Source organism: Papaver somniferum, chromosome 5, assembly GCF_003573695.1.
Source record: "Papaver somniferum cultivar HN1 chromosome 5, ASM357369v1, whole genome shotgun sequence".
NCBI classification, from domain to species: Eukaryota; Viridiplantae; Streptophyta; class Magnoliopsida; order Ranunculales; family Papaveraceae; genus Papaver; species Papaver somniferum.
The window spans coordinates 84,091,282-84,163,370 of NC_039362.1; the positions used below are offsets into that span (position 1 = coordinate 84,091,282).

A 72,089-nucleotide genomic window follows, 5' to 3' on the forward strand; every position below is an offset into this window, starting at 1 on the left:
GGACTGAATGGTGAATGTTTGTGATTTATGAGAATAATGGAAACGGTGGGTTTGTTTCAGATTGGAGTTTGTCGGGAGATTGAAGCATGGGAGCGGCTAAAAATATCACAACATATTCATCTCCTACACCACCAAGATTGTGCACACAGCACGTTCGAGAAAAGGCCTGAATGAGCTTTTTTTCACTTGTAGTTGCAGGAAATCCTACACTACACCCCTCACAAGATTTCATTAACATTCGACTCATTTTAGATGAACAATCTTAATTTTATTGATGAATCTTTGAACAATCTTACAAGAAAAGATAAAAGAATCAAGAACCATCACTACTCTTAGATTTTCTCTCTCCTATTTACCTGCTTCTCACTCAGAAAAAGATCTCTTCCTTTCTTTTACAACTGAACGCCTATTTATAGGGAAGTACATAGTGGATGACAGCTAATCTCCCCTTTATTTTCGGATATGGTTTGCGACATTCTCGCAACCTTACAAATGTTAATCTCGCAAACTCTCTAACTTTCGCAGGACTGTCACATCTTTCTCATGATTTTAGCTGACGTCATTTATTATATCATTTCTGAAATTGTTCTGCGACGCTGTTGTGTTGTGTTGCTGATAATTTCGCTGAGATATTATCGTTGCGAGATTATGATCCTACATATTGCGTCTTCTCATATCATTCTCTGCGAAGTAGAGAATGATGTGAGAAATGCTGCAGTTATCTATCATTTCATATTCTGCATTTATCACACGTATCCTTTTTCTCATCCGTATCTTGACACGTCTCTTATAACTGCCTCCTTTAACCGTTTATATCTTTCCGCATTAATCGTGTTTATCTTCTCGATAAAAATTTTCTTCTATATATATACTTTCTCATTCTCTTTTTCTCTCTTTTTATTTTCTCTGCAACTTCACCGTTCTTCTGCAAATTCCATTATTGCAATTTTTCTTCTTTCTTCTTCTTTCTTCTTCTTTCTTTCTTCTTTCAATCTTATTAAGTCCTTTTTCATCTTCATATTGTTCCCTCTGTAGATCTTCATCATTTGTAATTTTCTTCGAAAGAATCTTCTTGTTACTGTTTTCCATGGATTCATCAAGGTTAGTTTTCTTTTTTCTTCCTTATGGGTTTTGCTGAAATTAATCTTGCTTACTGCCTTATTTGATGTTGTTTATGTGATTCCCATACTGTTGTTATTTCAGCAAAAGCGCCTCTAACACTAAATTCACGGTTCAGAACCCTAATATTCCCAAACCACAACATAAGATTGTTGTACATAAAAGAAAGTTTGCGAATCAGAAGGTAGTAAGAAACATTATTCTTCTCTAATAACAATATTGTTGCCTCTGTTTCTTATCTGGATTGTAATTCGCAGGGTGATAAGGATGTCAACAGACCTCTCAAGAAATCTCGCCACCTTAAAACTGTTGAAACCTCTGTTTCATTTCACTCACTTATTCCTTCTAAATCTTCCGCGACATCTTCGCAAGTTAAACCATCATCTCCAATTCGCGAAAAAACTGCCTCAGACTTCATTTCTTCAACTGATCTTTCAATGATTGAAACCCCCATTACTGATCCTTCTGCGAATGAAACTTCTTCTCTCCTTATAGATAATGTTTCTCAACCTTCTATCATTACCAGTTCTCCACCTGAGCCTCTTCCCTTTTCGAAAGAAACTGTGGAAGGAATAGATATCGCTTTTAAAATCTTGTCTGAAGTTCTAGATGATGGCAAGAAGTCTCCAACTGATTCTGTCAAGTCTGGTATTTGCGAAATTCTGAGTAAGTATTTCGGTTCTGATAGAGTTGCTTCGCAAACAGCTTTGGAAAAAGAGTGTAATGCTCTTCGTCTCGAAAATCAAAAGCTTCAAAATGTTTTGCTGGATCGTGACAATCTTCGCAAGAAGAATGATGAATTGAGAGGTATGATTTCCTTATCTGTATCTTCAACTTGCCTTTCTAATGATTTTATCCTTCCCATATTTAATTATCCTTGAAATCCCTCTTTCGCATGTTAAGCCTAAACCATAAACGAATAATGGAGAGATATCAATTTGAATCTGTTGTTGAAGAAGCCCGTGTTGATAAAGAAATTTTGATGGATCAATATAACCAATTAGATAACCTCTATTCATATTTTGTTGATCATATAAATAATCTTACCAATGAAAATACCCAATTAGTTCAGAGGCAAGACTTACTAAGTAATGAAATATCTCGCCTTTCTTACTCTTTAACTAAAGCTAATTTAGGGATGGAAACTTTACCAGATGAGAATAAAACCTTATCCCAAGAGAAGCGAACTTGTTTAAGCAAGATGGCAATATCTTCGCAACAACTTAGCATTCTTCAGAAAGTATGTGATGAGTCTTTGAGAAATGAACTTCAAGAAGTAACAGAGTCATCTATCGTTGAAAGAGATACACTCATTCAAGGTAGAATAGCTTTAAGTGTGAAGGTGAATCAACTTAAAGAACAATATTCCAAACTAGAAGAATCTCATTCTTCTCTTGCGAAGAAAAATGCCTTTCTTATTTCTAAAGAGAAGAATCTTCAGTCTCGACTTAAAGGTTTAGTTGGAGATAAATTTGATGACGCAATGGACCGTTGGGAGAATAGTTGTCTGTCCTTGATTCAACACCTTATTTCGCAAAAGGAAGGCAGTCATAATAATTTGACTGCCTTTACTATTTTTTCTTTGTCATATCTTTTTGAGTTCTTCATCTTATTGAAATTTTGTATTCTACCTTTCGCAGAGTCTGAGAAAAATATTCATTCTTCCATTTCTGATCTGGAAGCTAAATATGCCAAAATTCGCAAAGAAAATGCATTACTTGCCTATGTTCTTACTGGTTCTCACGACCGAGCAGAAAGAAGACTTGATTATCTTGCTTATTTTAAGGATATTCAAGATAGGAATCATCAGAGAGCACTTCTTCGCCAAGTTCATCTCCAGGCTGAAGTCCTTGTAAATGATATTTTATTGTCTAAATCTCTTCCTCCTACATCAATTGAACCCTTGGAAGTAGATGATGATGAAGTTCCTCGTCCTGCTGATAGTGATTATGATTATGAAAGTGGTGCAGAGGATAACTTTTTGGAGGATGGAGAAGAAATTCCTTCTAAGGAGGCAACTGCTGGTGTTAATGAAAAAGAAATCTCTTCTGAAGAAGTAATCGCTGGCGATAATCAAGGTGCTAATCAAGACGAAGATCAGAATTGAAGTGAAGGAGAACATAGTGCTAATCAAGAGGCTGGCGATAATGAGAATGTTGGTGAAGAACGTCTACTATCTCCTTCTATTGGAATTAATACTGAAGCATGAGCTTCTTGTCTAGTTCTATCTTCTTGAATTGTCTCATCTTTACTACTTTTTGTGAATAATATTCTTCAATCCAACTTTGGAACTAATTTTCCCTTTTAGTATTTTGCTGGTGAGAAAGATAATGCCTCTTGTTTATTGATTCCCATACTTGCCTCTCGTTATATTTCTTGCGAAAAATAATCTGTTATGAATACTTATAAATATGTGGTCTTATTTTGCCTTCCTAATTAAAGGTCTTATTATGCCACCTCTTGTCATTGCGAAAAAATCGCAGGATTTTCTTGCACTTTCATGCAAGAACCCATTGATCTTGCCTTAACTTTTTATTTTGTATTATGGCCTCTTCAGGAATGTTGCGACAATATGACATGCCTAAATATTCTTGCGAAAATAAAGCCCCATGACATTGCCGTCTTGCGACGAAATCACAGGACGTCTTCGCACTTTCATGCGAAAACCCATTGATCTCGTCTTATCTTTTTCTTTTGTATTATTGCCTCTTCGGGACTGTTGCACAAATATGACAAGCCTTAATACCCTTGCGAGTAAAAAGCCTCAAGACATTTGCGTCTTAAGACACTTATCAGCTCCCTAATGGAGGGTGCCGCCCTTATCTTCCCCCTGGTTGCCCCTTTAAGGAGGCGTACTTCTACCATACAAGGTTAGCTCCTCCCATCCAGTCTTAACAACAACCAGTTGTTTTCGCAGCCTCTTATCCCTTTTACCTATATGGCTTATAGTTACGAGACTGCACCCTAAGTGGGGTTTTCTTCGGTCCGAGTGCAGTATAAGCCAAGACTTGTCAAGAATGGAAAGGTACGCTTCAAACGCCCGTGGCACTCTTGACTCAACCGTGTACCTCGGCGCCTTGATCAGATTTTGCACTCCTTGGGAGAGTCCTTATTACCTTATTCTCCCAACCTAAGTCATATGCTTAAGCTGAGAATCCAAGGTGCCTCTCCCGGATGGGTTTTTTGACCCCAAATCTCTATGACTCAGGTTCTGGTGGCGGTGTAGCCTTTCCCTGAGCCACATAACAGGTACCCCCTTATATGACGTACTTTAGGTCTTACATTTGCCTCTTGCGAAATTTTATTCGCGAACTAGGGTGTACGCCAAAAGGTTCGCCCCTTTCTTTTATGTCATTGTTCTATAATTATCCCTGCGAAAGTTTCGCACACCATGATTTTGTTTTGATATGAATAATCTTGCAATTGTTCTTTCATAGTTCATAACTTCTCAAAGCTTCTTACGGATAATATCTTTTTAAGTACAACCTGTTTCATGGTCTGTCAAGTCTATGACCAACATCTCTACCTTCTGGATCCATTCATTTATAAGCTCCTGTTCCAACTATCTCCTTAATGATGTAAGGTCCGTCCCATTTTTTCGCTAATTTTCCACCATTTTCTCGTTGATATATTGGTGTCTCTCGCAGAACTAAATCACCTGGTTGGAATTCACGTACTTTGACACGTTTATTATGTTCTCGAGCTAATCTTCGCTGATAGTTCTCCATATGTTGTAAAGATCTTTCTCTTTTTTCTTCTAATTCATCAAGTTTGTTTAAGATCAAACCCACACTAAGATTTTTCTCCCAAGATTCTTTCTTTGTTGTCGGAATAACAACTTCTGTTGGTAACACCGCTTCAACTCCATATGTTAAACAAAAAGGTGACATTCCAGTAGCTTATCTTCTAGTTGTATTATATGCCCATACTGCATTATGTACTTGTTCGCACCATGCTCTGTGATGTCCTTCCAATTTCTTCTTTAATATATTTGCAATTTTTTTGTTTGTTGCTTCTACCTGCCCATTAGATTGTGGATACAAAGGAGTAGACTTTCCACATTTTATCTTAAATGCATTAAGTAACATTTCTATGTTTTGTCCTTCAAACTGTTTCGCATTATCAGATACCAACTGCGCAGGAATTCTGAATCTGCAAATAAGATTTTCGAATATGAATGTAAAGATATCTTTATCGCGAATGCTCTCCCTTTTATTTTTGGGATTTTCGCTGACAATTCTTCAACGAGCTTCTTGTATTTCTTCAAGGATGGTTCATTTGTAGTATACTCTCCCTTTATTTGGCGAATAACTAGATGCGAATCACTAGTGATCCTGGAATTTTCTAGTTTCATTTCTATTGCGAACTTCAAGGCATGTATCACAGCTTCATATTCTGTTTCGTTATTGGTGGATGCGAATTCCAATTTGAATGAAAAAGCCATCTTTATTCCTTCTGGCGAAATTAAAATAATTCCAACTCCATTGCCTTCTCCATTTGATGATCCATCTACCAATATCTCCCATCTATTTGGTTCTGTTAATAAATCTTTTGGATCTCCGTGTTCTTCTTCTATATCCATCATTTCTTCTACCGCTTCATCTTCTTCTAAAGGAAATTCTGCCAAGAAATCTGCAACAACTTGTGATTTTGGTGAAGACAAAATTTCATACTTAATGTCAAAGTAGCCTACTTGTGCATTCCATCTCTCCACTCTTCCTGATCTTTTAGAATTCTTCATCACTGATTCAATTGGTACTTTTGTTAATACCTTTATCTTGTGCGATTGAAAATATATGCGAAGCTTAAATGATGCATAAACTAATGCTAAGATTAACTTCTCAATCTTTGAGTAATTTTTCTCGGCAGCATTAAAAGTTTTACTAATGTAATATATGGGTTTCTCCACTCCTGCGTCTATTCGCAAGGTAAATCAACAATTCCTCTCCTGATTCTGCCTTTTGTAAAATAGTTGTATTCATAAGATGTTCTTTGATCCCTTGAAAAGTTTTTTCGCATTCATCAGTCCATTTGAATTTCGCCCCCTTCTTGAGTATATCGAAAAAATATTTGCATTTGTCTGATGATCGCGAAATGAATCTCCTCAGCGAAGATAAAAGTCCATTCAACTTATGTACATCTTTTATTATTGCGGGTGTTGGCATGTCACGAACTGCTTGCACTTTTTATGGATCAACCTGTATTCCTTCCTTTGATACAATGTAGCCTAAAAATTTTCCCGATGCAACTCCAATAGTACACTTCTCAGGATTCAGTTTAATGTCATATTGCCGCATTTGTTCAAAAATCTCCCTCAGGTCCTGTACACGGTCTTTGGCTTCTTTACTCTTTACTAACATGTCATCCACGTATACTTCTAATGTTTTGTGTATCCATTTCGCGAACACCTTCTCTACCATTCTTTGATATGTCGCTCCTGCATTTTGCAAACCAAATGGCATTTTCGTGTAACAATATAAACCTCTAGGGGCGAAGAAAGAAGTATGTTCTTGATCTTCTTCAGCGAGAGGAATTTGGTTATATCCTTTGTACCTATCTAAAGACGATACTCTATCATTTCCCGCTGCGATTCCACCATTTGAGGAATATCTGGTAATGGAAAACTATCTTTAGGACAAGCTTTGTTTAAATCAGTGAAATCTATGCAAATCCTTATTCCTTTGTTTTTCTTTGGGACAATGACCATATTCGCTATCCATTCTGGGTATTTAGCTTCTCTTATGATTCCTGCATCAAGCATTTTCTGTAGTTCTCCTTCTATTTGGGAATGGTAAGCTGTTGCGATTTTTCTTATTCTTTGTTTAAATGGTCTCACATTCTTGTTAATCTCCAACTTGTGACATGAAATTGATGGATCTATTCCCGGTATCTCATCCATGCTCCCTGCGAAAACGTCTTTATATTTTCGCAAAAGGTTAACAGTTCTTTCTTCTTCTTCTACATCCATCTTGGTTCCAATTCTCAATATTAGAGGTTCTTTTATAGTCCCAACGTTTACTTCTTTTGTTGGTTCTGCGACAGTGTAACTGGACTTGGATTCTCCCATTGGTGTTGGTTCTTTTATTGTTTTCACAGGTCCTTCTCCATCTTCCGAAATTTCGCTGGGTATTCCCTTGCCTTCTTTTTCCCTTATCATGTATACTCTAAATTCTTCTTCTTTCTTTGCCTCTTTTGCCAACTTTCTGCAAAATTGTTTCCTTTTTGCTTGTCCTTCATAATGCTTTACTTCAATTTGATGACATAATTTCGCATTGTCAACATCTCCTCTGATTTCACCTATTTGGTGTGGGGAATTTAATACATTGATGCAACGTTGATACCACAGCTTTTATCGCATGTATCCATGGTCTTCCTAACAACATATTATATGGCCATTCCATATCCACCACGCATAGTGTCACGTGTGTTTCGATCTCTCCTAGTGGAATTCGTACTACTATTTCTCCTTTAGGTTTTGTTGTGGATTTTGCAAAGCCATGAACAAGGTATGTTGAATTGGACATTTCTTCATCTTTGAATCCCATTCCCCTGAACGCATGATAGAATATTATATCCACCGAACTTCCTGTATCGACTAAAGTTCTATTCAATATCCATTCTCCCGTGGATTTTATTGTTGTCCCCTTCTCTTTTCGCGTAATAGGCACTGTAATAACCAATGGAGATGTGGGTTCAAATTTTCTTTTGGTATTTCTGCCACTATGAATGTGATTTTTTGCATTTCCCAATCTTTCAAGGGTGATGTCTTTTCTACTTCCATAACCTTCCTTCCTTCAAAATTTCGTTTATGTATTCTTCCTTTGATGTTTTCATGGAATTCATTAATCATTGTTTTTGTTATTATATTACACTCCAATCTTTTGTCATCTTCATTGATTCTAATCATTTTTCTTTTAACTGGTTCACTGATTTATTTAATCACTTTCTTGATTTGAATAATTTCAACAACAATCTTCAACTTTCGATCTTCATCTCCCTGTTTCTAGCGCCATTATGTAGTTGCAGGAAACCCTACACTACACCCTCACAAGATTTCATTAACATTCGACTCATTTTAGATGAACAATCTTAATTTTATTGATGAATTTTTGAACAATCTTACAAGAAAAGATAAAGGAATCAAGAACCACCACTACTCTAGATTTTCCCTCTCCTATTTACCTGCTTCTCACTCAGAAAAAGATCTCTTCCTTTCTTTTACAACTGAACGACTATTTATAGGGAAGTACATAGTGGATGACAGCTAATCTCCCCTTTATTTTCGGATATGGTTTGCGACATTCTCGCAACCTTACAAATGTTAATCTCGCAAACTCTCTAACTTTCGCAGGACTGTCACATCTTTCTCATGATTTTAGCTGACGTCATTTATTATATCATTTCTGAAATTGTTCTGCGACGCTGTTGTGTTGTGTTGCTGATAATTTCGCTGAGATATTATCGTTGCGAGATTATGATCCTACATCAGTACTTCAAGCTCATATGATGCTAGTTGAGTTTGTCTACAATGGGTTGTTGCTGCAATGGTATGTGTGAGTTGATATACGGGTTCTGGTGAATACTTGAAGAATGAAACCGAGGGAAGTATGGAGTTGTATTAGAAGATTTGAACTAGGAAGAGTGGTTGTTCTCTGGTAGTTTTTTGCTCGAATCTGAAGCTGAATTGGTTCGAATTGAGAAGGATTTCAACTGGGTTTGTTAGGACAACAGGAGTGTGCAAGTGCTGGTGCTGAGAAGATAAATTGCAGAAGATCTGAAGGTGCTTGAAGTTTGCGCATGAATTGCAGGCCATTTTTTGTTGCAGATGAAGAAAAAGGAATGGGTTTGGCTTGTGTTTCGGGGATGAAGTTGGGATAAATTTAAGAAGCATTGCAGCATTGCAAATGGAGCAGGGAAGAACTGAAGCTGCAGGAGTAGGAACAGATCCATGACCGGTCAAGATGGTGCAGCACAAGGTTCTGGCTTGTGCAATGGCCTGTAAAGATCACTCAGCTGACTAGGTGCTTGACTCGGTATGACTCGGGGCTTGACCCGAGTTCACTCAGTTGACCCGACCGAGCTGACCTGTTGACCGGTGACCGGTCGGACTTTGCCGGTCACCTGAGATACTTCTCCGACAACTTTTCCGGCCAACTTCCGGCGGTGGACCCAGTTTTTCGACGACATATTTTTGGGATAATTTCTACATGGGTTTTTCTCACATATGGGCTTGGTGGATTTTTATCTAATGGACTTTGAATACTTGGACCTAATTTTGGAACAAGAGAAGCTATAAAGGAGAAAGTTTTCTACAACTTAATGGGATCACGTATTATTCTTGGAGCTAAGGAGAGAGCCGCTTTTGTTTACACTATTAGGGTTTGCTTTGCTTTCATCTTCTTTATTTGATTATTGATTATGATGAACTCCATAGCTATGAGTAGTTAATTTATTATTGGTTAAGGATGTAGTCCTATATCTACAACTTGTGCTTGATTAATGCATTAGTTTTCTCTCTTGATTATCGTTCAAATCTTTACTGTTTTTATAATCACATGATTGATGTATTGTGATAGGATTTAGGTGTTTGTTTAATTAAGTGGCCAATTAATTGAACTTGCATCCTTTTCCGTAGCTATTTTAGGGTTTTTCATCAAGCGATAACCCCGAATACAAGAGCATGATATGATTACGGTTTGTAGTGATACACTCTTGTAATCATATGTAGAGTTTGACCTTTGTCCGAATTGTCGTTCGCAATGTATGACAATTGCATTGATTAGCCTATTTCCAAACTTAATGCTTCTGGGAATTGAACTTAATTAGCCCAAAGCGTTAGGTTATTCTTTAGGTAGAATTCACATACGCAACTCTAATGTGTATGTTGATGAACTTAGGAAATTAATAGATTATCTTGCTCTCTTGATTCTCTAGGCTTTTGATAATAAAAGAGATTAAATTATAATTCTAATCATGAATGCAAGCACTTGTTTAAGATAGAAGATGAACTCCTTGACCAATATCTCTCTCTATTGATTATTTTCAACTATTTTTATTACTTTATTGCTTTGTTTATTTTGATAAAACAAAAATCCCCCCATTGGTTACTAAGAAACTAGAATTTTTATAACAACAATTGCCTCTTTGTGGAAACGAACTCTTCCTTACCTTGTACTTCATTTATATTTTGTTGAGTAAGAAAGTGAATTATTTTTGACGCATACGACTGCGATCAAATTTTTGGCGCCGCTGCCGGGGAGGCATACGGCTAGTTATTAAGTTTTTAGTTTCTTTTCATCATTTCTGCTTCCATATTTGCTTTTCGTTTCCTGTTTCGTTTTTCTTACTTGTTTGTGAGAATTGTTTTTCAGGTACCTAATCCCTGGCTTCTAAAGATTGGAACTATCCAAGATGCGGGATAGCTACTCGAAGAGGCACAATACTCCAACCACGTCAGGACACAACGGAAGAACAAGAGTTAGAAGTGGAAGAAGAGTTACAACTAGAAGAAGAACAAGAGGTTCCATTCGTACAAGAACCACCTTTTGAAGAAGAAGAAGAAGAAGAAGAAATGGGTGATGCAAATCGTACACTCAAGGACTTGGCTTCTCACAAGTTGGATACACAACAATGGTGTATTCAAACAAACTCTACTTTCGAGATCAAGCCGGGGTTGCTTAGATAATTACCAAAGTTCCATGGCATGGTGAATGAAGACCCAAACAAGCATCTTATGGACTTCCAAACTATTGTCATGGCCATGCTTCCAGCGGATACTGATGCGGATGGTGCAATGTTGAAAGTTTTCCGATTCCCTTTGGCGGATAGTGCTAAGGATTGGTTGTATTATTTTCCTTCCGGAAGTGTCACAACATGGAATGGGTTGAAGAAACTCTTTTTAGAGAGATATTTTCCAGCATCAAAGTCTACTCAAATTCTCAAGGAGATTTGCGGGATGAAGCAAAATGTGGGAGAATCTTTATATGAATGTTGGAAACGATACAAGAGATTGGTGGCAAGCTGTCCTAATCATAAATCCAGTGACGCTATGATAATCCAATACTTCTATGAAGGACTTCAAATAAGTGATAGGAATCTTCTTGATGCTGCGGGTGGTGGTACACTAGTGAACAATACGATGGCACAAGCTAGAGAGTTGATTGAGAACATGGCAGCGAACTCGCAATAATTTTCAAGTCGTGGTTCAGATGTGCTTCTTAGGAGAGTAAATGAAGTGAGCGAGGTCGAGGAACTTTGTCAACAAATGGGTAACATGACAGCAATGATGCAACAAGTTGCAGCCGCGGTGATACCAAGTTCTCTTCAAGGGTATGAAGACGCCAATGAACAAGCTAATGCGGTCTTTCCAAATCAACAAAGACGGTATGATCCCTACTCCAATACTTACAATCCGGGATGGAGAGATCACCCTAATTTTAGCTACGCCAACAAGCAAGGAGCGGTTCAGCAACCTACTTTCAACCGTCCGAGTGGATTTCAACCACAACAACAACAATTCCCACAACAACAACAACCTCAAAATCAGGGGTCAAGTATGGAAGAGTTGCTGAAATATTTTATGTAAAGAACGGAGAGCACGGTTAAGGAGTTGCAAACTCAAGTTGGTTCTATGGCTATTGAGTTGAATCAGTTGAAGGCACAAAAGGGTGGGAAACTCCCTTCTCAACCTATCAACCCAAAAGAGGGTGTCAATGCAATTACGTTGAGAAGTGGTACACAACTTGTGCAACCCGCAGTTACTGATTCGGGCAAGGTGGAAACACCAAAGGAACCTGTTTTGAAGGAGAAAAATGAGGATTCTCCCCAAACTTCTGAGGTACCTATTTCTAACTCTAAAACTTCGGTTTCTACTTATGTTCCTCCTATACCTTTTCCTCGTAGATTTGCAAATTCCAAGAAGGCGGAACTAGAAAAGGAGATTTTAGACGTTCTCAAGAAGATCCATTTGAACATACCACTCATAGATGCAATCAAGCAAGTTCCAAAGTATGCAAATGTGTTGAAGGACTTGTCTACCAATAAGCAAAGTCACAAAGGTAATGATGTGCTAAGTGTGGGGGAGAATGCTTCGGCAATCTTACAATACAAACTCCCACTTAAGTGCAAGGATCCCGGTAGCTTTGACATTCCCGTCACAATTGGTAACACCACATTTAACAAAGCTATGTTGGACTTAGGTGCATCCGTTAATGTTATGCCTGCATCTATGTATAACTCACTCGATCTTGGTCCTCTTAAAAAGGCTGGAATTCTATTGCAATTAGCCGATCGCTCTAATGTTTACCCAATGGGTATTGTTGAGGATGTTCTTCTGCAGGTTAATCAACTAGTATTTCCAGCTGACTTTTGCGTGTTAGAGATGGATGAAGGTTCACCGGACTCATCTCTTCCATTGCTACTTGGACATCCCTTCATGAAAACGGCGAACCATTATTGATGTGGACAAGGGAACGCTAACTATGGAGTTTGATAGAGAAATGATACGTTTCAACATTTTCGAGACGATGAGATATCCTAGTGATGTCCACTCTTGTTTCTCCATTGATGTGATGGATACATTGGCGCAACAAATGTTTGAGTTGAATGGTGTTGATACTTTGGATACCGTGCTCACTACACCCATTAATAATGGTTTGGAGTATGGTGATGAGATTAAAGAAACCATTGGTTCTCTTGACTCATTACCGGAAAAATCTGCACTTAAGAATATTTCATATGCTTCTTTAACTTGCAATGATGAGAAACTTGTGCCTTCTATTGTTAAATCTCCAAAGTTAGAATTGAAACCTCTTCCAAGTCACTTAAAGTACTTGTAATTGGGTGATAACGAAGAATTACCTGTGATTCTTTGTAATGATCTTAGTGAATTACAGGATTAAAAACTTCTAAGGGTGCTAAGGACGTACAGGACGTCCATAGGATGGACAATTGCTGATATCAAGGGTATAAGCCATGCCGTGTGTATGCACAAGATCCGATTGGAAGACGATATAAAGCCTACAAGGGAAGCGCAACATTGTTTGAACCCTCCCATGATGGAATTTGTGAAAAATGAGATACTCAAGCTTTTGGATGTGGGTGTTATCTACCCCATATCCGATAGCAAGTGGGTAAGCCCGATACAGTGGTACCAAAGAAATCAGGTGTGACGGTGGTAGAGAATGATAAGAATGAACTTGTCCCAACTCGTGTGCAAACCGGTTGGAGGGTTTGTATTGATTATAGAAAATTAAATGCCACCACTAGGAAGGATCACTTTCCATTATCTTTTATTGATCAAATGCTTGAACGTTTAGCTGGACACTCTTACTATTGCTTCATTGATGGCTATTCAGGTTACAATCAGATTGTGATAGCACCGGAGGATCAAGAGAAAACCACTTTCACTTGTCCTTTCAGTACTTTTGCTTATAGAAGGATGCCTTTTGGCTTGTGCAATGCTCCATCTGCCTTTCAAAGGTGTATGGTAAGTATTTTCTCAGAATATGTTGAAAACATAATCGAAGTCTTCATGGATGACTTTAGTGTTTTTGGTGATTTATTTGACCTTTGCTTGCACAATTTATCATTAATCCTTGAACGATGTGTTGAGACAAATCTTGTGCTGAATTGGGAGAAGTGCCATTTCATGGTAATTCATGGCATAGTTTTAGGGCATATAATATCTTCTAAAGGCTTGGAAGTCGATAAATCCAAGATAGACCTTATTCGTGCTCTAAACCCTCCCACTACGGTGAGGGAGATACGCTCTTTTCTTGGTCATGCAGGTTTTTATCGTAGATTCTTCAAGGACTTTTCCAAGATAGCATCACCACTTTGCAATTTATTGCAAAGAGATGTGGTTTTTAACTTTGATGATAAGTGTGTGGCGGCATTCAATCGTTTGAAAGAACTTTTGATTTCATCCCCTATCATTAAACCACCGGATTGGAGCAAGCGTTTTGAGCTCATGTGTGATGCAAGTGACTATGCGGTTGGTGCGGTGCTTGGGCAGCGTGTGGGGAAGATACCTCATGCCATTTATTATGCTTCTAGGACACTCAATGAAGCCCAATAAAATTAAACAACCACTGAAAAATAGTTATTAGATATTGTTTTTTCTTTAGAAAAGTTTCGCTCTTATCTAATTGGTACAAAAGTTGTTGTCTTTTCTGATCATGCAGCACTTATGTACTTGCTAATGAAGAAAGATGCGAAACCGAGGCTCATACGATGGATTTTACTCTTGCAAGAGTTTGATATTGAGATCAAAGACAAGAAAGGGATTGAGAACACCGTTGCAGATCACTTGAGCCGTCTTGTTGTGGACAAGGAAACTATCCCATTGCGTGAAAGTTTCCCGGATGAGCAACTATTCTCAATTGCCTTTGGAGAAACATGGTACACTGATATTGTTGATTACTTAGTGTCTAAACAAATCCCAAAAAACTTGTCTCGTGCTGAGAGGTACAAGCTTAAGAAGTTAGGAAACCAATACATATGGGATGATCCATACTTATGGAAACATTGTAGTGACCAAGTAATAAGAAGGTGCGTTACCGAATCAGAATTTAGTTCTATCTTGTCTTTTTGCCACTCATATGCTTGTGGAGGACACTTTGGGAGCAAGAGAACTGCTCTCAAGGTACTAGAATGTGGTTTCTATTGCCCAACTTTGTTTAAGGATGCGCATGCATTATGTATCACATGTGATAGGTGCCAAAGAACATGCAATCTAGGTGCTCGAAATCAAATGACACAAACTATTATTCAATTTGTTGAGGTTTTTGATGTATGGGGAATTGATTGTATGGGCCCTTTTGTCAATTCTAGTGGAAATTATTATATCTTGCTTGTTGTGGATTATGTCTCGAAATGGGTGGAAGCTAAGGCCACCCCAACTAATGATTCTAAAGTTGTTTCAGATTTTGTGCAAGCAAATATTTTTGCAAGGTTCGGAATTCCAAGAGCTATAATTAGAGATGGAGGCTCACACTTCAAAAACAGGTTCTTGCAAAACTTGTTAAGGAAGTAAAATGTGTCGCATAGGATTGCAACACCCTACCATCCACAAACAAATGGAAAAGCCGAGGTTTCTAACCGGGAGGTGAAATCCATTCTAGAGAAGACGGTGAATCCAACAAGGAAAGATTGGAGTTTGAGACTCAATGATGCTTTGTGGGCGTATAGAACCGCATACAAGACACCTATTGGGATGTCTCCCTTTAGGCTTGTGTATGGTAAACCTTGTCACTTACCCGTAGAAATTGAGCATAAGGCGTTTTGGGTTATTAAGCAATGCAATATGGAGTTGGATGGTGCTGGAAGGCAAAGGAAGTTGCAACTACAAGAGTTAGAGGAGATTCGCAATGATGCATTTGAAAGTTCACGGATTTACAAGGAAAAGACTAAAGCATTTCATGATAGTATGATTACAAAGAAACAATTTTGCATTGGGCAAAAAGTGTTTTTGTTTAATTCTCGTTTACAATTATTTCCGGGTAAATTAAGGTCACGTTGGATTGGACCTTTTATTCTGACTAATGTGTTTTCTCATGGTGCAGTGGAAGTTCGTAGTTTAGCTACAGGAAATGAAATTAAAGTGAATGGGCACCGGCTGAAACCATATTATGAGAACTTCTCTTCGGAAGTCGTCGAAGGAGTTAACCTTGTGGAAGTACTCCCTCTGGAGGAGTGATTAGAGTTGCAAGTTGGGCTAACGACTTTAAACCAAGCGCTAAGTGGGAGGCAACCCACCGGTTTTGTATCTTTATCTTTATCTTTTTATTTTTAAGCATTTTATCTTTGTTTTTGCATATCATTTGCGGAATTTTCCACCTTGAACTTTACTTTGAATGACTTAATTTACATTGAGGACAATGTAAAGTTCAAGTGTGGGGGAGAATTTATATGTTTGTATAGTTAGTTGATTTGATGCCTTTAGTGAAAAAACAAGAAGAAAAAAAAAAGAAAAACAGAAAAATAGAAGAAAAAAAAAGAAAAACTTGCTTTATTAACTCCAAAGTCTAGAAACTTGTGCCTTACACTAATGGAAATATCGTGGTTGTAGGAGTTGAGGAACCCATTCGTAGAGTCTATTCATATGAAAATGAACAAAATATAAGAATAAATAACATGTTAGTTGTCACCATATCTCGGAGTCGTCACCATATCACGTTCAATTTTTATTTTTTCCATATTTATCTATTGTTTCTCTAAGTGAATTGGTGGAGCACGAACATCGAATTGTTATCACTGCTAGGATGAAATAGAGTGATTGAGTTACTAAAAAAAAAAAGACCGACCAATTGACCAAAAGGAATAAATATGACACTTGGATAAAGCATTATGTGTGTGTTCTCCCTGTCTATGTCGCCTAAGCAAGCGTGGAGTGCAGGATCCAAGGGAATTATCATGTAATCTGCTGACAAGAAACATGCGCTTGGATCCACAAGATCCAATCATGATGTCATTGAAAAAAAATGAAAAAATGAAAAAAGGAAAAGAAAAGAAAAAAATATTATTATTGTGTTGAATAAAATCAATCACTGTTTCCCTTGTATATGCCGGTAAATTGATTTAGAATAAAGTTTGTCGACCGCTGGTTCCCTTGTATATGCCAGCCGTGTTGATATTAGTATTCGTACCAGTATCTCAATCCAATAGGATTTTTAGGTTTGTTTTGGCAGTGACCTTCAGACAAGTATGGGAAACACCGTTCACCTTAGTCAACAGCCTGCCGCCATATACGTTCTATATCCATCTTCTTAATCTTTTCATGTGATTGTGGTTGATTCGATTCCGAGTATTGTGGTTGTGTTCAACTTTCTGATAAAGCTATATTACTAATTTATGAATTGGATTTGAAAGTGGGTACTTCCTCCTGTAATCATTGATAGTATGCTAAGTACAAAATGTTTAGTGTCATTCATAGATTTTTTACAGGTAGGTGGAATTTGGAAGAAAAGGTTTTGTAGGTACACCTCTTGTAAACCTTCACGAGACTATAACTCGTCCACTAAAGACCCCTAGGGGTTCAAAGGCCTGTTATTCATGCTAAGAGTAATCGTAGCCTCGACGAGACGGAGTTGTATGTATCTTTTAGAATTATTTTGTTTGATTTGCTCGAGGACTAGCAAAGTCTAAGTGTGGGGGAATCTGATAGATGTCTAAAACACCTTGATATTTATCTATTGTTTATGCTTTCTTTGCTAAGTTTTCTTGTAAATTATGTATCTTATGTTTGCTTTTGAGTGTTTAGGTACTTTGGAGTCATTTGGAACAAAATAAGAAGAAACGTCGCTTAAAAGGCAAAAAGGTGCAAATGATGTTGGAGGCGGAACTATTTCTCATTATTTGCTTCTATTTCTTCATCTCTAGCTGAAAAGCATGTCGGCTTTAGTGATGCAAGTTCATATGTCTGAAAAGCATGACAACTTTAGTGATGTGTAAAATTGAAGAGAAGAAGTGGATTTGATAGTGTCAGTTACAAGCCTGGAAACTTGCTGAAATAAAAGAGTGTCAGAAGCCCACTATATTTGTTAGTGGAAGTTCACCCCAAGGGCAGCACACATGTGCACTCAAGATGGGAGGAAAATTAGGTCTTAAACAAGTCGAGCAAGTTCACTTCTTTCGACACCAGTTAACAAACAAAGAAGGGGATCTGGTTGTTGTTGTCGCACCATCGACCTAGCCAAGCAGCGGTGTTGTAGCCGTTCACCATGGGTCAAGACCCTACCTGAATCCGAGAAGAAGAAAGAAGCGGGCACCAGTTTGTGGTCGATACAGACTCATGATCACAGTCATGAAATTCAGTTGAACAAGGAGGAAATCGAGCTGCTAAGAGTCACCGATTTTGTTGAGTATTTGGGTTAATCAACAGGTCGAGTTTGTGTAGTGTTTGTAGCTGAAGATTGCAGACAGGACTAGGTTCGAGATGATGAGCAGTTGATGGAATTTTAAAACTCGTTGAACCAGGAAAGAAGATAATGGTATGTTGTTGTTCAAAGGACTGAATGGTGAATGTTTGTGATTTATGAGAATAATGGAAACGTTGGGTTTGTTTCAGATTGGAGTTTGTCGGGAGATTGAAGCATGGGAGCAGCTAAAAATATCACAACATATTCATCTCCTACACCACCAAGATTGTGCACACAACACGTTCGAGAAATGTCCTGAATGAGCTATTCTTCACTACTTCAAGCTCATATGATGCTAGTTGAGTTTGTCTACAATGGGTTGTTGCTGCAATGGTATGTGTAAGTTGATATACGGGTTCTGGTGATTACTTGAAGAATAAAACCGAGGGAAGTATGGAGTTGTATTAGAAGATTTGAACTAGGAAGAGTGGTTGTTCTCTGGTAGTTTTTATCTCGAATCTGGAGCTGAATTGGGTTCGACTTGAGAAGGATTTGAACTGGGTTTGTTAGGACATCAGGAGTGTGCAAGTGCTGGTGCTGAGAAGATAAATTGCAGAAGATCTGAAGGTGCTTGAAGTTTGCGCATGAATTGCAGGCCATTTGTTGTTGCAGATGAAGAACAAGGAATGGGTTTGGCTTGTGTTTCAGGGATGAAGTTGGGATGAATTTAAGAAGCATTGCAGCATTGCAAATGGAGCAGAGAAGAACTGAAGCTGCAGGAGTAGGAACAGAGCCATGACCGGTCAAGATGGTGCAGCACAAGGTTCTGGCTTGTGCAATGGCCTGTAAAGATCACTCAGCTGACTGGGTGCCTGACTTGGTATGACTCAGGGCTTGACCCGAGTTCACTCAGTTGACCCGACCGAGATGACCTGTTGACCGGTGACCGGGCGGACTTTGCCGGTCACGTGAGATACTTCTCCGGCCACTTTTCCGGCCAACTTCCGCGCGGTGGACCCAGTTTTTCGGCGACATATTTTTGAGATAATTTTTACATGGGTTTTTCTCACATATGTGCTTGGTGAATTTTTATCTAATGGACTTTGAAGATTTGGACCTAATTTTGGAACAAGATGAGCTATAAAGGAGAAAGTTTTCTACAACTTAAGGGGATCACGTATTATTCTTGGAGATAAGGAGAGAGCCGCTTTTGTTTACGCTACTAGGGTTTGCTTTGCTTTCATCTTCTTTATTTGATTATTGATTATGATGAACTCCGTAGCTATGAGTAGCTAATTTATTCATTATTGGTTAAGGATGTAGTCCTATATCTACAACTTGTGCTTGATTAATGCATTAGTTTTCTCTCTTGATTATCGTTCAAATCTTTACTGTTTTTATAATCACATGATTGATGTATTGTGATAGGATTTAGGTGTTTGTTTAGTTAAGTGACCAATTAATTGAACTTGCATCCTTTTCCATAGCTATTTTAGGGTTTTTCATCAAGCGATAACCCCGAATACAAGAGCATGATATGATTACGGTTTGTAGTGATACACTCTTGTAATCATATGTAGAGTTTGACCTTTGTCTGAATTGTCATGCGCAATGTATGACAATTGCATTGATTAGCCTATTTCCAAAACTTAATGCTCCTGGGAATTGAACTTAATTAGCGCAAGGCGTTAGGTTATTCTTTAGATAGAATTCACATACACAACTCTAATGTGTATGTTGATGAACTTAGGAAATTAATAGATTATCTTGCTCTCTTGATTCTCTAGGCTTTTGATAATAAAAGAGATTAAATTGTAATTCTAATCATGAATGCAAGCACTTGTTTAAGATAGAAGATGAACTCCTTGACCAATATCTCTCTCTATTGATTATTTTCAACTATTTTCATTACTTTGTTGCTTTGTTTATTTTGATAAAACAAAAATTCCCCCATTGGTTACTAAGAAACTAGAATTTTTATAACAACAATTGCCTCTCTGTGGAAACGAACTCTTCCTTACCTTATACTTCATTTATATTTTGTTGAGTAAGAAAGTGAATTATTTTTGACGCATACGACTGTGATCATATGCATACCATGGTTCCCGGACTTGGATCACACATATGCAAGTACGCATACTGTGCTTATATCCAATTGTTCTAAACTCTCATTTCAACCATTGAAACATTATTGGAAGACGACAGTAGCTGTCTCACACAAACTATTAGCTTCAAAGTAATTTTCAAGTGATCGAATGATCATTACGAAACATTCTGAGTCTACATCAAATGACTATCTCACACAAATCATGTAAGATGTTACCAGGCGATTTTCACATGACCATCTTTTGACTTTTGTCAAGAATATAAGATGAACTTGGTTAAAGCGAAAGCTTACAAACACATATTTCGATAAATATGTAAGCGAGTTAAACTCAGCTCGAAATATCAAATGTGCATAATTGAAGTCTATATATCTATACGACTTTTGTCTCAAATAGGAGATAGAGTAGATATACTTTTGAGTGATAGATGAGTTCATGTCTCCACATACCTTTTGTTGATGAATTCCACAAGCTCCCCTTAGTAGTTCTTTGTCTTCAATCGATGAATGTCATGAAGTCTAATGCTCAACTACACTTTCTATCCTAATCCGAGACTTAGCTATAAGTTGACTAGAAATTAAGACTTATAGTTTTGGCAACTAAACTTGACAAACAAGCTTGAGATATCAACGCTTGCGAGTTCGACCGAGCAGTGCTCTAAAAATCTCCCCCTTTGTCAATTTTAGTGACAAAACTATCAATACATATGGAATAAAAAATAAATAAACTTTGTAGCTCTCAGTCCAAATGCTTGATTTCCTTGGTTCTTCAACATTACTCGAAATATTCGTCACTTCCAAGTACTCCAGTGATTATGAATGTGTTCAACTCATCATCATAGTTATTGAAGGTCCGCAGCTATAACAATGAGAAAACAGTAGCTCCCAATCATTGTTATACAGTGTCATAGTATTATTACACAACATCAAAGTCCAATTGTATCACAACTTTGACAAAAATACTATGGTGATATGTATCACTCCCCCTTAGTCAATACTTCATCTCACATGAAAACCACTCCCCCTTACATAATGATCCATAAGCCATATGTATTTATAGTTTGAACTACACATTAATTCTCCCCCTTTTTGTCAATATAAATTGGAAAAGGTACGAAAACTAGTGGGATCCTAATGAAATTTCCATAGAGATACTTCATGACCAAAAGAGAACATATCAACTTTTTTTAGATGATTTCACATAGCCGAAACTAGTGTATTCATCAAGGAGTTTATAAATATACAAGAAAAATCCTACAATATTCCACCTTCGCACTCCCCACAAAGATTTGGAAATTAAGCACAAGTTCAATTAAAAACTCTCCCCCATAAAATGTCATTCTCGAAAGAACAACAAGAGCGACCTTACTTTCACAAGAAAAGAAGGATTTCTTTGGACATTAACAAATCACATGAAACATGAATTTGTATCCAAAATACTCAATTAAATTAACTACAAGAGAACCCATGATTAATTTAATCAGAAATGCTCACATAAGAGAACTTACGGAGCCGCACAGTACTTACACAAAGATGTGGATCAGGGAAAGAACAATACTGCGAAATATTCAAAGATTCATTCTATTTTTCATGAATATTTGCATAGATACATGTAATGGACTTAATCTTTGTAAACAAAAGTTCATCCTATCTTCCATCAATATTTGCATAATGACATAATAGGCTTAACTTTTGTAGTAAAAAGTTCATTCTATCTTTTATCAATATTTGCGTAAAGATATATGATAGACTTAACTTTTGAGCCAATATGGGACAATCATAGTTCACGGATGCAAACACATGTATCCCATAACAAGTTGCAATATATAAAACCATATAGATTAATCCTGTAAAATCATCTTCCAAATAAACTTTTAGAATTTAAATAAATAATCTAAAAACATTGCAAGATGAAAATCATTGGAAATAGCTATGTGTACCCACAATAATTGCTATTCCAAACCCTAGTTATCCTTCTTACACAAGAATAAATTCTCATAAGAAGTTTCCTAGACAAAATAAATTGAAGCAAGAACCAAAAATTATTTCACTTACTTTGAAGACTCTTCTCATATTCCCTATAGTCATCAAGTTCATCTTCGATTAAATCAATCATGGATTCAATATTATCCATCTTGTCTTCAAGTCTTTTGATGGAGGCTTCTAGTTCACTCTTCAACGCCTGTACTTGCTCCAAGACAAGATTCATGGTTAATGAGAGTTTATCAAAATGAGAACCAGTAGGATTTCCATCAAAGGATGAATCTCGTTTATCTTGACACAACTCATTATCAGAAGAACCAAAACGAACTTTCTTAGAGGGAAAGAGAACAGTCCATACATCATCCTCTTTACTGGAAAGACTAGAAGAGGACATGATACAGATGGTAAATGAAATGCTTGCTTAAGGGAAATAAATCTCTTTTAAAAATAAGAAGAGATGAGATAAATTCTCAAAAATACCTTTGACAAAAACCCTAATAGAAACTTAAAAGAAATAGGGAAAAACATCCGAGTGTTCATAAACGGTTCTAGGCTAAATAACCAAAGCTGGAGCAAAATAGGGAAACACACGAACAAGTCAGCAGAAATATTTTCAAATCCCTCTTGGAGATTATTGTTCTTGTCCAAGGGAAAATAGACAAGAACAATCCTCAAAACTTACAAAGAGTAATTTCTCCCACCTAAAGAAGGATCGGGAGGTTTCACAAGAGAGTAAAATGATTTTCTTAAACCTTGTTTTATACTCATCTTTATTGAGTGAGAATCCGAAGAGGAAAATTTTCTTCCCTTTACGTTTCTGAACAGACTGGTCATTGATATTTGCATACTATGAATGTCTCTGAAAATCTCTTCAGAAAATGACATAGATTTCTTACGAGATTTCTTATTCTTCTTCTGAAAACGTGATTTAGAAGAAGTTTTTTTTAGAACCTTTGTGCAATCCATTTCTGGGCAATCCTGATTTTTAGTCAAGGTATACTCGCGATTTTCTGTGAAGTGAACCATGTCTTTCTTACCATGAGATAGGTTGGAACATGACAAGATCACAGGAATAATATGCTGATTTAGTTTGCTAGAACTTATCGAAGAGTATCGATCTTTCTCTTTAACATCACAATTGAGAGAAGTCGCATTTTCTTGTCTTAATGTTTTCAGTTGACATTCTAGATTTTTAATCTTTTTAATCCATACTTCTTTTTCCAGTTGAAATTTTTTCTTAATCAAGTAGAGATGTTTGGTCAAGAGACGGAATTTTTCTTCTGGAAAAGTTTGATTGTTTATCATGGAATAATCAGAGCTATTGGAAGAACAAGAGTGATGATCAGCAAAATAAGTGAGAAAACTTTCACAGACTTCTTCCTCTGGACAGTAGTCAAGAGTTGACATCCATGCTTTGGTTATCTCACTCACATCCTTATTAGGAATACCAAAAATGTGATGATCACATTTGTAGCACATGTAAAAACTTCCATTATCATAGTTTTTGTGAACTTTTTTTTATCCATTTCATTGATTAAGGAAGATTTTTTTCGAGACCTTCTTTTTCTTCTCCTAAGAGTTTTCTTTAACTGTTGTACACACAGTGAAAGAGTAGAATTAAAGCAATTCTCATCCTTCATATCAATCAATTTTGGACACAGAGAACTTAATCAGAAGTAGCAACAGAATTGCAACTCATTCGAAATTTTTCTCTTTTACTAAGTTCAAGACCAAAAATCTTTAGATTTCCTACAAGAGAATTTCTAGATAGAGTATCAAGGTTATTTCCATCAACGATGGCATGTTTCTTAGAATCGTATTTGGCTGGCAATGTGAGAATTTTCATCACAATGTCCTTTTCAGGAATAGTCTTACCCAATGCAAAAGATGCATTTACAATTTCAGACACTTTGTGATTAAACTCATCAAATGAATCTTTATCAGCCATATGAAGGTTTTCCCAATTAGAATTTAGGTTTGGGATAATTGGAGTTTAGTACTCAGGTTTTGACCAACACTAAGCTTTGGTCTAACATTTGTCCAACGTTAGGGCTTGGTACCTCGACTGGACGTTGACCTACATTGACCATTTATGACCACATTTTAAGTAATTTTAAGAAATAAGAAAACTATAAAATTATGAGTTTACAAGTTCACCCCTGGCTAGGATCTAATGGTACAATCTTAACAATTCATCCTACGGTCTTGTTAATCCATTCTCTTTTTCATATATACATCTGGTTTATTCACGCCGGCCAGCCTCTTCTTTCCTCTTCTTCCCTGCTACTACCAGTTTCTCCGTAATTTCCGTGCTCTGCTGTTTTTTCTTCTTCTTGTTTTTATCGTTGAAACCCATCACATAAATATATGAGAACTGGATTTGATTGGATTAGATGATGAAAAAAATATTGTTGCAGAGATTTAAAATATAGGGTTCGATTTTGACGAAAGAAGAAGGCGAGGTTATGTGATTTACTATTATTTTTGTAGAGTTGATTAGAGTTTAGTTAGGGTTTTGATGTTTTGAAGAATTGCAGTTTCAAATGAAAACTGAAATTAGGGTTTCAATTCTTCTTTTGGTTTCAATTTGAGCTCATGACATCTATTCAATAAGGGTTTCAGCTGAGATTCAATAGGGGTTTCAGTTGAGATTCATGACAGGAGTTGATGGTAGAATCGATTCAGTATGGGTTTTAATTGAAATTCATATTGAATCTCAACTAAAATTGAGATGGGTTTTTGTGATTGTTGTAGTTGAGATGGGTTTTTACTGTTTGCAGATATTAGAGATGGGTTTTGGTGGAGGAGAACAAGGATGAAGATTCGAACAAATGGGGGATGAATCCGCAGCGATTTCAGAGTAAGATCTAGATGGGATTTGCAGGATTGTGGTTGAATCGAAGATGGTGGTTGATTTACGGTTTTGTTAATGAATTAGTGTTTGATTCTAGTGGTGTTTCGTTGTGAAAAATGGGAGAATTAGAAGATGGATCTTGTTCGATTTGATATTCTGGTGGTTTTTTTTTTTTTTTTGGATTCTGGTGGTGTTTTTGACGTGAACAATGAGAGAATTAGAAGTTGGGTCTTGTTCCTTTGGGTTGTGATGTTCAAGAATCTGTAGAGGAGAAGGGATAAGTGGTGAATCAAAAGAGACATAAATTTCAGCTAAAAAAACAAGTTCATATTTTTGTAAATACTAGGAAAATTAAAGGGTACCTTAGTAAACTCTTTAATAATTATATTTTATATAAAGTTTTTTAATAATTACTAAACAGAAATTAGGACTTAACCTAGTCAACGCGGGTCAACGTCCAGTCCAGGTACCAAGCCCTAACGTTGGACAAATGTTAGACCAAAGCCTAGTGTTGGTCAAAACCTAAGTACTAAACTCTAATTATCCCTTTAGGTTTTGAAGCCTAGCTTCCTTTTCAGAGGTATTTCCTTCGAATACAGTTTCTAAGGTATCCCATGCATCTTTAGACTGAGTGTACGTAGTCACATGGTGCTGAAGATTTGGGGTAATGACATGTAAGATAGCATTTAAACCGTCAGAATTTTGCTTTGCAGCGAGAATCTCATTAGGTTCATATCTACCAATATCCTTTGCAATAAAGACATTGTGTACTGTAACCATTGGAGGATTGTAGCCATTAACAACATAAACCCATGATTCAAAATCACGCGCTTGAAGAAGGCACGCATAGCAATTTTCCACCACAAGTAATTTGAGCCATCGAAGACTGGCGGTACGTTTATAGAGATAGCACTTCTGTCTATAGAGTCAGATCGCTACAAATACAGACTTATAAGGTCTTAAACGTGTTTGCCTGCTCTTATACCAATTGAAAAAGCAAGGGTCTAACAACCACACCCAATATTTCGCTTATCAATCTGTATGGACAAATCCAATATACTTTCAAGAGAATCAACTAGACAGTCAGACTCAATCTTAATAAAAGTATATCAAAGAGTTATATCTCAATTTCTCATTTCAATCCGCAATCAAACAAATAGGAATTTGCGAGCCTGGTAAAATAAGATAAATAACTTGGACGGTATCACAAACCAATATCCAAGTGTCAATCAATTCAATCAACAACGCAAAGGCCGGATTCAAAAACTAATTGAACTTACCGCACAACCTGCGATATTTCTATTATATAACAAAATATAATGCAGAAAAGAAATAACACTGATACCAGAAATTTTGTTAACGAGGAAACCGAAAATGCAGAAAAAACCAGGGACCTAGTCCATATTTGAACACCACACTGTATTAAGCCGCTACAGACACTAGCCTACTCCAAGTTAACTTCGTATTGGAATGTAGTTTATCCCTAACCAATCTCACACTGATCAAGGTACATTTGTGCTCCTTACGTCTCTGAATCCCAGCAGGACTCTATGCACTTGATTCCCTTAGCTGATCTCACCCACAACTAAGAGTTGCTACGACCCAAAGTTGAAGACTTGATAAACAAATCTGTCTCACACAAAAAAATCTATTGTATAGATAAATCTGTCTCCCACAGACAAACCTATGAGTTTTGTTCCGTCTTTTGATAAATCAAGGTGAACATGAACCAATTGATATACTAGACTTATATTCCCGAAAAATTGCCTAGAAATATCAATTACCTCACAACAATCTTAATCATATGGTAGCGAAACAAGATATTGTGGAATCACAAACGATGAGACGAAGATGTTTGTGACTACTTTTTATCTTGCTTATCGGAGATTAAATCTCGAGCAAATCTTAGAGAAGATGGTACTCAATCACGATAGAAAACAGCAAGATCAGAACACACAACTACAGAGAAAATAGTTGGGTCTAGTTTCACAATCCCAATGAAGTCTTCAAGTCGTTAACCTACAGGATTTTGGAAAAACCTAAGGTTAAAGGATAATCGACTCTAGTCGCAACTAGTATCACACATGAGGTATGGGGATTAGGTTTCCCGGTTGCTAGAGTTCTCATTTATATAGTCTTCAAATCAGGGTTTGCAATCAATGTTACCTTGGTAACAAAGCATTCAATATTCACCGTTAGATGAAAACCTGATTAGACACAAGCTAATATCTTTCAACCGTTAGATCGAACTTAGCTTATTACACACAAATGAAAAGTGACTTCATTTAGATATGAGTAACAGTACCTAAACGTGTACACCTTTGTTGGCTCAACAATAGTTAACCGAAGTTAGCCATATGAACAATTTCATATCAACCTCATTCATCTTAATCATAACTAGTTCAAATGACTCAAATGAAACTATTTCTATAGTTGATCAATTGTTTATATTCTCATAGAAGTATACAAGACACAATTGAAGCAAAATCGATTTTGATTTCACTCGAATCAAGTCATGAACATTATAGCTACGTTTTGTGAAAGATTGCATTCTTTATTATATAAATGTATTAGTTCATGAAAAAACCGATTTTAGAACATAATCACTCAAGTATGCAAACAGGTACGCATACCTTAGTGGTCGGACTAAGTTTGGGTTTGCCAGTATGCAAACGGGTACACATACCACCAAACTCAGTAAAGTCCCAGAACTTGAACCTCACGCCAGTACGCGTACTTAGTTCCCGGACCTTAACCAAACCAATCAGTACGCATACGGTTATGCATACCATGGTTCCCGGTCTTGGATCACACATATGCAAGTACGCATATTGTGCTTATATCCAATTGTTCTAAACTTTCATTTCAACCATTGAAACATTCTTGGAAGACGACAATAGTTGTCTCACACAAACTTTTAGCTTCAAAGCAATTATCAAGTGATCGAATGATCAATACGAAACATTTCGATTCTACATCAAATAATTGTCTCACACAAATCATGTAAGATGTTTCTAGGCGATTTTCACATGATCATCTTTTGACTTTCGTCAAGAATATAAGATGAACTTGGTTAAAGCGAAAGCTTACCAACACATATTTTGAGAAATATGTAAGCGAGTTAAACTCAGCTCCAAATATCAACTGTGCATAATTGAAATCTATATAGCTATACGACTTTTATCTCAAATAGGAGTGTTGAAGGTGGTTTTTGGTTCAGGGTTAAAATTGTAAAAACTCGTGCCATTATTCTGCAAAAAAACGGAGCCATGAAAAGTGATGAGTGTCCAACCTCTTCACTGGCGCATTTATTGAGCAATTCAATATATTCACATGAAATTTATCCAGAATGGTGCATGTGGCAATAATCCCAGATATTATGTAATTTTCGGCACTTTGCCTGTATTATTAAATTAATATAAGTTTCTTTGAATGCTTTTTGTGCTATGTTCCCCCGGCTGAACCCTTAATGTTGATATGGCATGACAATTTGAGTTCACTCGCAGCAGAGTAACACGAATTTCCAAGTATCAAGGTTAAGGTCCTTGCATAAAAGTACTCAATCGGAAAGCATACTTCTCTCTGGAAATAAACTTAAAGAAATCTGTGTCAACACATAAAATTCAATCAATTTGGTGATGATTCACAAGATTCAGATATTACCCTGACTATTTTGCAAAAATTAGGGTTTTGCGCCCTGCGCAGTATATTAGACCTCGCCTGTCGAAATTAAGCCTAGACGAACAAGGCAATTAATCCTCCATGGATTTGTAGGTGAAAAATCCTACCCAAAATCAGAAAACAAGGAATAAAAGGAGTCGTGAAATAGGAGCAGCAACAAAGGGAAGTGCGGCCACGCCATAGGTCAGCCGGCGCCACTTGCAAGTGGCCACACCCCATGCTGCTCGACCGACCCCTATTTCCCGTCGACCAATCAGGTCGCCTTAAACCCGCCACACGCACATGAGTTTTGGCTGGGCCTAGGCCTGTCAATGGAAGAATATCCGTCGGATATTTAGAAATCTGATATCCGACATGTTAAGCACTACCGGATATTCGATATCCGATAATATCCTATAGGATATCAAAATCAGATATCGATTCCGATAGGCTAAGCTGTCGGATGTCCGATAAATATCCGATAGTATCCGGTTATAACAAAAAAGCTTAAAAACCCTTGTAAAATATTTTCATAATTGACACTTATGGGATATTTATCCGACAATATCCGATAATATCCGATACTAGACTCGAAATTAGGATAAATTACAAATAAGTTCCTATACTATCGGATATCGGATATTAACATTTCGGATGGGGTCTAATCCGTTTCCGATATGTTAAGGAAGAAATATCGGATAAAATATCCGATCTGATATCCGATATCCGATAAAACGGATAAAATCCTATAGGATCTCGAATACTCGGAAACGGATACCGGATATCGGACAAATATTGACAGGCCTAGCTGGGACCATACTTGCCGGCCATATTTCCCACCGACCAATCAGGTCGCTTTTAAATCCGCCACACGCACACTAGAAGTGTGGCCACACCCATGCTTGGACGACCCCTCTTTTTTAATCAACCAATCAGGTCGCTCTAAACCTGCCACGGTATTAAAATAGGCAAGGTTGCGCCAGATGGTCACAATGCCAAATTGGCATGCCAAACATGCCAAACGTGTCATTCCGCTCCGGCATGCTAGTAACATGCCAAACGTGCCATGTTGCGCCAATGAACTGAATGGCATGCCAAAATGCCACTCCGCCGCGACAAACGTGCCACTTTGTGGCGGCATGCCAAACATGCCAAACGTGCCACTTTGCCGCAGTAGCATGCCGAACATGCTAAACGTGCCACTTTGCTGCAGTAGCATGCCGATCGTGTCAACATGCCATAAATAACGCGCCAACGTGCTAACCCACTTCTTATTCGTGGCAAAATGCCATAACATATTCCAATTAGGGTATTCTAAACACGGCTCTGCCTTAGTGGCATTAGTCGAAACCCTAGTTTCCAGTCGTGGCCCAATTACGCTACTTTGGCCCTACAACATGCCACGAGCCATGTGGGACCCGCCAAACCCTAAAAACGGCGCCATTCTATAATCACACGTGGCCATCCTTGCGCCTGTGGTTATCCCCATATGGCCTGCCATAATTCCTTTAATGTGGCCATGGCACCGACTGCATAAAGCGCCACCGTGTCGCGGCTATGTCGTACGTGCTAATTAGGGTTTCGATATGCCAAACCCTAATTTAGCTAAAGTTGCCACGCCAACTAAGTCAAGTAATTCTCCTAAGGCCTTAAGTTTGATATAGCAACATGGCCAATGTTGTCAGAGCCATATTTGGGTCTAACACCAATAAGCCAAAATAGCTGCCACTATGCCACGGCTACGCCAGGCGCCACTATGCCACGACTACGCCATGCGCTACTATGCCACTGGCATTCCGCTATATGCCACTACACCATTGGCATGTGCCAATGACGCCACTATGCTACCATCAGGCGGCAACTGAATGTGGCCATAATCAATGGACACCCTTTCTCATGAGTTACGATCTCAGCCGTCCAAATTCGCCACAGAATTGACAGGCCCGTGGCAAGTTTTGGGTGACCAACTAAGACAAGCCAAATAGCATCACGTGCTATTCTCATGTGGCAAGTCTCCTGACTTTTACTTGCCACACATAACAACCTGCTACATGTTTTTCATGAAAACACTCGAGACATCAAACATGTCACAAACTGGGGGATACTCATTAGGGTATTGGTCTGGCGGTTTACAGCGTGCGGCGTGCAACACGCCCATTATAAGAAAGTGTCAGAAAGCAGGGCAGTTGGTGGCAGTAAGAAGTAGTGGGTGTAAACTAACAAGTTTCCTCCATGGTGGGAACGTGGTCTCTGGCATTTACACATAATCCCACTTCTCCATTACTCAATCACTCCCACTTTCTATGAGATCAGGGTGCATTCAATATGACTTGTATAAATAGGTTTTACCTATTTCGACCAAACAACAAGTTTTGGTGAGAACAACAACACAGTATCCAGAAAAATACCAAAGGACTGATAGCTTTCATTCCGCAAGCCAGTTCCAAATTCTGATACAAGTCATAAAATAGCCACACATTCAAAATATAAAACCATTCTGGTCTCAACACCTTCTTCGCTTCCCTCCCTAAGACCAACCCTTCTCTTTCACTTTGTGACCGAAGCAAGACTGGAACGACCATTTCTTGGTTTAGGCCAGGATTGTACAGATTGATCTCTCGAATCTAAAGTACTCCCATGCAGTGCATTTGTTTTAGGTTTAGATTTGTTTCTCATACACACACCCAAATTTACCAAAACCGGCAGAAACAGTTTTTACCCTGATACGTAATCGATCAAGGGTACCTAGAGTCAGTACTGCTTTGTAGAAAAGATTAAGAGAACACGAAGAAAATAATAATAAACAGAAAAGAAGACGAATGATTCTACTAACTTCTTCTTCTTTTATTGCTTTGAAAGAAAAATTCTATTACAAACCATAATAATGGCTGCCTTCGCTCTCGTTTTTCTCCACCTCTCTAACTTAAAGATCTCCTCCTTTTATAGGAGTGTAAAATTGCTGAAAAAGAAAATAAAGCTATGAGTTTTTTAGAACTCATCCAAACTAGGAATCCTAACTAAAGTAGGAAACCTCCAAGCTTGTTGATAATAAAACTATGAGTTTTTAGAACTCATCTAAACTAGGAATCCTAGCTAAAGTAGGAAACCTCAAAACTTGTTGATCAAACAAACTTGTCGACCAACTTCTAATATCTTCTAGACACTCTCTAGCCAAAACATGGTTCAACTGTTCTGTGCATAAAATCTTCACACCTCTTAGTGACGTGCATGTAATCTTCACGTCACTATCTACGATACTCCTGTATCATGGCTCCCCCATTTTCGGAAGATGGGACTCCTGTGTAAGCTCTGAACTGAAGGTGTGAAAACTCAGTCTCCCCCTGTTCCCCCTATATTCTGCAGATTAAAGCTTAATTTCTAGCTTAGTTGTCTCGAGCTCATTCTCTAGGACCCTTGCGTAGCATCCAATTGACTTCCCACGGTCATAAACAAAACTTGTAACCTTAGAGATCGTAAAAGGCAATAAACAAGAAATAATGTTCATATTCATTGTAACGTATAACATCCTCCTTGTTTTACCAAGATAAAACACAAAAACTAAAGTTTCATTGCTGACTTCAGTAACAGGCACTATCCCCATCACCCTATCTTTATATTCGACACATGTTAATATCTGGTTTACGCTAGATATCAAACCACGACAGACAAGCAACGAATTCTTCCTTGTTTTTCCTTGTAAATTTTCATGCCATCGAAATATATTTGCTGCTCTTGTGTAATTCCCATTAATGTTACTACTGGTAGCTCGTACTTGTTGACGCAAACTCCTTATATGGCCAGTATAAACCTCTCTGTCATTATTAATATCTGTATCCCAAGGAAACGACAAATCAATCACTTGTGGATGCAAACCATATATAATACCTGACGGTGTTCGATTAATTGGCACGTTTAAGAAACCATCTGTTTTTCCACGATCGAACACAAAACTCACGTCATTAGCGGTGGTAATGCAAACCATGCCAGTGACCACCATGAGCACAACAAATGTATCTCCCAAAAATTGGAATAGAATCCACCAACCAAGTCTTCTAATTTCGACGTAACATCTAGCATCAATTTTGTTGTATTGGGTATAAGAACTTTGGAAAGCAAATTCTTTTCCGTCCACCTCTTGCCCTTTCTGTAGGTGATGCTCGGCATAAGCATCTCTAGAACTCCATTCTTGAATATCCACAACAGTTGTTGACATGCAGATCTTCACTACATAGCTTCCATCAAAGCTTGAAAAATTCTTACTAACACCACGGTCGTCTCCTATAACACTTAATATCTCAGTGAATACAAGCTGGCGACCTTCTATGCAAATATTCTGTGATTTTAATGCAAGTTCACTCAAAGCGACACAAGGCTGGATAAAAGGCTCAATTAGAAAATCCTCCAGCTTACCATCATATGATGCCTGTTTTGACTTGCCACGGTCAAAAACCAAAACCATTCTAGGAACTCCATGTAAAACTTGAATTACTAAGAATTCTCCGTCATACTTGTTGAAAACATCATCTTTACTATGTCGAAATTTGTAAAATAACCTCTGTAGAGACAAAGGAATACCCATTACTATGCGAGCATCATTTATGAGATACCCATTACTAGGTTCATAGAGATGCATGCACGTCATGTAACCCCAATCAATTTGTCGATCAGTAAATTGATGCAGCTTTGTTTCTTTTCCTACCGCGCCCATTGGATTGACAATTGACGGACTAAGCTCTAATCTTAAACTGTCTTTGCTGGGATTTGTATTCTTCAGAGATTGTCTAATAGGAAACAAGAGATGACCAAACATTGGAAAACTAGCATTAATCTTATTCAGTACCTTTGTGAAAATATTAGGATGTATGTAAGAACCTTAAAGACCTCTACTTCCTAAATTATCAACTGTAGGTGACATGCATATCTTTCTCCACCCGATACCTTTTGGTTTAGACCATTGCACAAAAACTTCTTCAACCTGAATATCACTATCGGTATAGGATGCGCTAGAATAACACAAGAGACTTCCCAAATTTCCGGATAACTTTTCAATTTTAGCTTCTCTGCAGATTTCTTCAAGACTAAACTCTTCTTTATAAGAATTTACGACTTCCTTCTTTTCCCTGATAAGGGTATCAATAGCATCAAATGTAAGAACAACTCCGTCTTCAACTTCTGGATAACTGTCTTCATCTTCAACTTCTGGACCGTAGTCAAAGACTGGTGGTAAGTCCCAATCAACAATGACTTCGTCTTCACTCGCAAAGTCATCGTATTTCGGCTCTTCAACATAGTTTAGCTCTTCACAGACGAATTTATAATCTTCCTCTAATTCTTTTTTTTTCCTTTGTTTTTTCTTTTCTGCGCTTAGGTTTTAGTTTGATAGCACCTGCTTTCATGAACGCAGCTAAGGTATCTGCTAAAAATTGTATCTTAAGTTCAAGTTTAGAAAACTTGTCCACATATGTTAGTTTCCTCTCGTCTTCTTCACTTCCCATCTTGGTTCTAATACTTCCTCTAGGTTTCCTTGTGTCTGGTAGAACAACAATATCTTCCCATGATCGCGTATACTGAATTCGTGTTGAGTCCATGCACCACAACTAAGCTTAGAAGTCAGAACGTGGCTCTGATACCACTTGATACATAATCGATCAAGAGTACCTAGAGTCAGTACTGCTTTGTATAAAAGATTAAGAGAACACGAAGAAAAGAATAATAAACATAAAAGAATACGAATGATTCTACTAACTTCTTCTTCTTCTATTGCTTTCAAAGAAAAACTCTATTACAAACCATAATAATGGTTGCCTTCTCTCTCGTTTTTCTCCGCCTCTCTAGCCTAAAGATCTTCTCCTTTTATAGGAGTGTAAACTTGCTGAAAAAGAAAATAAAGCTATGAGTTTTTTAGAATTCATCTAAACTAGGAATCCTAACTAAAGTAGGAAACCTCCAAGCTTGTTGATAATAAAACTATGAGTTTTTAAATTTCATCTAAACTAGGAATCCTAGCTAAAGTAGGAAACCTCAAAACTTATTGATTAAACAAACTTGTCGACCAACTTCTAGTATCTTCTAGACACTCTCTAGAAAAAGCATGGATCAACTGTTATGTGCATAAAAATCTTCACACCTCTTAGTGACGTGCATGTAATCTTCACGTCACTATCTACGATACTCCTGTATCATACCCACAAAAAATTGGCGACCACAGTGAGAGATTAATCTCTCGGTTGCAATATCAAATTCAATTATCAATTTCATTTCCATCCCAATTGGTCTTAGGCTTAATCCAATCATTAACTAAAACTCATTTCAGTCAAAGATTCCAATTTCCCAGATGTATCATGGTCATTCTAACCTTTCAAAAGCAATGAACATCCAGAAGGCAACCACCATGGAAGGAATCAGCGATTACCTGTCAGAAAGATCTCACAAATTTCCAGAATAATATGAAGGATGTTCAATCTTTGGCCAAGGTTTGTACTTCTACCAATGAAGATATAGATAGATCACATATCCATGTTATACAAGAGCAGAAGAGGAACAACCAATTGGATTATGCCAGAGAGCCAAAACAGTTTCACAAGACCAAGGAAGGAGAATCGTTGGGTATGCCGCAGTGTCTACAAGACAAGGGTAAAGATCCGGCCTACGAAGCTTTGTTGAAAACATTTATCTCCAAACCTTCACGGAGGTTCAAAGAGTTTTCCAACAGTCCGCGGCCACGACTGTTTTGCTTAAGAAAGAGGCACCTGAAGAGGGGGAAATCTGCCAAGACGCCTATGGAAAAACACAATATCTAGCCCAACCACCTCGTGTTGCTGCCACTGACGCAGATCCCTCAAGAAAAATTACCCTTCAGCAATATGGTAGAAGTAAACGGTCCGCTCGTGAATCAATGATCACTCAAGCGTCAACTCCCCCTTCGAAAAGATCTTTATACCCAAGTCTTCCAGAACTCCCACTACAGCAACCGCTGATGCGAGAGAAGCCAGACCTAGAATATCCACGCTTCCCGTTGCCCATCAGAAGAGTCCTGGAGTTACTGAAAATTTGGGTACGAGAGAGGGTGGTCCAACTACCCCCGGTATGGCGTCCACCAACTAATCAAGAGATGCTAGATTCAAGATATTGCCATTATCACATATACATCCATAATCCTACTAGTGAATGCAATGTTCTGAAGCGCATCGTCCAGGAAAAGATAGATTCAGGGGAATTGCGTCCGAGGACTGGAGATTTTCCACCTTGCCGCGGATCGGCATAAAGATGTTACACATACAATAAAGGAAAACTGGGGACTTCTCGCGGCCAGGATGGCGTCACACAATAAACTCGGATTTTTTCTTGAAGATTCAGTTTGTTGAAAGACCCTTAAGCGGGTAAGTTTTATTTGCGCAACTCACGTTTTGAATGTGCTGGAAACCTGACACGGGCGTCGGTTCCACGATAACTACAAAAGCTGAAAAAGTGGGGGGTACAACAACCACACCTAATATTTCTCTTAGCAATCTGCATGGACAAACTCCAATATACTTTCTAAAGAATCAACTAGACAGTCAAACTCAATCTAGATAAAAAGTATATCAAAGAGTTTATATCTCAATCTCTCGATTTGATATATACTCAAGCAAATAGAAATCTGCGAGTCTTTATCAAATACTAGAGAGATAACTTGGATGGTACCAAAGACCAATATCCAAGTGTCAATCAATTTAAATCAACAACCAAAAGGTCGGATATTCTAATTGATTGAACAACGCACAACCTGTGATATTTCAATTATATAACAAAATATAATGCGCAAAAGAAATAACACAGACACCAAAATTTGTTAACGAGGAAACCGCAAATGCAGAAAACCCCCGGGACCTAGTCCATATTGAACACACACTGTATTAAGCCGCTACAGACACTAGCCTACTCCAAATTAACCTCGGTCTGGACTGTAGTTGAACCCCAATCAATCTCACACTGATCCATTTGAGATTAAATGGCTTAGTATAATGAGAGATTTAAACATGCCGAGGTATTATGATTGGGGTTTGGCTTTGTACGGTAGTATGCTATGGGGCTTGAACACTGGAGTAACGTGCAATAAGCCTGACTTGCAGTTCTTTTCGTATCCATTGATGGTAAGAATTCATACCCACTTGTAATCTTACTTTTCTTACTTGTTTTTTATTGGTAACTGTGTAATTCAATTAGTTGTTAATAATCACTAATATTGTTGCAGCCTTGGTTTTGGGCATATTTCTGATGTCTATTTCCCTACACAAAGGTGGAGAATGCAAATATGGATCTGTGGCCAGCGGGTAGGTTATATGAGGAGACCAAAGAGACTTAAAGAAAGGCGCACATAGTGATATAGGTACCCATTCAGTAACTCTTGTGCGTTACCAGATTGATAACTTCTCATTCGATTCAGTAGTATGGTCGCAATGGGAGGATAGTGAGTGGAAGACTAACCCCGAGGTGGTAGAGGCTAGACAAATGTCAGTAACACGGAGGTTCTTTTGCGATCCATTTGGTCGCAACGTCTTGTACCTGGGCGAACGATGCGTCAAACAAGTTCTTGGTATGACAGTAATACCGTGCAATCCTCCTGATTCAATCATAGAGATCAACAATGCCTATTTGTACACCGAAAATGAACTTAATTCCTTGCATTGTGATGAAGTGGCCGATCATGAGTATGAGCTGTGGTGGAAGGAGAAGTCAGTTGGTAAGTACTTAGGTGTAATTGTACATGAAGGAGACAGAGATTTGTATGGTACGCAGGATAACGATGCTTATGTACGCAAACCAGCACCGCAACGAAGAAGCAGATACACATAAGAGTTGGTGCCTGTCGATCGTCATCTCTTCCCATATCCAACAAATAATCTGACAGCTCGAGTATGCGGCCCTGACTTTGAAGCAAAACAAATGCGTATTGGAATGGAGTATTTGGGGGAGTATCCACAACCCAATTATAATGTCAATCTGGGTACACCGGTGAGTATCATATGTCCATTATTTCTTTATAGATTGTATTTGTGAAAAAATTATAAACTCATGTCGGTGTTTACTGTATATAGGAGATGTGGTGTCATGCATATTAGGATTCGCAACAACAACTGATGGCTCTACAACAATTCTTTTTCGACCACACAAAGGAACTGCAATTTAAAATCAAATACGGTGCAGATTACGATCAAAGATGTGTGATACAATATCTACCACCACATACATGTGAGTCTTCTACACCAGGCCAGTCTCGTGATTCGGGTCCGTCGACAGGTTCTTTTGTTCCAAACAGTCAAGAAGACTACCATCCTTATTATTCGTCGGAGCCACTCAATCAAAGTACAACCACGTACCAAAATCAGGGGACTCAAAATAATCCATGGTTAAATGTAAACGACTAGTTTTTTTTTAACTTTTTCATGGACATATGCACTGCTCATTTTCACTGTATAACGATCTTTTTTTTGTTTTATTTGTACTGGTAATATTTACTGTATAACGGTTTTTATTTATTTTGAATTATATCCTCTCATCATATCTCTATATATAACAAATCACTTTCCAAAGTGAAGCTATCTCAACATTCTATCATACTTGTATTTTATAAAAATGAGATTCAGCAAAGAAGAAGATTTTTCTCTTACGCAAGCATGGATTGAAGCAAAACAAAATATTCTGAATGCAACTCATAACACTATCACCCAATTCTGGAAGAGTGTATTTGAATTTTTTTGATAACATAACCGGAAATCCAAATGCGAGAGTGCAAGGAAGTCTTATATCAAGGTGGAGCAAGATCTAGAAGGACATCATCACTTTTGTCACGATTCAGGCCTAAATTAACATACGTAATCCTGGATGGACATATGAACAAAGGGTAAGAAATTATTAACAAAATTATTTTCTTTCTTAAAATGTTAACTATTTTAAACTGGGTTTAATTTTTAAAATTTCAGACTAGTGCCGCTCTTTTGGACTATCTTAACCAGACATCCGACAATTTTCCGCATGATGGATGTTATCAACTACTGAAAGCAATCTTTCCTTACTACAATCCCGACGAAATGTAGGTTTATCGCTGACAATCACTACATCATATGTTGATCTAGTCGGTATACAAGTTAGGCATGTTAGCCTTAAAGATTAAATAACACTCATAACATGTAAATTTTGTACGATGATCTAGTCGGTATACAAATTTTCCAATTTCCTCCTACGTAAAACAAACATAAAGCAATAGGTTAGTGTCTATGTGGACAACATACGAAATTTCATAACTATTTATTTTCACCTACCGTAATCGCAGTTGTCATGTGTTGTGGGGCGTAACCATGAATCTTTCTTTGAATTCTAACATACTTTCGAACCTGTATTTGAATTTGACAAATCCGTTGTTGAAGTTCTCGTATGGTTCGGTTATTAACATTTCCAAAATCTTGTACAAATCTGTCAAACACCAGCGTCCATTTTTCATAGGCGTGAGATCTTGAACATCTTCATTAGGCAGAGTAGCAACATTTACAAAAGCCGTGGTGAGTGCAACATCTTCTTCTACGGTATACCCAACCATTACCATAAAATCTATTAAAACCCAAAAAAATGAGACACAAATGAGACTAATGTCTTATATTTTGGATTGTTTGTGTTGGAAGTTTTTGTCAATTTATAATATGCATTGAAAGAGGCCATTGGAAACTAGTCGTTGGAAACTAGCCGTTACTAAAGATCGGTTGGTATAACAAAATATAATTCAAATTATCATAAGTAGAAATATATAAATTAATTACTAAAAATAAAATGACATGACCGGAACTGAAACAATGTTTGACTTAAAAGAAAAAAACATTTAAATGAAGCTGTTAAAAAAATAAATTGTTGTTCGCTTGCCTCTCCATCTGCCTGGCCAATATGATATTCTGTTTCATTTCAAAGTACTTTCTTGCAGTTGGAGAGTACTTTTGTAGGTCCAATTGCATTATTTCCCTTTCTTCTTTCTCTCGAGCAGTTTCAATTTGTTGTTGTGTTGTCTCTAGAAACTTTTCTATAATTTGGTTTTGTTGTTCCTGACGAGGTGCGACTGTCATTCGGGATTCTTTTAGAAAATCAACAAGTTTACTGTCCGCTCCGCTCATCTGGGAGTCTTGGGAGGAAGGTGTGGCGGGTTTGCTTGACCCAGCGACCTTTTTATTAATAAGGGATTTTTTCGTAGCTTTAGAAATGCGTTTATCTCCTGTAAATCCACCCGACGACGTTCCGGGTAATGTACTTGGGTTCATACCAGGGGTATATCCTAATTGAGTAGGGATACCGCTAGGAACACTATAAGGGTTTTGAAATTTATTTGCAAATGTAGTCTCGATGAATTGGCTTGTAGGTGGATTTTGGGAAAATGGGTTTGGAGAAGTAAAATTTCCATGAATTTGAGATGACGGAGGATTAGAATCTTGGTCCATATCTTCAGCTACACCCACTTGTATATCTTGAACATCTTTAAGCAGGTCGTACTCGACATCTCGCTCAAAGTGTTTTCCATGAATTTCAACATGTAAGCTTTTCGCAATTAACATCTACATCAATGTAAACAAACCATAAATAAGATACACATAAATTAAACTATTTACAAACCACATATACAACAACTATAATGAAACATAGTTAAATAACATACCCGGTTAATAGAGTCCAAGCCCGGATTACTTATATTAGCTCTTGCAACACAATCGGAAAACTTATCCACTTCAGTCTTGATTTTGCTATACAGTACGTTCTTGTCTATTCCCACCACAAGCCTCCACAAACTTTTGAAAAAGGATTTCCCAAAACTCTTCCTTATTTGGGTAACTGTTGTAACCGAGAGCAATGTGCTGAGTAAGAATGTGATGATCTTCCAAAGTACTAAATCTTGTTCTAGATTTCTTTTTTGGCCGCTGAGTGTCCGACATTATTGAGCAAAACAAAATTTAAATCTATTACTTACACAAAAAATTAATTGGAGAGATTATAGTAAGAAGAAGAAATTGGTAGTGAAGAAATCAATTGATGTAAAAGAAGAAGAAATTGATTTGGTGTGGTTTGAGTAGAGAATTAGAGTGGTATTTATAGAGGATTTTGGAAAAATGGTCGTTGGGATCCGACGGTGGAGAAGATAGAGCCGTTATTAACGATGGATGGTTAGGATCGGGTGTGAGGGAGGTGTAAACGAGAGAAGGTCAAACAAATGTTTTTTTCTGAAATGGCTACTGAGTAGCCGTGTAAAAAGCTAAAGTTACTGAGTAGCCGTATCAACGGTAATACGACTACTGAGTATCCGTAAAGCGTAAAAAAATACGGCTACTCAGTAACCGTGTAATTTCTTTCCCTACAGGAGGGATCAGATGTGATCCTCCATATAACGAAGGGAAAGGATATCCGTTATATGTGGGGATTTAGGAGACCATAAGGGTTGGTTTTTTGGGTTTTTAAGGGAAATGGACAGATGGGGAAGGGATGCACACCTCCATAGTGCCAGCTCTAACAAAATCATCTGGTTTATGATATATTTATGTGGGACCGTGTTACTATCTCTTTGAACGACGATTGTACAGTTTCACAACATAAGATTCTTTGAGCAGAAACATCAAAACGATTCAAAATTGTAATTGAGCTAATCAACACTTGGGCTAATTTAACTAATTTTTGGTTGGTACCCTCATTTGGGGCATACATAGAAATTTTGGGGCATACAGACTTACTATGCCATCCATCCAATTTCCGTGTATATCTGGCCGTGTTTGTCCGATTTCTTACCGACTTCAGTTTCTAAATAATGTACCGATTTGAATATCTTTTCCCCTTACCGGTTTACTATAAATAGGACAGGATTCACAGGACTCACTCACGGTTCTTCAATATTATCTTTTCCCCCTCTTCTTCTCTGCTCAACCGAAGGACGACCCTTTTGAGATTCCTTGATAAATTTACAGAGCGCTTCTCTGAATTGACTGATCAGGTAAATCTGGATTTTAATCCTGGTTCTCATATAATATTTCTTTCAATTTCGTTAATCAGTATATATACAGATATAAAAATTAGGTTGATTTTTATTCGTTCAATTTCGTTAATCAGTGTTCTTAGATAGATAGGGTTATTATCCCTGATTGTATTGTGAAATTCGTAATACCCGTCACTTATTAGATGATTTCTTCAATTTATTCTCAATATCTTTTCAATTTTGTTAATCAGTAAGTAAAATTAGTGTTTTCTAATCATATTATTTGTTCGGGTGTTCTACGGATCTGAAATTTCCTGTATGCTGGTGCCGTTCTAATCATCTTAGATAGAGGATTTATGGTTTCTGATTCTCTATTTTATCCAAATTAGTGTTGTTTTAGTAACATAAATTTGTGTTTATGTTGTTGTAGGAGGATTGTGATTCTCAATCTAGTCTTGTTTCCAAACCGAACAGGCAGCCTTGATAATTATCAGAACCAATGGAGGTTTTAAGAAGTTATGATGTATCCCCACACTTTTATCATGGTACGTCAAGGAACAGAAGCATCAAGGATCTTGTTAACACCAGCTATCATGGTCTTCATAATTCTCCTCTTGATATCATTCCGACTCAAGTCAGTATTTTACCCAACGATATTGTGATAGACATCTTAAGCAAGCTCCCGGTGAAATCACTCATGCAGTTCAAGTCGGTATGCAAACACTGGCTGTCTTTGATTAAACATGATACACAGTTGATTGATTTACATTTCGTCCAATCAAAATCACGTCCGAATCTCCTCTACATCAACCCATTGCCAGAAAAGGGCGACCTTCACACTAGCTTAGGCTTTAGCTTTTCAACAAGCAAAACGTTAAAGCAAAGTATTTCATGTGCTGAGATAGTTGATCAAATCAGTGGTGGTGGTGGTGAGGAAAAAGAAGAAGTGAATGCTATTGTTAGTAAGGCTAGGATAACCCATGATCAATGGTTCCCTTATAGTGAAATCCTGGAACCGGTAAATGGTTTGGTTTGTTTTGTAGATTGGAATGCATATGCTGTTAGGGTATACAATGCAAGTACACGAGAAACAACACCGTGGGTCATATCAACATTACTAGCAGAAGAAAATGACAAGCTTATGGAAAATGAAAGCACGATGAAAATAAAAAGTCATTCCATTCCAAGTTATCGATTTGGGTTCGATCCAGAGAAGAGTGAACATAAAGTATTCTGCTTTTGGAGACTAGTTGCTGGAAGCGAACAACACCGGTATAATTCTTTGGAACAGCCTGATTATGAAAGTTGGGAGGTATTGACAGTGGGCCGTGACACTAAATCGCGAAGAATCAACGCGGTTCCTAACGAAAACAACCAAATAAGAATTAAAGAAGTGCTCCCTCCGGTTCACAGTAGTTGTCGGCAGGTGTATGCAGACGGTACGATATATTGGAGTAACAAAGAATATTATTCGGATGAATGGGGGAAAACTAATCCTAATGATCCTGACGTGATAGTTGCATTTGATGTTGGAAGTGAGAAGTACAGACTTATCCCAATTCCTAGTTTCATCCTCGACGAGCCTCGTGATGAATCCTTTAGGCTGCCAATTGATATGCTAGTATTGGGTGGACAGGTGGCTCTATTATACCGGATGGAACCTTACGTTGTCAAGTTGTGGATGTTAGATGACAGCTGACAGAAAACTGGAGAACTGTCGAGGAAACAGAAATAATTGGAGCACAGAGACTATTACTCTACCCTTTTATTGTGATAATGGGGTTGGTGGTCTTGGAATTGCTGGATGTACTGACAAGATACTCTTTGAATGCCGGGGATGCAGAAAATCTATAAGCTTCACCACTTTGTATTCGTATGATCGCAGGAAAAAGACATTTAAGAAGATTGAAATGGATGGTGTCACCTCGTTTACACGTTACTCCCGGAGGTCCCTAGTTACAACTTTTACGGAAAGTCTCTTTCCTGTTCAGCCTCTCAACAGGTATTTGGTAGAAGAAAGGTGACCAAGAAAGGTGGCATGAGTCGGGGATTCTACCATCACAGGCGTTGAAAGCTGTTAGCAAAATGATAAGGCTGTCACCAGTAAACAAGAGGAGTTGAAGAAACTTAAAAGCAAACTTGAAGAAATAGACGAGGAATTAACGAAACTTAACTTGGCAGTAAAAAGCAGAAATATACTTCATTGTAAAAGTTTCTCTAAATTCCTAATGCCATGTGACTTTTTGTGGCCTTAACGGCAAATCAATCAGTTGAATTTCTTATATAAAAACGCTTTACTTTTCTAAAGGCAAATCATGATAAAAGAGAGTTTTTGGCTGAGTTTTGCTTAAGCAGCTATTGGTCTAACAGCAAGTCACTAGTCTGAGTTGTTAATTCAGCCATCACTACCAGAAATTTGGAACCTAGACTGAATTCTGACCTATTTTTCCTACTTGTAATCAGGAGGATTCTTCCCTGAGTAGTTTTAGGTTCTGTAACTAAGTTTTGCTGCAATCCACCTGACTCTGGCCATTAAGACCTTTTCTGAAAGAAACATAGAATTTCTATAACAACCTTCTATTACACCAATAAATCTGTACACAAGTTCAAATCTGTATACAAGTTCAAATACTAAAATCAATCAACAGATGATGAAAACCATGTTTTCGTTATCCCAAAACATTCTTGTTTTACCAACAATTATCGACTCGTAAAGTTCTTGAGTTTCCTTCTTTGAAGATTCCAGGACCATATTGAACTTTTGTTTAGCTTGGTTGTAGCTCAAAACCGAGTATTCAAAATCTACAAAATCTGTTCTTTCTGAATAGTTGGAGGCATGATAAAACCAAGGATCATCTGTTGCATCCAGAAATATCCGGACTCTAACCAAGTCTGGCCTAACAGGATAATCACTCAAGTCCCCCTCCTCGATGTGTTCGAGGATTCCAAAATCTAAAACATTTTTGCCATCAATTAACAAGAAACAGTCATCCTTTGCAAATTGTATTCCATCATCCAAGACTGTGATAGGTCACACTCTTTTAAGTGGTGGAAACCGAAAAAATTCTGTTTTCAGCCTTTTGTCTTTATCGCTTTCACCGACAACTTCGCTAACTGCAACTGTCACAACTCCCCCGACGGTCTTCTCTTCTCCACAAACTTCATGTACAACCTCCTTCAACATCTCTACGGTGCTGATTTCTTGGTTACGTGTTTTTAGCTTTTCTAATATGATTTTTTCTGCTAAACCTGCCCCACTTCCCAAACACAGTAACTTACCAACCATAGGGCGTACTCCATTGTCCTTCACACTGCTAATCTGAAAACCACCCATGTTGGTGGGAGTAACTAAAATGAAATCAGTATCGGTGGAGTGATCTTCCAATCTCTCGGCAAAAAACCTATGATCTGAACCAATTTCTTCGTTAATCCACATTTGCTTAAGATTTTCGCAAACGTGATGAGCAATTTTGTAATTTCCTGCTAAAGCTGTTAAGAAACCTTCACAGGCTGTGATTTTCTCACCAACTTCTTCTACTTTCACATGCAAGCCCTCACATTTTACCTTATTACGATAGCATATCCTATATTCCTTCACTTTAGTATCAGGATTAATAAATTCATAGCTCAACCTGCTGTCGGAGACCACATATAGTTTACTGGCGTCAAGAAACACAATAATGACCGTTCCCCTCTTATAGTTTCTGAATTCTCCATTAATACCAACTGCTTCAAACTGTTTCTGTAGAGTATCTTCTGCATCATTCAGATCATCAACCACTAGTAGTCTAATATCTGTCTCTTGAGATATATAACTGGAATCTTCGCTGCTACTCCACTCACTGACAGATTCAATGGTATTTTCAGAAGAAAATAGACTTAAAGAATCCTCCTTCTCCTCTTCTTTCTCAACCATATCTTGCCCAAAACTAGAATCTGACCCATTCATGTCTGAAACCCTTAAACGAGGATCCTTGCCTGTCCATTTTCCTCCGAGTCCATGGTTTTGATGCTGTCCCTTACTTGGATGTGAGTTATCTAAGCATTTCATATAAGAAGGCACCAAACCTCTTCCACCATCCACGTGGTTTTGAAGTAGAGACTTTGCGATCCGAATTCTTTCTTTTTGTATGAAGCAGATGGCAAGATTGCATTCATTACTCTTCTCATCTGGTTCAAGAGATAACGCTTTCCTGGATTGGGTGGTAAACACATGATATATTTCAGCTTTTTGGATAGAAAGGATATGCATGCTACAGTAGACATACATACATGCGTACCGATAGAATTCATCAGCAACTTTGTAATTCTTCTTTTGCATGTAAGCCCATCCCAAGTTTCCTAGTAACCTGCATATACGAATCTCATGATAAGTGAAAAATGCGCAGTAAATTTACATTCAGAAAATAACCGTAAAAAGAGATTTTGTAAAATTTTACCTCGATTTCTCATGATGAACAGAACAGCAACGGGACTTGTTCCCACCATCTTCAAGGAGCTGCAGTTTACGTTCAAGGAGTTCTATATGTTGGCCAATTCCACCAGATTTCTGTTGTCATTACATAAAAATCAAACGTCACAAACCGAACTTAAATATAAACAAAATTATGTACAATACCCATTTCCTTAAATGGTTTAAGGTTGTTTACTGCAGACAAGACTTGTCATGAAAGTGGGCTAACCAGAAGCAAAAATGAAATGAATAAATAACAACGGGCCGACCAACTAAAATCTAATTCTAATGGAATTGACCATAACAAATGTGGGGGTTGTAATTAGGATCTAATGTCACACTAAATAATATTAAGCATATTAAACTAAATTGCAAAAAAAATTCTTGTAGCAAGTATATGAAACTATGCACATGTCGTTACAATGAGTCACTCACCTACTATCATAGCTAAAAGCAAGAGTTATTGAATAATTTAATTAGCAACAATTTTCGGTTTTAGATATTATAACTAAATAGAGGTCTTTACACAATTGTGATCTATTTTTTTTTATGAACCTGGACGTTGATACATGTGGAGTTTCCACGTAAAGTTATAGAAAGTGATTCATCACTCCATTCAAGAAGTCTCAAGGTGAAAAAGGAAAACTTCAAACAATATTACAAATGAGTGAATTGAGATCATACCATACCTTGTAAAGATCAATGAGCACATTATCAAGAGATTCTTGAGATTGTCGAGAGCACAGACTGCGAAAGGATTTAATAGCTTTAATCGCCTGCTTCATTACAAGAGCCATGTCTTTCTCTGCACTATCCTCCTGAAGAGGGATTTCCTTTAAAACCTGAAGATTACCTGCACATTCATGTCTATTTGTTGAGTACAAGTACTTCTTCTGGTCTGAATATAGAGAACCTCCTCGAGCCGCTGATTTTCTGAATTCTCCATTGATATCAAATACTTCAAACTCCTTTTGTAGATTGTACTCAATATCGTTCGCTAATGATAACTGATGATAGGTAGCTTCAGAATTCAGATTATAGCTTCGGCAAACAGTTTCATTCTCCTTTTGTGAATCTGAATGCTCCAAACCTCTTTCACCAACCACATATCTTGAACTGGAATTCACTTTGACCAGAGTCTCCATTTTGAAACTATCGTCTTTCTTCTGCTCAAGTGGTTTCAGAGCTGGACCTGAATTAAGCTCAGAAAGCATCTCGGTAGCACAGTCAAATGATTTAACATAGGAATCAGCAAACTCAGGCTCAGCTTTTACAGTTTCAAGTAGAGACTTTACTTCAGTAATTCTTCCTCTGTGCATCAAGCAGATGGCAAGATTGCATTGTTTGTTCTTATCTGGCTCGATTGATAAAGCTTTCCTGGATTGACAAACATAGAAAGCATTGTCAACATATTCATAAAAGTCCAACAGTGAAACAAACAAAGGTGGGATTTGGAAATCCACAAAAAATTCATGGTGAACATTCACGTTAAAAATGCTGAATTACCACTAGGTCCTCTGCAACATTTCCACTAGTACCTGCTATTTGTGCTCAAGTCATATGAAAAAGCATCACAAAAATAGGACCTCTTTTCGCAAAGATTTGTGAAAATGATTTTTTTCATTCTGTTCTTAAGAGTAGTACAGAAAAAAACACTGCTAACCTTAACACACCAACCTTGATCCCCAGTTCATGGAACCAAAGTTAAGCTAATAACAAACACGCTATCTAATAGGCAGAAATGGTAGACATTGTGGCCACACAAAAAGTTGGAAATGATCAAGGAATGCTGACAAGGGAGTAACTCAAAAGCAGACAAAGGAGTAACTCAAAAGTGCTGGACATCAGCAAGAATTATCATGCTCAAAACATTCAAAACTGAGGCAACATACCTATACAATTCTTCAGCTAGCTGGTACTTCTCCTGTTGCATGTAAGCCCATCCCAAGTTCCCAATAACCTGCTTATACAAAGCTCGCGATAAGTGGAACCAACTAACGCAAGAAATTTACATTTTGAATTGGAATGTATTACAAGTTTGTAACATTTACTTACCTTGATTTCTCTTGTTCAATGGAGCAACAGAACATCTCTACAGCTCTTGCTGTCTTAGTTACGCCATCTTTGACGAGCTGCAGTTTATGTCCAAGGAGTTGGATATGTTCGTCCATCCTACCAGCTCTCTGTTGTTACATAAAGATCAAATGGAAACAGTTATAGGAACAGAATCATCAGTGGATTCAAGAAATTTAAAGAAGAAAAACGAAGATAATATACCTTGTAGAGATCAATGAGCACATCATCAAGAGATTCCTGAGCTTGCTGAGAGCACAGATTACGAAACAATTTAATTGCTTCAATAAAATCATCAGCATGATTATGATGCTTCATCCTAACATCCTTGCTTGCATCCTTTAATCAACAATAAAAACAAGGGTTTTTCAAATCAGAAACTGTTTGTTGAAAGTCCCGACAGAACACATTACAAAACCTTCACAAGAAAGGGCTAAAATCATGAATTAAACAAAACCCACCAAAAATCAAACAAGGAAATCGACGAAAAATTTACCTGAACGTGTTTAGCTTTAATAACATAAGGAGAATCACCAACAGGAACTCTATTAGAGGGAGAATGAAAAGAATCGGTTAAAGAAGATATGTTCTTCTTCTTTTCTGAACATAAAGGAGTAGATTTTAATGGTGTAGATAGAGATGATTTGATTATTTGGGGATTTACAGGAGCGAAACTCTTATAGTCTATTTTCATATTGTGAAGAATTGAAAAACCCTAGTTTTTATTGAAAATGTAAAACGGGTAAAACAATTGAGAAATTGAAGTGAAATTCTGAAATTCAAAAAAGCCCCTTTGTTGTTCAAAGAGTAATGAACAATTTTATAATCGGAAAAACGGTTCTTCATAGTTTCAAGAACTGAAATTGAATCGATGAAGAAAATGGGAAGAAGGAAAATGTAGACGTTGTGTAATGTAGTCGTTTAAACCGAGCTGATATTATTGGGGAGGGTTTTGTTACGAGGGTTTAAGGGAGGGCCCGTTCAGACTTAGAGCAAGTCTTACGGTGGAATCCATCCATCTTCCACGCCACCTCATCACTTGGAACTGTGGATGGAAGCGCAAGTGTAATGGTTGAATAGTGAAAACGCTATTAAGAATAACACTTAGTGCTATTAAGAATAGCGTTTTTTTCTCAGCCGTTAGATTTCAACAACTCATTTTAACTACGGATAAAAACAGACGTTATTCTTAATAGCACTGAGTGCTATTCTTAATAGCGTTTTTTTAGTGCTATTAAGAATAGCGTTTCTTGTCTTCTACTGCGCTATTCTTATTGGCGTTTACATGGATTCCACGGACCCTTCCACAAAACCGTGGAACTCTGCTTGGATTTTCTGTGGAAGACCCCAACTTGGAAGCTACTAGACTTGACATTCCATGGTTTTTCCACACTTGGAATAGGTTGGATTCCACCATCAGACTTGCTCTTAATAAAGGAAGCCTGATTGATATCTTTGTTTTTTCTTTTTTTTACCTGGCTAAATTGGGGCCTATGCCACTTAATTGGGGCCTAATACTAGATGAAAAAATAGGGTCATTGGGAGAAAATTCATAGAAACCCCTTATCCAATATTTATATTAATGCCCAATATATCCTTATTAAATTAGTGCTAATTCGGATTATTAAATAATGTTTAATCAAGTTAATCCTGAAATTAACTTTCATTAATCGATAATCAAAACTAAAAAAATTTAGTTTTTACTCGATCCAGAATCGGTTTATGTTAGTGCATTTGTAAACCGATTCTGGGTTGAGTTTTATGCTTAGGAAGATGTATACCCAGAATCGGAGTTTTATCAACACCCACATAAACCGATTCCAAAAATAGGACATTTTTAATGCACATGTAAACCGATTATGCCTTACTTTCAGAAACAAAATATTCATTACATAGTTTAGGAAATTAGCCCACTACATATATATATATATAAGACTCAGTATGGGAATTCTAGAATTTGACACATTAAATGCTCATCAAAGGACCTCCGAGCACGTCGGTACGACGTCATATATTCTTTGTGGTGAATGAACTTTCTTTCCCCATTACGAATTCTTCATAACCCGTTGAAACGTTCCAGCTGAAATTCAATGAATTCTTATATGTTAGTATGTGAACTAGTGTAGTTGACATAGGTATAAAAATGATCGCATTACTCACTTTTCCCTAAGAGGAGCTCGTGGATGATAGTGGTACACCATATTTCTAACTATTACGTACTCTCGCGTTGCCCCTTTAATGTATTGGAATCGAAATGCCAAGTCTCTCCATTTGCGTTTGTTGGGATTCGCGGTACGCCGGTAAAAGAACTCTTTAACTCTCTTCCAAAACATTGAATAGATTTCATTTGGACGTTCACGGAACGTATTAGCAAAGGATTTAACGAGACACAAATCTTCAAACGGTTCCCATTCCATTTTCTAGGCTAAATGTGTGGTATGGGAGTGGCTGAAAGAGGTTGTCCTTATATAGATAAGGACTCAACGGCTATTTTTTTCAAATTCAAATCAAACAATCGGATTTTATGTATGTCCACATAAACCGATTGTGTCCTTACAAAATCATATAAATTATGCCTCTCAACAATCGGGCTTTTGTAATGCACATGTAAACCGATTGTAAAAGTTACAGAACTTTTCTTCATAAAAATCGGTTTACATTTTTGTACATGTAAACCGATTCTAAAAGTTACAGGACTTTTCTTCTTAGTAATCGGGCTACATATTGGTTGACGAAAACCGATTCTTGGTTTCAAAAGTTACAGGAGTTTGCTTCATCACAATCGGGTTTTATAAAGGTAAATGTAAACCGATTCCGAAACTGAACCTCTGAGAAATTGTCAGAATCGGATTACATATAGTTATATGTAAACCGATTTTGACAGAAAAAGTGCTAGAATAAGTTTAAGACAAGACATAAGTTTTGACTCCATAATTATCCATACTTAAAGACATAAACATGAATATAACCATTCATTCATGAACATCCCCGCCACGACCACTTTTCCTAGATTGTGCGCTGCTCGATGCACCTTCAGACATCTTTTTGGTACGGGCACTATTTCTCTTCTTCTTTGGCACATTCTCCTCCTCCTCCTCATCATCATCATCCTCTTCTTGTTCCCCAAACTTTGCACCAGCTTCTACATCTTCGAGACCGTTCAATTCATCAATTAGCTTTTAATTGGCCTTCACATTTTCCCTTCCCTGATTTCTAGCTTTGCCCGGGTTATCAAGTATTCGACTCGTCTTCTCCGTTTCAATTTCAAATAACAAACATTCAATATATACAAAAATCATTAACAAAATCGTAATTGAGTAACAATATGCACCAAGTATTGGAGAGATGTATATTTGTCCTCTATCATGGGCCTCTCATATACTCGTATCACTCGAGTATGCGAAACATTGAGGTACCACGGCATGTAACCCAGATCTGCCTCGTCATCTGTTCGAGATGGACCAACCAAAGGATTTTGTGAAACGCTCTGTTATCCCAATAATCACATGATGGGAAAGGCTGGTGAACAATGACAATATCACTATCATGTGCTTTGGTTTTTCTCTCATCGAATTTGAAATCCTTGTGCGTCTTTGGGATTTTTTGTTTGTAACCGCATTGTCTTGCGACTCTCGACGGGTTGTACATTACATATCCTCTTGGGTGAAACAAAGGCACATGATATTCACCTTGCTATGGGCAGCCAACTTTCTTTCCGTTTCCTTTAGCCAAAGCCTCCTTGTAAGGATCAAAGACAACATCCTCCGTCGTCAAGTTGTCTAGCAGGAGTCTCAAATTCAAATAATCCATTCTTTATTTCTTCGGCTTACTTCTGTAGGTGTACTTGTTTCCATACTGCTGTCCGTCCCAATCCTTGTTCACAAAAGCCCTTTTAGCAAATATTGGGAAGTGCAAATATATCCACGCCTGCAGAAAAGCCATATTCCCTCCGAGTTGGTTCCTTTGAGCCCTATGAGCCTTTATCAACTGCGTCAAAAAGTGTGCAAGGATGGCAGTGTCCCAAGAGTAGTCATGTATCTTATCAAATGGTTGCAACAGCTGGATAAAGTTGGCGTTAACACGGGCACCGGAAACGTCAGGGAAGATAACAACTCCAAGGGTATAAAGGACATACGCATTGGCCGTGGCGATGATACGTTGCGGCGTCACCGCTTTTCCCTCATGACGAAGCTTCTTTGTTCCCATAAAGTTGCTCCTCAGCCTCGAGAGATGGAATATCCTCTGCTTTGCCTTGCATACTAGCATCTCCTTCTTGGTCTTCTCCTCATCCTATTAGAACACTTCCTTGGTCCATGCATAAATCTTGTCCCAATCAAGCTCTTGCGCGTAATCTTTGTGCTTCACGGATTTACCTTCTATGCTTAGCCCGGTAATGAACTTCGCATCATTTGGAGTTATCGTCATTTCTCCAAACGGAATATGTAAAGTATCTGTTTCCCCGTAGTATCTCTCGGCAAAGGCAGAACAAAGAGGTCTATAATAAGTAAAGTGGCCCAAATTGTTGACCACAGAAAGCAACCCCGTAGAATTGACTAGATCGACCACTTCCGGAACTTCTCCCCTGCTTAATTCATCAGCTATAAGTGGCCATTGCCTCATCTTACTCACTGACGTTCCAGGCTTCATAAGACGAACGACATGCTTGTGATCCTATAAAACCAAACAACCACGATGGAAAATAGTCAAAACACTACACGGATAATAATGTTTACATTACATGACACAAGGTTTAGGTACTTACTATGGTATTGTAGACGATGCCGGCCCAACTTCCTTTGTAACCCCATAACACATTTCCTCCATCAGCTGGTATCCCTAAAGGTGGATCATCAGGGCCGCGAGCAAGCATATTCAGATCGTTGGGCATGTGGTCACCTTTCTTCTTCTTTGGAACTTCTTTCTTCTGACCTTTTCCTTTAGGGTCTCCTTCTTGTTCTTGAACGACTTCTCTTATCTCTTTATCACCTTCCTCGTCACCTTCTTCTTCATCACTTTCACTCTCATCACTTTCTTCTCCACCACCTTCTTTGTCACGTTCTTCTTCATCACTTTCACTCTCATCACTTTCTTCTTCAACACCTTTCTTGCCACGGGCATCTTCATCACTTTCACTCTCCTCACTTTCTTCTTCACCACCTTCCTTGCCACCACTTTGTTCTTCAATCCTCTCCTCCTCACCATCTTTTTGTTCAGTATGTGTATCAGAATCAGGTTCTTCATGTATTTGTTGCTCCGCTCGAGGTGGTGGGTCATTGATGTTAATACCTTTGGATTTACTCACTGTGGCCCTTCGGTAGGAAGCATTCAAATTTTGACCGTCTATTTGACGAGGTCCCAAAAGCTTAGGAGTAGCATGGTCATGTTTCTTCTTATATTTCTTTTCGGCTTGATTTTTTGCTTGTAGAATACGGATTTAAGCAACAAAAAACAATGGAATAGAATGCATTTTTAAAGTCAGGGTATATAATCGGTTTACTCGATATACATATGAAATCCGATTCCAAACATATAAAATTAACAATCGGATTTTTGCAAGTGCTAATGTGAACCGATTCATGAAATCGGTTTACTCGATATACATATAAAGTCCGTTTCTAAAATTAACAATCGGTTTTTGTTAAGACATATGTAATCCGATTCCAACAAAATAAGATCCAGGAAGATTGGCTACAACAATCGGGCTATATATACACTAACGTTCCCCGATTCCTTTTCACATGCAGAACAATCAGACTACAATTTTATTAACATAAACTGTTTCTAATAAGAATCGGGTTACTTCGTGACTAACGTAATCCGATTCTGTAAACACTGAAATTTTTGGATTTCAAAATTCTCGATTTCTAACCTAAAGCATGTTACTAAAACCTAGTTTAGAGGATTGGGTTGATAGAAAAGTACCTAATTCGACCCATTTTCTCCTCTTCCTGTTCGATTAGAGATGGTTCTTCTTGAGCAACCGTTTTCTTCTTTGGTTTGTTTCCAATTGCTTTAACAATTCCGGGATTACAAACACTAGGATAAGTGATTCCAGTGGCTTGTTTGTATCTTGATGGTTTCGACATTTTATAAAGGAAATAAAACGATTAATCGCTTTTGGATCGTCGATAATCGTCGATTTTTGGTTTCAAAAATAAGAAAAAAGAGGGAGTAAAAGAGATGAAGAATCGGTTTTTAGGTTGGAAATGAAAACTGATTTTAGTTTTAGGTTTATTATTAAGAGTTGATGGGGGTAATTTAGTAATATTAAGAGGGTAATTTTGGTAGTTTGCTTTAAATTTAGACACCCCTTATCAGTGTGTATTAGGTAGATGAAGTAATCTATAAGCCCCAATTAAACATAGGCCCCAATTTAGCCAGTTTTTTTTTAAGAGAAAGAGGCAAAGCCTCATATATTAATAATAGAACTCTATTATGTGAAAAATACAGACAAACTCATTTTTCATATTTTTTTCTACCGTGAAACCGATCGACGCAAAAGCTCAGACGCGTTTTTAGTTTTCGGGAAAAAATTAGTCTCGCACCCATATTTTTAAAAATTATGTTCTCTTTTTATTCGTTTTTTTTTCCTCTGTGATTTCCTTCTTCCTCTATCTTCTCTTTTTTAGTAATTACCTTTTTGACGAGAGAAATAGGAGAAATCAGTAAAGGATGATCATGTTGTTACCCTTAATTGAAAAGATTTTTCAAAGAAGATTCAAAGTGATTTCAAGTGTTTCGTGATATAACCAGATTAAAGTCAATTATTTCAAAGTGAATAATCCGATATTCTTCGAACTCAGGTATTGTATCTAATGAAATCCATCTATTTATTTGTTTTTAATTCATTTTATGACCATAACTTAACCATTTGATCAATTTTTTTTGTTTTTTGTTTTTGTTTTGTTTGTTTGTGATGTTCATGAACTGCATAAACCTTCACCAAGAACATTCTAAAGATCTCTTCTTTCTTTTTTTGTGCATGTGTGTGCGCCTGCTCCGCCTTAACCCATATTTTTTCTTTTTTTTGTTGTTTGGCTTTTGTAGATGGGGTTCTTATTTTTTTTACTCATTTTTCTGGAGTGCTCGACTATTTTACAACTCAATTCTTACTTTCCCTGAAGAAAGAATGATGCTTACTAAGGAGCGCTCATCAAGCATGTACATACTTTCTTCTTACTTCATTGCAAAAATAGTTGCTAACCTTCCTATGGAACTTGTTCTACCCCCAGTTTTTGTCATAATAATGTAATGTATGGGAGGGTTAAAACCAAAAGCGGAGCATTTCTCCAACTTATTGCATTTAGAAGATGAAAAAGCGGGGGTCTAACAACACCACCCAATATTTCGCTTAGCAATCTGTATGGACTAACTCCGAAATACTTTTCTAGAGAATCAACTAGACAGTCAGACTCAATCTAGATTAAAGTATCTCAAGGAGTTAATATCTCTTACTTGTTTTGATTTACTCAAGCTAAAACAATAGCGAGTCTTTAATCAAACACAAGTAATAACTTGGATGGTACCAAAGACCAATATCCAAGTGTTAATCAATGAAATCAACAACCACAAGGTCGGATCTCTAATCGATTAAACTTTAACGCACAACCTGTATTATTTCAATTATATAACAAATATAATGCGGAAAAGAAATAACACAGACACCAGAAGTTTTGTTAACGAGGAAACCGAAAATGCGGAAAACCCCCGGGACCTAGTCCAGATTGAATACACACTGTATTAAGCCGCTACAGACACTAGCCTACTCCAAGCTAACTTTGGACTGGACTATAGTTGAACCTCAATCAATCTCACACTGATACAAGGTACAGTTACGCTCCTATGTCTCTAATCCCAGCAGGATACTACGTACTTGATTCTCTTAGTTGATCTCACCCACAACTAAGAGTTGCTACGACCCAAAGTCGAAGAATTTAATAAACAAATATGTATCACACATAAAAGTCTATGGTAATAGATAAATCCGTCTCCCACGAATATACCTACGAGTTTTGTTCCGTCTGTTGATGGTGGATTTTCGACAAAGGTCAAAATCGTAAAGTCATGATACTGCATGTTTCTGACCCGCTTCAGGAACGCATGTGACGATTCATGTTTTACGATATGTGAACCGTTTCACGAGCTCTGATCGAGTTCCTCTCAGAGCCATGATGAATATGATTCTCGAAAGGCCTCCCACTAGCTGAGCGTTCGATGTTGCGCATTTCATCATGAGCCTCTATGTAGAATAACATAATTGGGAGGTTCTCCGTATGATTGAGAACTCAACGCCTTCAGGACATCGATGATACTCACTGTTCCCTGACTACATAGAGAGACCTGCCTCTACATAGAAGAACGATTGGGAGGTTCTCCGTAAGATTGAGAGAAATAACGCCTTCAGGACGTGGTGACACTCACGGTTCCCTGACTATGTAGAGAGACCGTTCTCTAACGATTGGGCGGTTCTCCGTAAGATTGAAAACAATAATGCCTTCAGGACGTCGGTGACGCTCAGTGTTCCCTGAATATGTAGAGAGACCGTGTATAGATCCAGGCGGTTCTCCGTAATATTGAGAGCAATAACGCCTTTAGGACTTCAGCAACAGTCGTTGTCTCCTGACTATGCACCCTTCAGAACGGGTATGACACTTTAACTAGCTAATATCCCTTATGTAATAGATTAATTCTACCGTGACATTCACCACTGAATTCCTATAAGATAATCTATTTTATCTCATTACTCCGATTTCCTGATCGAATCCACAGCAGATCTCATGGAATGGTAATAGATAATCTCATTACTCCGATTTCATGATCGAATCCACGACTGATCTCATAAAATGATAATAAATACTTTTATTACTCCGATTCTATGGTCGAATCCACGTTCCCATGGAATGGTAATGCTCGTTTTATTATTCTGAATTCATGGTCGAAACTACGGATGATCCTATGGATTGATAATAAAAAACTACTCACTTTTATTACTCAGTTTCATGAATTATTCTCCACTGAATTTCATAAATTAGTAATAAATACTAGGACATCTGAACTATCACTGAGTAAGTCCCATCTAATGGTGCAAGTGTACTTAACAATGATGCACGAACGAGCACCCAATTGTGCGAACGAGCATCCAAAAATATGGACAAACGAGGAATCTCGCACAAAACATGAGAGAGAAAATAATAACATTAAAATAATGGAGAAGCCCCCATGGGCTGGGCCCACCGGCTGCCATGCCTTAGCCGTGGCCGGTCCCATGCTTCCTCCATTATTTTTCCTTATTTTTTTTATTTTCATGAACTCATGAAGACTCCTCCATTCTAACAACTTTCCTTGTTTGAGCAAAACTCATGGTTTCTCCATATTTTCATGGTTTCTCCATATTTTCATGGTTTCTCCATATTTTCGTGGATTCATGAAAAATAATAATATAAAATAGGGAAAGGTGTCGCGGGACCGGGAAACTTAGCCAGCCGGCCATGCCCTAGCCATGGCCGGTACCACACCTTGCAATCCCTAATCTTTCATAAATTGTTATTTCTCTCATCTCATGAAACTTCCCTGTTTCAGCAAAAATCATGGTTTCCCCATATTTTCTCAAATATTGCGAAACCATGAAAAGGCCAAAAGTCAACATGGTCACATGACCGACTAGGCTACTCACGAAAATATATTAAAATATTATTATTTTAATATTCACGAAATATTGATCAAACGGGCATACTTGCTCATTCGAGCAAAATCGAGAATTTCAGTCAAAGATCGAACTCTTCTGAAAATCCAAGATATTGCTCAAACGCACATAAAAAAATGCCGAAACTCTCAAGACTGAGACACGGGAATTATGGTGACACGAGCATGCTCCCTTGACCGACCAAGGGCATATCTAAGGCTTGTAACGAGCCGGTCCCACACGTTTTCACAATTTTGACCTAATTTGCGCAATTGCTAATATTGGATTCAAACTCTTCCCAACCAACTTGGGATTTGCTCAGTCGACCATCAACTGGTCCCACACCCTCAAGGGCCGGTTTCATGCCATCTTGGTCGGTCCCTCACTTTTCCATAATTAGGTTTTATCATCTAATGCTCAATCGAGCACTGTTTCAATAAATGATGAAACCAGAATTTAATCGTCATTCCTTCACCAACCGGTCAACTCAGGACCCTAGTGCACGCTCACTTGAGAGATTGGACACCACATGGACGTCCTTCATTCCATGTGGTCGGTCTCTCTCCTATTTTCAACAATTCATCAATTAACGAACGATTGACCAAAAATTAGGGTTTCGAACAAACGCTTCACGAATTCATCATTTTGAGCAAGTTCAAACACTAATAAATTTATGTTAATCCAGCAATCAACATCTGGATTAATTATATAATATTCGGTAGTCTACCAATATTTTAATTAATATTTTATTGGGTTACGTCACCAATAAAAAATTCGTCGAATTGAGCAATACTTGCTCAATTACTCGAATACTGATCCAACTATCAATATTCAGTAATTTATCAGTAATTCTTCGAATTGAGCAATACTTTCTCAATTACTCGAATATTGATCCAACTATCAATATTCAGTAATTTATCAGTAATTCGTCGAATCGAGCAATACTTGCTCAGTTGCTCGAAATTCGCCGAATCGAGCAATATCTGCTCAGTTGCTCGACTATCAATATTCAGATAACTTATCAATATTCAGTAACTCGCCGAATCAGGAAACTCGAATATTCGCATATTGATCGTATCTCAATATTCAACAACTATCGAATTTACAATATTTTGCTCACACGAGCAATATTAACATTCATGAATAGCTGAGCATTTGTCAATTATGCTCGATTCGACAAAACCTAGACTCATCGTCTAATCAGTCAACAACTAACTAACTAAATACACGTCTGCCTTGCAGACTCCACGATTCGTGAGACATCAATCACGTCACATGGGGGATATCAATTAGGGTTTTGGTCTGGCGGCCTACGGCACGTGGATTCATCCACGATGAGAAATGTGAGTAAGTCGTGCAAACGTTTGAAGGAGTTAGAAAAGTAGTGGGTGGATGGTTAACCAAGTCTCCGCACGACCTGGAACTGGTTTCACCACGATCTCCCACTTTCCCACTCTTTCACTCAAGAAACCGTCACACTTACAGGGATCAAGGTGTTTGCTATTATGACAATATAAATAAGTCTCTGAATCCATGATTGAAGAAAACATTCGAACACTCGAACATTCGTCTACACAGAATTTCTCGAGCAATTACTCTCAAGAATTCGTCAATCTCCCAGAACTTATTCGAACTCAACATTCAACAATTCATCAATTTTGCAGAAACCTTTAACACATCCACAATCCTTGATCATCATTGATCTCACACAATTCTCAGCATTCCTCCTACATATCAACCCATTTCCCTCTTTGTGACCGAATTGACTATGAAACGACCATTGACTTGGTTTAGACCAGAGTCCTACAGATTTTCTCTCGAATCTAAGCACTCCCTTTGCAGTGCATCTGTGTGAGGCTGAACAGTTTGATCGGTTGAGGAGTCTCGACAACACGCTCGTCTCTTCAATTCCCTGAAAAACCAGCGAACCGTTTTACCCCATTTACAGATTGGCGACCACAGTGGGAGATTAATCTCTCGGTTGAAATCTCAACTTTTACAAAATGGTTGATCTTAGGTCAGGTTCAGTTACAAATCCTAACACAAACAACGCTAGCACTAGCAACAACGGTGGTACTCCAGAAACTACTCCTGCTTCCAACACCGGTTGATATCACTCCTCCGCAAACCAACATCGGCAACCATCCGCTCTTCGGCCGGTCTCCCGTGGAAATCAGAGAAAATCCGCCTACCATAGTTGATCTTATGAAGGTGCAAGAGACACTCGCCAAAAATCATATTTCCATGGATGCAACACAGAAAGAGCTATGCAATTATGTAAAAACTCTCACCGACAAGATGTCAGAGAAAACTCAAGAGAAAGGAAAAGCCAAAGAAAAATCTTCGGCTGCTGATCCTGAAGTCATTCCAATCCATCTAAAAAAGGCTGCAGATAACCCACCAACAAAGGAACCTGCAGGCTTCATCACTCGTGAGGACCTGGAATGCTTCATGGGGGATCGAGGAAAAGACAAAACACCATATTTTCACCGTCATCAACCTTCGTATCCTGCTGCTACGCAAAGAATTCCTCTCCCGAAGGGCTACACATCTCCAACGTTCACACTGTACAACGGAACGGGGGAACGCTCGAGAACATGTCTCTCGATTCCTGGAGGCACTAGGAGAGCACAAACACAACCATGTTGTTTATCTGAAAGAATTCTCGAAATCTCTGACAGGCCGAGCATACACCAGATTACTCTCTCCGACTTAGGAAGATTGGCTCAGAAGAACACTGAACATCCGAATGAATATGTGAAGAGGTTCAGAACCCAAGCTTTGGATTGTCACAACCCTAATGTCACCGAACAACAATTGGTGGACTTATGCATCAACGGGATGATCCAGAGCTTTGCTGGAAAATCTCTGATTCCAAATCTTTTCAGAACTTCATGAAGAAGCCAAACGATCAGCGACTACTGCACCTGCTTTACTAGAAAGAGAAAAGTTTGCAAGGTGGAGGAACCTTGAAGCAGCCGACGCCTAGTCAACAATCAGTACAATCTCCAGCCTTCAAAAAACGTTGTTGCTGAAAGGAATGAAAGGAAAGCCGAGACACAACATCAGAGCGCTTTTCCAACATCCCAGGCTCCTCTAAGGCGCAAAGAAAGGATAACCAATCTTGCACAAACCTCGACCCGGTATCAACGAACGAGGAAATGATCAAACGAGGACTTAAACTTCCCTCTTCCCATTGAAGAAGTGATCGAGTTACTGGAAGTCTGGGTTCAGGATGATGCAATCAAATTGATGTTCATCAGAGAGAACCAACTGAATAAAAAATGGAGAATCCCGGGTACTGTTGCCTTCATAGGTTCATCGATCATCCAACAAGTAACTGCAATATTTTGAAGCACATCTTCAAAATAAGGTTTATCCACAATAGCTTAAACTGGGGACTGAAGGAGTACACAAGAATCATCTCCCAATCAGAAACTTTACACTCTCTGAACAACCAGTCAAAGAAGCAGTTCAATCCTTGATCGAGCATATCTGTGAAATTGCTCTATCTGTCTAAGGCATAAAGGAAACATATGTTCACAACACCGAATTACATTGTGTCAGAGTTTGTGCATCCCGGATATACTCCTCGAACCTTCATCCACAGACAAGGAGATGCACGACTAGGGACTGCTTACCACAATCCCATCTCAGAGGAAATGAATTTGGAAGAATGTTGATCGATGCTGACACCGCTATCAACATCATTCCACTGAAAACCCTCAAAGCATCAAGCATCACTCGACAAGAAGCTACACGTGATCCCATCTCAATCAGGGACCTTGAAGGAACGCTCGGAAATACTTATGTCTACATCACTCTCAAAGTGAACATAAGTTCAACCTATACAGAAACCAAGTTTCACATAATCAGGAAGATCCAGGATATGACATGTTCTTCAGACGAGCGTGGATCCACATTGAAAGGTAGTACTGGTTGCACATCTCTCCAACGAAGAAATTTCTGATCCAGAAGATTTGGTGGACGTTCCATCATCAGAGCACTTGGAAGAACTTTGAACTTCGACGAGGTTGAAACAAATAACCTGCATGCATTGACATTCATCAAGAGGTTCTACACTCAGGAAAGTCTCACTCCTCACGTGTCTATGTCATTTATTTCCTCACATGTTATCCTAGCATGGGGACTCATTCTGCTGGCAACTCTGCTATTACAAGACGTTATGAATGGATAGATCCACCACCTCTCCGAATCGAGCATCTCACTGAGACATTCATTACTGAGATGATATCCAAGCATGGCAAGGAAAACTTTGGGCGTTTCTCCATAGCCTTGCAGGAGTGTCCATGTGTGCCACAAAATCAGAAAGCCTTAATGTTTGCACAAGTGTGGAATCCCACCGCAAAAGGAATGCTGTATCAACAGAAGATACTCGGAGTCGAGAAGATCAAGCCTAAGACATTCGACACTAAGGGACATGACGCTTCAACGCTCAACCATCTAAGAAGCCTTCAAATTGTACTCTCAATCAAAGATTACACCTTCGGTAATGGTGCATCTAGCTTCAACACAAATATCTCGACGATGTTTCAACATCAAGACGATCAAAGTGTAACTGAACTACAATCGATAAGTCTTCACTATCCCATGATAAAACTTCTGAAGCAGATGCAACATCATTCATCAATGTATGGCACTAACTCTTTCAACATACACTGGGCAACCTGAGGTGATTCCGTGAAACTTCATCAACGGGACTTCTCTATATCACAAGCCCCTGCACGATTAAGGAACTTTTTCTCCTCACCGATCACACCCCGAATGGATACTGCTGCTGCTATCTTCCGCAACAACATCAATTCCTGAAGCCACTTCACGGTAAAGTCATATTCAGGAGAATTTGGGTTGAATTCTTAGTACACCTTCATCTTAGGAATGCTCAATTCACCAACTAGTTCGTGCATGCAAAGGTTCACTGGATGAAGGAGCAAAGATTATGTCGATAATCATGGTTCTAACCTTTGGAGCAACTTCAACCACAGTATCAACATCAAAAATAATCTCTAGAGGAATACCATCCATGATCTATCAACAAGGATCTCTGGAGCGCAATCATTCGTGATCTCAGCATCTACAACGGTGTTATGAGCATCATCCCGCTTCGTCAACTGTTCGTTCTATACATCCTAAGTCTGGAAGTGTTACTCGATGGACCATACTTCTCCAAGAACTATTGATTCATATCAAAATATGTAGACATGAAAGCATGTTAACTTTGAAAGTCTTCCCAAAGATTGCACGACGGACAGAGACAAGCCAAAGTCTTCTACAAGATGTTCTCATCGCCTCTACAAAGGAGATACAACACATTTCTGACCATGGGTTTACAAAAACGTACCAATGGGTGAGTAATGGGACAATGCTTCCTCAACGAAAGATGTTCGTCTATGTCTCTTACATAACATACCAAAAGGGCGCATCAATCATACATACGAGCTGAAACATATGGTCTTTACCGTCAGGTCTACGAAATCTGAAATTTTGTACGGGATTACAAATTACAAATGTGCACGCTTCGTTGGCTGACCTCTGCAACTCCAAATTGAGTGATTCTCTGCTCATGTGATAACTCAGTCTCTTAGCTTCAAAAGTTGGGATCAAGCATCGAATTCCGACGTCGTATGAGGTTCCTACAACTTCCGAAGCATACAACATGCAAGCAGCAATTCTTAGACGGGATTCATAACTTCCACAGTCGGTCGGTGTTCACCAGGTCTTTCCACTGAGTCCTTCATCAAGGTATCTCCAACTTCGACCACCTAGGTCTTTACATCAATTTTTCTACCCGGTCCTCTATCTAGGTCTTGCCAGAAAAAGGGAAAACGAAAGGGAGAGATTTAACAAAATACTGGGGACTGATGGTCCGCTGATCATGACGATCAATTTCACAAGTCCAGGACTCGTAGCGCCGGGATCTCCAGTGCTAATATTCATCGTAAAATAAATTCTATCACCGGGACATGCAACCATGGTCATTACATCGCCCCCTCTTGAGAGTAACCTCAGTTGTGGTCCCATAATCAGGGTTTTAGAAGTGATGTTTTTACGACTAACGGAAACAAGATGGCACTGCAAGCACCATGCTCATGTATCAATCAAAGGGTCCTGATCTCAAATGAATCGATGACATTAAAATCCTTCACCAACTGTTCAAGATACAAGCGAATGGTCTAAAGACACAACGGGAGTGTTTTACAACAAGCTCGTCTGAGATGATTTTACACTGTCCCCCACAAAGAAGCAAGCTGGAAATAATTGGTGAAGAATCTAGGTATGGGTCATATACCATTCTCTTCGTATGGATGTCCTCTACAATATATCCAAAATTCACATCAATTGGAGAAACTAGCAAAACGATGTGGCCAAAACTTTGGACTACATGACAGCTCAAAAAGTTCTGAAGATCTCTTGAAAGTTTACTGTTTCGCTGATTTCACCTCCTAAACGTGGTCAAAACTCAAAAAGCTTCTTTGCTAAAGCTTGGAAATTTCCTGGGAATGAGGATACATGGGTAGATCGCGAAAATCCGACACCGGATGAAGATTTTATGGCGTTTTTGCTAAAGGGATGAGTTCTGAATTTTCTGACGACGAATTATGACAAAATTCTTCATTCATCAACGTTAGGAACTACACCGTCAATGCAAGGCCATACTTCATCTTCATCTGATACTCATTTGATGGAGTCGATGGTGTTTCTGCTGATGAGATATGAGATTTTCATCTTTAGCTTTTTTCTTATGTGACATTCCATCACGTCTCTGCTTTCTTAGCACGAACGAATCCCAGATGATCAAGAGACATACAATGTATCAAATTTATAGCGTCTATGAAAGGTTGATTCACCTCGGCATGAACATGCAGAAGTCTTCATCTTTGACTTGATATTTCTGGAGCGTTCCCCGGAAGAACTAGAAGGGTGGTTGCAACTGGAAGTCACCATTATCTGAGGCGAAAGACATGGAGTCATGGATATACCAATAACAAACACGCAACAAAAATGGTAACCATCCAACTCTTACCTACTTAAAATTTCACTAGCTGTAGTGATTATAACGTCAGAATTTCGAAAAATTGCACGTTCCTTCAAACCTGCAAAGACGAACAAAATTCGTTATTCAAAACCATAACGTGATTTTCATAAAACTGTGAACAATTCACGAAACTTCCATCATGTGAACAATTCACATAATTTTCACTGTGTGAGCGACTCCCATCGAGTGAACACTCATTAGTTTTTGTGCATACACTATCAGGTCGGAAAATCCATACTAACAATATTTCATCAAAAATTGTTTACTTCTAGCAATTGTTAAAAATCAAAATTTGATTTCACATAATTTTTCATTGTGTGAACATTCACTGGTTTTTCAAAAATTGGACAGACGACCATTCTACAATTGTGAAAACTCACATACAATTTCGCCATGTATGTCTACTTTCAATACTTGTTCAAAATCAAAACATTGATTATACAAAAAATATTTTTAACGTGAAACTCACGTAAATTTGAAAATATATATTTTTCTCCCTCGTGCGAGCATCCGTCTTTGAAACAAGAGCATATTTTCAAAAATTTATGAAAGCTCACATATCGAAAATAATTTTTTTCATGAAAGCTCATGGACTACTAACAGACGCACGTCTTTTAAAAAAATATCTTTTTTCTCTCATACGAGCATCCACCTTTGAGACGAGAGTTTATTCTATTTTGTGAAATCTCACATATTTAAAAAAAAATGGTTTTCGTGAAATCTCATAGCAAATTTTTTATCATTAGACTCAGGTCTATTTTGTTTGTTTCTTAAACTAATAAACGAACGTTTGTTCATAAAACAAGGATTTATCTTTTGGGCCTGGCCTGCAAACGCTAAAACCGACCAAAACTGAACGTTTGACCAACCAAATCAGCGGTGCTTCATCTATCCGTGCTCATGAGATGACACTCTATCATACTATCAGGGTCCTCACCCGAACATTTAATCGTACATGACATCATTGGAGTAAATCGAGGATTATGAAAATACCTTTGTACGATCGAGTTCAACCACTGATCTCGTCAACTGAAAATCACCATCTAATGCTTACTGCGGAACATGATTGCCCCTCACTAAGAAGGGGACTTAATGTTGATGGTAGGTTTTCGACAAAGGTCAAAATCATAAAATCATGATACTGCATGTTTCTGACCCGCTTCAGGAACGCATGTGACGATTCATGTTTTACGATCCGTGAATCGTTTCACGAGCTCTGATCGAGTTCTTCTCAGAGCCATGATGAATATGATTCTCAAAAGGCCTCCCACTATATGAGCGTTCGATGCTGCGCATTTCATCATGAGCCTCTATGTAGAATAACATAATTGGGCGGTTCTCCGTATGATTGAGAACTTAACGCCTTCAGGACGTCGGTGATACTCACTGTTCCCTGACTACATAGAGAGACCTGCCTCTACATAGAAGAACGATTGGGCGGTTCTCCGTAAGATTGAGAGAAATAACGCCTTCAGGACGTCGGTGACACTCACGGTTTCCTGACTATGTAGAGATACCATGTATAGATCCAGGCGGTTCTTCGTAATATTGAGAGCAATAACGCCTTCAGGACTTCGGCAACACTCGCTGTCTCCTGACTATGCACCCTTCAGAACGGGTATGACACTTTAACTAGCTAATATCCCTTATGTAATAGATTAATTCTACCGTGACATTCACCACAGAATTCCTAGAAGATAATCTATTTTATCTCATTACTCTGATTTCCTGATCGAATCCACGACTGATCTCATGGAATGGTAATAGATAATCTCATTACTCCGATTTCATGATAGAATCCACGGCTGATCTCATGAAATGGTAATAAGTACTTTTATTACTCCGATTCTATGGTCGAATCCACGTTCCCATGGAATGGTAATACTCGTTTTATTATTCCGAATTCATGGTCGAATCCACGGCTGATCCTATGGATTGATAATAAAAAACTACTCACTTTTATTACTCAGTTTCATAAATTATTCTCCACTGAATTTCATAAATTAGTAATAAATACTAGGGTATCTGAACTATCACTGAGTAAGCCCCATCTAATGTTGCAACTGTACTCAACAATGATGCACGAACGAGCACCCAATTGTGCGAACGAGCATCCAAAAATATGGACAAATGAGTAATCCCGCACAAAACATGTGAGAGAAAATAATAACATTATAATAATGGAGAAGCGCCCATGGGCCCGGCCCACCGGCCGGCTATGCCTTAGCCGTGGCCGGTCCCATGCTTCCTCCATTATTTTTCCTTATTTTTGTTATTTTCATGAACTCATGAAGACTCCTCCATTCTAACAACTTTCCTTGTTTGAGCGAAACTCATGGTTTCTCCATATTTTCGTGGTTTCATGAAAAATAATAATATAAAATAGGGAAATGTGTCGCGGGACCGGGCAACTTAGCCGTCCGGCCATGCCCTAGCCATGGCCGGTCCCACACCTTGCAATCCTTAATCTTTCATAACACTAGTACACATAGACCCTTTTGCCACACCAAATTGGTGTGTCCATAGGGGTTTTTTCACGCCACTTTGGTTTGGACTAGGCGTGACTTCTGCTTGTGTGGTTTTAGGTAACATGGCGTGGTTTTAGGTAGCTTATAGCCACGCCTGCCATGCATGTCTATTTCTGCATGAAATAGACACGCCAGAGCCATATAGGCGTTGCTATATAAGGTCCCAAAAACTTAAGTACTGGTACTCTATAGACACACGATTTATTGTTTTGGTGTGGTTATTTGGTTCACTATAGACACGCAAATTTCTTTTGGCGTGGGTATTTGATTCACTATAGACACGCAAATTTCTTTTTGGTGTAGCTATTTGGTTCACTTTAAACACACAAATTGCTTGTTGGCCTGGCTATTTGGTTCACTTTGGACACACAAATTGCTTTTGGCGTGGCTATTTGATTCACTATAGAAGCGCAAATTGCGTTTTGGCGTGCCTATTTGGTTCACTTTAGACACGCAAATTTCCTTTTGGCGTAGCCATTGGTTATCCGATAGACACGCCATATAGGTTTAACATGGTAAAATGTTATGCGCCACGCCAATTTCACTTACTTTCATCCACGTGGCTGCATTAGGAACCGTTGAATACCATACACATGTAACGTTGTGAACCGTTTATTGGATATCCTATAGACACGCCCCATAGAGCGTGGCTATATGTGATATTTAGCCACGCCAATTTCCAATTACCTTGGTCCAGTAGCCGTATTACGAATCGTTGGATCTTATTTAAGATGATGCAATATTGACCGTTAAATTATATGCATCCTTCACCGTCCACATGTAATGTTGTGAGCCGTTGATTGGATATCCTATAGACACGCTCCATATAGCGTGGCTATATGTGCTATTTAGCCACGCCAATTTACAATTACCTTGATCCACGTGGCCGTATTAGGAATCGTTGGATCTCATTTTAGATGATGCAATATTGACCGTTAAATTATATGCATCCTATGCCGTCCACATGTAACGTTGTGAGCCGTTTATTGAAGAACCTATAGAGACGCCATATAGCGTGGCTATATGTGATATTTTTCCACGCCAATTTACAATTACCTTCATCCACGTGGCTGTATTAGGTACCATTGGATCTCGTTTAAGATGATGCAATATTGACCGTTCAGATGTAACGTTGACCGTCCACATGTAATGTTGGGAGCCGTTCATCGGAGAACCTATAGACACGCCATATAGCGTGGCTTTATATGATATTTAGCCACGCCAATTTATATCTGCTTAATGTGTCTTTATGTTATGTTTAGCCACGCCAATTAATCTCGAAGTGTGTATATTACGCGTGTGACGCCTCTAAGCCGTTCAGATATGGTGCATCTAAACCATCCACCTGACACTATCCAAATTCTCTTATATACTTTATAAATTGTGGTTAAATCTGAAATTCATATATGCCAAAAATTCATATTATTATTAATAACACAGTAAAAAATGTTGAGCTTTGGTCTAACAGTTTGCAAAAATAAATAAATTAAAGAGCATTTATCCAAAAATCATCAGTTTTTCTTCAACTTTTTGATGGTGATGTCTCTGCATGCAATGGATCAGGTTGTGACATTCTCGACGCGCCAAACCTTGTCTTCCTATGTTGCCCATCTGAAAGTTGGTATGCCTTCTGCACAGTTGGTGCATATAACCTTCTTTGCGCCTTTTTAGTCTTCTGAGAAAGCTTTTCAGAGGCTGCATGCATGACTCTCCGAATGTGGATTGACTGCTAGGTGCTCCTCATTCAGTTTATCACTGTCCAATTTCTTCTCAAAATCTAAAATTGGTTCTGGTTGCTTATGTAGTTGCAGGAAATCCTACACTACACCCCTCATATGATTTCATTGTTGATCATCTCAATTTTAGGTTTACACTCTTAATTTTATTGATTTATTTTTGAATGTTCTTACAAGAACGATAAAGAAGTCAAGAATGATCTCTGCTCTGAACTTTCTCTCTCCTATTTACTTGTTTCTTACTCAAACAGATCTCTCTCTCCCTTTACAACTCGAATGACTATTTATAAGGAAATACATAGTGGATGACAACTAATCTGTCCTTTATTTTCGGATATGGTTTGCGACATTATCGCAACCTTACAAATGTTAACTTCGCAAGCTCTCTAATTTTCGCAAGACTATCACATCTTTCTCATGTTCCTTGCTGACGTCCGTTGATAATTTCGCTGAGACATAATTGTTGCGAGATTCTGATCCTACATCTTGCCTCTTCTCATATCTTCTCTGCAAAGTAGAGAATGATGTGAGAAATGCCGCAACTGCTTATCTTCTCATATTCTGCATTTATCACACGTATTCTTTCTTCCATTTATTTCTCGACACGTCTTTTGTAACCGTTACTTTTTAACCGCTTAAATATTTCCGTATTAACCGTGTTTATTTTCTCGAGGAAAAATTCCCTCTATATATATTTCTTTTCACTCTCTTCTTCTTTCTTTTTATTCTCTGGAACTTCATCGTTCTTCTGCAAATTCCATTATTGCAACTTTTCTTCTTTCCTCTTCAATCTTTTTAAGTTCTTCTTCATCTTCAAACTAGATCTTCATAATTTTCCTTTTCGATGGTTTTATCCTTCCCATGTTTAATTATCCTTTAAATCCCTCTTTCGCATGTTAAGCATTAAATCAGAAACGAGTAATAGAGAGATATCAATTTGAATTTGTTGTTGAAGAAGCCCGTGTTGATAAAGAAGTCTTAATGGATCAATATAACCAATTAGATAACCTCTATTCATATTCTCTTGATCAAATAAATAATCTTACCAATGAAACTACCCAATTAGTTCAAAGACAAGATCTATTAAGTAATGAAGTATCTCGTCTTTCTTATTCTTTAACCAAAGCTAATTTAGGGATGAAAATTTTATCAGATGAGAATAAAACCTTATCTCAAGAGAAGCGAGTTTATTTAAACAAGATGGCGATATCTTCGCAACAACTTAATATTCTCCAAAAAGTATGTGCTGACCAAGAGAAATCTCTTCGCTCTTTAAGAAATGAACTTAAAGAAGTAACAGAATCATCTATCGCTGAAAGAGATACACCCATTCAAGGTAGAATAGCTTTAAGTGTGAAGGCAAATCATCTTAAAGAACAATATTCCAAATTAGAAGAATCTTATTATTCTCTTGCGAAGAAAAATGCCTTCCTTGTTTCTAAAGAGAAAAATCTTCAGCCTCGACTTACAGGTTTAGTTGGAGATAAATTTGATGACGCAATGGTCCATTGGGAGAATAGTTGTCTATCCTTGATTCAACACCTTATTTCGCAAAAGGAAGGTAGTCATAATAGTTTGACTGCCTTAATTATCTTTTCTTTGTCATATCTCTCTGAATTCCTTATTTTAACAAAATTTTGTATTCTATTTTTCGCAGAGTCTGAGAAGAATCTTCATTCCTCTATTTCTGACTTGGAGGCTAAATATGCTAAAATTCGCAAAGAGAATACCTTGCTCGTCTCTACCCTTACTGGTTCTCGCGATCGAGCAGAAAGAATACTTGATTATCTTGCTTATTTTAAAGATATTCAAGATAGGAATCATCAAAGAGCACTTCTTCGTCAAGTTCATCTCCGGGCTGAAGTCCTTGTAAATGACATCTTACTGTCCAACTCTCTTCCTCCTACATCAATTGATCCTCTAGAAGTAGATGATGATGAAGTTCTTCGTCCTGCTGATAGTGATTATGATTACGAAAGCCGTGCGGAGGATAATTTCCTGGAAGATGAAGAAGAGGTTCCTTCTAAAGAAGTATCTGCTGGTGTTAATCAGAATGAGAAAGAAATTTCTCCTAAAGAAGTAATTGCTGGCGATAATCAAAATGCTAGTCATGGCGAAGATCAAAGCCGAAATGAAGGAGGAGCTTGCGAGAATGTTGGCGAAGAATTTCTGTCATCTCCTGCTACTGATATTAATATTGAAGCTTGAGCTTCTTTTCTAGCTTTGTTTTCTTGAACTGTCTTATTTTTATCACTTTTGAGAGCTACATTTTTCAATAACTTTGAAGTCAACTTTTCCTTTTAATATTTTGTTGATAAGAAAGATAATGCTTCTTGTATATCGATTCCCATACTTTCCTCTCATTATCTTTCTTGCACAAAATAATCTGTTGTGAATGCTTATCATTAATTTGTTTTATCATATGGTCTTATTTTGCCTTCCTAATTAAAGGTCTTATTATGCCATCTCTTGTCATTGCGACAAAATCGCAGGACGTCCTTGCATTTTCATACAAAAACCCATTGATCTTGTCTTAACCTTTTCTTTTGTATTATAGCCTCTTCAGGAATGTTGCGACAATATGACAGGCCTAAATATTCTTGCGAAAATAAAGCCCCGTGACATTGCCGTCTTGCGACGAAATCGCAGGACGTCTTCGCACTTTCATGCGAAAATCCATTGATCTCGTCTTATCTTTTTCTTTTGTATTATTGCCTCTTCAGGATTGTTGCAAAAATATGACAAGCCTTAATATCCTTGCGAATAAAAAGCCTCATGACATTTGCATCTTAAGACACTTATCAGCTCCCTAGTGGAGGGTGCCGCCCTTATCTCCCCCCTGGTTGCCCCTTCAAGGAGGCGTACTTCTACCATAAAAGGTTAGCTCTTCCCATCCATTCTTAACAACAACCAGTTGTTTTCGCAGCCTCTTATCCCTTTTGCATATAGGGCTTATGGTTACGAGACTGCACCCTAAGTGGGGTTTTCTTCAGGCCGAGTGCAGT

General features: G+C 38.1%; 2 protein-coding genes across 2 annotated transcripts; one reads left to right on the top strand and one right to left on the bottom strand.

The window, feature by feature from the left end:
• The first annotated feature begins 41,463 nt into the window (after window positions 1–41,463).
• On the top strand, window positions 41,464–43,868 carry LOC113282067 (putative F-box protein At5g62660). Its single transcript, XM_026530999.1, has 2 exons — window positions 41,464–41,573; window positions 41,986–43,868. The coding sequence occupies exon 2, from the start codon at window positions 42,055–42,057 to the stop codon at window positions 43,252–43,254; it is 1,200 nt and encodes a 399-aa protein (XP_026386784.1). The 5' UTR covers window positions 41,464–41,573; window positions 41,986–42,054; the 3' UTR covers window positions 43,255–43,868.
• Window positions 43,869–44,133: 265 nt separating this feature from the next.
• Window positions 44,134–48,982, bottom strand: LOC113282068. The gene is made up of 8 exons (XM_026531000.1): window positions 48,578–48,982; window positions 48,286–48,420; window positions 48,064–48,191; window positions 47,901–47,968; window positions 46,698–47,385; window positions 45,995–46,104; window positions 45,836–45,904; window positions 44,134–45,748 (listed from the first exon to the last, which is right to left on the bottom strand). The coding sequence occupies exons 4-8, from the start codon at window positions 47,939–47,941 to the stop codon at window positions 44,587–44,589; spliced, it is 2,070 nt and encodes a 689-aa protein (XP_026386785.1). The 5' UTR covers window positions 47,942–47,968; window positions 48,064–48,191; window positions 48,286–48,420; window positions 48,578–48,982; the 3' UTR covers window positions 44,134–44,586.
• Between the last annotated feature and the right edge of the window lie 23,107 nt (window positions 48,983–72,089).

Excerpts from the sequence above, each read along its gene's own strand:
- LOC113282068 (XM_026531000.1), bottom strand. The coding sequence starts at position 47,941 with ATGCAACAGGAGAAGTACCAGCTAGCTGAAGAATTGTATAG. Across the intron at positions 46,105-46,697 it reads TGCTCATTGATCTTTACAAG|AAATCTGGTGGAATTGGCCA; the intron begins GTATGGTATGAT and ends TAATGACAACAG. Across the intron at positions 45,749-45,835 it reads GTTGCTGATGAATTCTATCG|GAAAGCGTTATCTCTTGAAC; the intron begins GTACGCATGTAT and ends CACCCAATCCAG.
- LOC113282067 (XM_026530999.1), top strand. The coding sequence starts at position 42,055 with ATGGAGGTTTTAAGAAGTTATGATGTATCCCCACACTTTTATCATGGT.